Below are 72089 nucleotides of genomic sequence, written 5' to 3'. Positions count from 1 at the left end.
TCTTAATTCCACTCTTAATACATTTACAGGCGAGCCACTTTTGGTGGTTATAGATTTTCAGAGTCATTCTATTTTATTAGCACTGCACCAAAATGGACCCGGCCTCCACAGCCCTGCCGGGAACGCTGCTCATGCCAATCATGTTACTCCCACATCATTCGTGGGACAATTATTCTGGTGAAACTCAGCACCCCTTTGAGTAGTTGCTCACTGATTAACATCACTTGCCAAATTATAGAAACCATTTTGGGCTTATTTATAAAGCAAGAAGCCACCAAAAGGGGCTCGATTGTAACTATATTATTAGTGGAGTTACAATGAATTCCACTATTTAGTGTCTAGCAGTAAAGATTTTCAGCGTGAATCATTCATTAAGATCTGATGTGATTCAAGCAATGTATAATATCTGGGACCCTCACTAATTACTAGAATGGGGTCTCTGAAACTCGCCTTCCTCCATTCTGCTTGTCTGTCGTGATGAGGAGTTTGTGGTCAGTTATGGGAACTAGTGATGAGTAAATGTGCTGGGATAAGGTGTCTCTATGAGCATGCTCGTGTACTAATCAAGTGTTCTTGGTGTGTTCGAGTCCCTGTGGCTCCATGTCTTACGGCTATTCGACAGTCGCAACACATGCAGGGGCTGCCTGTTAAGTAATCCCTGCTTGTGTTGCGGCTGTCGAATAGGCGCAAGAACTCGAACATATTATTTGAGTATGCTAAAGACACTCGATTAGCACGTGAGCATGCTCAGATAACACCTTATTAGAGCACGTTTGCTCATCACTAATGAGAACCAAATCCATGATACCGTTTCCATGGTGCCACTTATAGACCAGCTACACTAGACCTAGAGGTATGAGAACCACACTTGTAAAATAATCTGCACAACTATTAATATATTAAGCAAAAAGTACGTAAGTGAAGATTAAACGTGGACCATTGCATGCATAAAAGTACATAGAAGGGAGGATCAGAGTATTGGCCCGGGATACAGGACAGTACTTGGGGCCCTTGTAGGCCTGGTCACTATCACTAATAAGGTGCAATAGGAAATAACTACACACGTTACATGAATTATCCATACGACCCTGTGAGGACGTTGGCTCCTTGTGTTTACCGATCGGCAGGATAAGTCATACATCCAATAACAGCGAGTAGAAACGGAGACTCATCGGCCTCCCAATCACACTCCCACTTTCTAGGACTAGGACTGTAGATCTTATATTTGTTATTTTTGTGCTTGTTTTCATTTTTGATCACTTCTCTCCTGTAGGTATCAGTTCCTGATGTGAAGATTATTCGTTTTAACACATCCTCCGCTCCAGTCAATCATGAGCAAGACAGATTGGTTTATGTTGGAAGCCTGGGCAAAGCAGTGCTCGGTATGTGCTGATAGCGTTAATAACACCCTGCTGCCCTCCACCTGCACGCGCCCCTCTTGGGTTGGCTTCTGTTATGTGGTATGGCAGTGGTATTTTCCGGGAATAGTCCTATGGGGGAGATTTCGTTAAATAGATTTCTCTAATGGTCCCAATTGGATGGAGTCAGCAGAAATCCACTTGCAAAACAGCCCCGATCTTATTACTGTAATTCTAGGACTATACCGTGACTTTGGGGACGACCCAGATCGATGTATGCTGCTGCTGTATTGCAGCATGATGGAAGTATTCTCGGGGTCACATTACGATCTTCAAAATGGTGCAACAATCAAGTTGCCAAAAAATCTATATGATTCCAACTTTTTGCAAGTTTCTGGTGGGCCGCAGTGCGACACCATTCATTTGCACTGTTTTGTGATGGCTGCATACAGCGATCTTTTGCGACGTTACTGGCGCCATGATTCCCTGCCTGATGGGGGCAGACATTTCTGCAATATATCGTAGCACGTTCTTGTTTGTTTACACTCGCCCTTAGTCTTTTTTTGATATAATGGGCATTTAGTGAGTAAAAATAGCAGTAAACCGCTACATTTTGCAGGTGTTCTTACCTGATTTTCGTCTGCATGGTCATTGCCACACACAGTTCTGGACTTTACATGATGGATTTAAAAATGGATCCTTTGTTGCTCGAGGAGATCAAAGACCAGCTGTAGCGTATTCTTTTCTTCTTGCACATGACGGGCTTATTGTCAAAATCCAGGATGACAATGTCCTGTGCATGTTCACAGGGAGAGATCCTGAAGAATGGCCCGTACTTCACCATCCGTGTAAGGGTATGTGCACACTTTGCGGTTTCTGCTGCGTTTCCGCAGCGTTTTTGGCTCTGCAGAATCGCAGCAGATTCTGCTGCGTTGTACAGTACCTTTATTTCCTATGGAAATAAAAAAAAGCTGTGGACATGCTGCGTTTTTTTCCGCGCGGTTTTGCTGCGGTTTTCAAAACGCAGCATGTCAATTGTTTGGTGCAGAAACGCTGCAGTTTTACACCTCATCCATTATGAGGTGTAAAACCGCAGAAAAAACGCAGATAAACCGCAGCACTTTGTCCTGCGGATTTCCTGCGGTTTTCTCTACAAAATCCGCAGAGACAAAAAACTATGTGTGCACATACCCTAAACCTCCATGTGTGGGAATATACAGTTAGGTCCCTATATATTTGGACAGAGACAACATTTTTCTAATTTTGGTTCTAGACATTACCACAATGAATTTTAAACAAGACAATTCAGATGCAGTTGAAGTTCAGACTTTAAGCTTTCATTTGAGGGTATCCACATTAAAATTGGATGAAGGGTTTAGGAGTTTCAGCTCCTTAACATGTGCCACCCTGTTTTAAAGGGACCAAAAATAATTGGACAATTGACTCCAAGGCTATTTCATGGACAGGTGTGGGCAATCCCTTTGTTATGTCATTCTCAATTAAGCAGATAAAAGGCCTGGAGTTGATTTGAGGTTTGGTGCTTGCATTTGGAAGGTTTTGCTGTGAAGGAAACATGCGGTCAAAGGAGCTCTCCATGCAGGTGAAACAAGCCATCCCTAAGCTGAAAAAACCCATCCGAGAAATTGCTACAACATTAGGAGTAGCAAAATCTACAGTTTGGTACATCCTGAGAAAGAAAGAAAGCACTGGTGAACTCATCAATGCAAAAAGACCTGGACGCCCACGGAACACAACAGTGGTGAAGAGAAAACCCTTCACAACAGCCAACCAAGTGAATAACACTCTCCAGGAGGTAGGCGTATCAATATCCAAATCTACCATAAAGAGAAGACTGCATGAAAGTAAATACAGAGGGTTCACTGCAGGGTGCAAGCCACTCATAAGCATCAAGAATAAAAAGGCTAGACAGGACTTTGCTAAAAAAAACATCTAAAATGGAAGAACATTCTTTGGACAGATGAAACCAAGAACAACCTCTACCAGAATGATGGAAAGAGAAAAGAATGGCGAAGGCGTGGTACAGCTCATGATACAAAGCATACCACATCATCTGTAAAACACAGCGGAGGCAGTGTGATGGCTTGGGCATGCATGGCTGCCAGTGGCACTGGGTCACTAGTGTTTATTGATGATGTGACACAGGACGGAAGCAGCCGAATGAATTATGAGGTATTCAGAGCCATACTGTGTGCTCAGATCCAGCCAAATGCAGCCAAACTGATTGGTCGTCATTTCATACTACAGATGGACAATGACCCAAAACATAAAGCCAAAGCAACCCAGGAGTTTATTAAAGCAAAGAAGTGGAATATTCTTGAATGGCCAAGTCAGTCACCTGATCTCAACCCAACTGAGCATGCATTTCACTTGTTAAAGACTAAACTTCAGACAGAAAGGCCGACAAACAAACAGCAACTGAAAACCACCGCAGTGAAGGCTTGGCAGAGCACCAAAAAGGAGGAAACACAGCGTCTGGTGATGTCCATGAGTTCAAGACTTCAGGCAGTCATTGCCAACAAAGGGTTTTCAACCAAGTACTAGAAATGAACATTTTATTTACAATTATTTAATCTGTCCAATTACTTTTGGTCCCTTTAAAAACAGGGTGGCACATGTTAAGGAGCTGAAACGCCTAAACCCTTCATCCAATTTTAATGTGGATACCCTCAAATGAAAGCTTAAAGTCTGAACTTCAACTGCATCTGAATTGTTTTGTTTAAAATTCACAACGCAGCTGAAAATTTGACTAAAAAACGCAATGTGTGAACATAGCCTAACAGTATGCACACCTCATGCTGTCAAGATTCCCCGTGTCACTGCTGAGACCGGGCAGTCCACGTGTCCGCAAGTATGTGATATGTAAATGTGATCACGTGCCAACTAGACATTCCTGGTCTCACTCACTTAAAGGTACTGGTCACACTAAGCGATATCGCTAGCAATATAGCTATAACTTGTGACGTTATAGCGATATTGCTAGCGACATCGCTGTGTCTGATACTTACCTACGACCCGCTCCCCCGCTGGTTATCACTGATCGCGTGAGAACGTCCAGGACCGCTTCTCGTCGTCAGCTTCCTGCGGCACTTCCTGTGGAGAGACGAGCGTGGAGCCGGGCGGGAGGACGCAGGATCGCCTAGTGTGACAGGTAAGTAGCGACCCCTGTCCCCAGCGATGTCGCTGGTGAGATCTGCCTGTGTGGCAGCTCACTAGCGACCACTTAGCGATGTATCAGCGATCCTGACCGCGTCATATCGCTGGTTGGGATCGCTGGTACATCGCTAAGTGTGACAGTACCTCAATTCGTATTGAACAAGGTCAAGCAAGTCTAGTCAGCATGTGACCATATCTATACAAGTTGCATGCTTGCAGTCACATGACCACCCATTCTCTGCAGTGACATTGGAGAATTGAGACAGTGTGCCTTGTGTTTTATTTTTTGTTTGTTTGTTTTACAAGCCCTCTTTCCCCCTCATTCCTGATTACTGAATGACTTGATTGAGAGTCTGACAAAGCTTATTCACATAGGTAGTTTGTAAGTCAGTGTCATTCAGGTTGTCATAAATCAGCACACAGTAACTTAAGGCTGTGTGCACACGTTGCGGATTCTGCTGCGTTGTACAGTACCATTAAAGTGTATGAGAATTGGAAAACGCTGTCCACATTCTGTGGATTTTTCCACGCGGATTTAAATCCGCAGCATGTCAATTCTTGGTGCGGATCCGCAGCGTTTTGACACCTCCTCCATTATAGGAATCCGCAGGTGTCAAAACGCAGGGGAAATCCGCACAAAATCTGCACTAAATCCGCAGGTAAAAAGCAGGTCATTTGATCTGCAGATTTGGCTAAATCCGCGCAGAAAAATCCACAGGGTAATCCGCAACGTGTGCACATACCCTAAAAAAAATCAGAGTAAGATATGTCCTGTTAGGAGCTCACTGTCAGATTCTTACTAATCAGGTTAATCCCAACTTATTGTCAGAGAGTGCTTGTAAATACTAGCTCTTTTGCAATTTACTGCGTATTCAAACTTTTAGTCCGTCTGAGATATTAACACTTTTTTTTATTTTTTTTTATATACAGCTAGTTGCCTTGGAGACCGACCACCATTGCTTGACAGCAGGCCATATGCAGTGCTTGCAAGCTCTCTGGTTGCACTTGTAAGCACTGTATTGAACTTATGTTTGAGCCGTTGCCTCCTTCAGTGCAGCACTTACAAGATAGGCCACAGTGGTGGTCGGTCTCCTGTGTAATGCTCTTTGAAGAAAAAAAAGTAGTGTTAATACCGCGAGACTGGCAGTGAATTTTAATAAGCATACAACTGCAGAAGTGCTTGGCTTTACAATCTCCAGCTGAAAATATCTATGAAGATGGGAATAACCCTTTGAGTTATTGAGCGGGCGGAGATGTACAATGCAGTACAGAACTTGGTTGCAAAAATTTTTTTAGCCCAAAATTAAAAAAATTTCTTAAGCGGTGTCCATGTCTTCTAATCCTATATTAAATATTACTAATGTGGTTTTCATTCTTCATACAGGCGTGAAGTTCTTCTCCTACTCCACCAGCATGCTCAGCCTATTTATTCTACCAGTGATTTTTGCAAAGTCCGGCATCGGATTTGACAGTATTGCAATAAAAATGGCTTTCTTTAGTATGATCGGATTCTTCACCTTTGTGACTCCTGTGACTTTGCACTTTGTGACAAAGGGATATGTAGTGCGCTTGTACTACAACAAGGAGCGGGACCTTTATACTGCCATCACTTACAACGCCCTACTTGTAGAGAAGAAGACGGAGTTTTCTCCAGAGGACGTAGAAGTACCTGGAATGAGCAAGATGTTCACGACCTTTTATGCAAAAAAGAAGTCTATGCTGATCAATCCAATGTTATTCTCCAATTCCAGTGATTACCAGCACCTCATGGGGTATGATAAACCCTTCACTTTTAATCCTGAAGACATTAATCCTCCCTCTAAAGAACAATAAATCTTACTTGTATAAAGGTGTCCTAAGATTTCTTTGTTTTATGGATACCAAATTCTAAGAATTTTAATTGTCCACCTGTACAATATGTGAAAGTACTTAACAGTACTGTGATAATCGCGCCAAGCAAACAATGGGGATTATGGGGTCCTCTGGTATAATAACCTTCATGGCTATATGATTTCAGTCATGTATATATAATGCGGCGCTTCAATCCAATATAGCCACTGGGACCTGAGTGGCATGGCAGGCTGATCTGGACACACAAGAAAAATTAGGGCATGCACACCTTTAGTAATGTACAGGCGCACGATCACATACACTCACTGGCCACTTTATTAGGTACACCATGCTAGTAACGGGTTGGACCCCCTTTTGCCTTCAGAACTGCCTCAATTCTTCGTGGCAGAGATTCAACAAGGTGCTGGAAGCATTCCTCAGAGATTTTGGACCATATTGACATGATGGCATCACACAGTTGGCGCAGATTTGTCGGCTGCACATCCCTGATGCGAATCTCCCGTTCCACCACATCCCAAAGATGCTCTATTGGATTGAGATCTGGTGACTGAGGAGGCCATTTGAGTACAGTGAACTCATTGTCATGTTCAAGAAACCAATCTGAGATGATTCGAGCTTTATGACATGGCGCATTATCCTGCTGAAAGTAGCCATCAGATGTTGGGTACATTGTGGTCATAAAGGGATGGACATGGTCAGCAACAATACTCAGGTAGGCTGTGGCGTTGCAACGATGCTCAATTGGTACCAAGGGGCCCAAAGAGTGCCAAGAAAAAATTCCCCACACCATGACACCACCACCACCAGCCTGAACCGTTGATACAAGGCAGGATGGATCCATGCTTTCATGTTGTTTACGCCAAATTCTGACCCTACCATCCGAATGTCGCAGCAGAAATCGAGACTCATCAGACCAGGCAACGTTTTTCCAATCTTCTACTGTCCAATTTCGATGAGCTTGTGCAAATTGTAGCCTCAGTTTCCTGTTCTTAGCTGAGAGGAGTGGTACCCGGTGTGGTCTTCTGCTGCTGTAGCCCATCTGCCTCAAAGTTCGACGCACTGTGCGTTCAGAGATGCTCTTCTGCCTACCTTGGTTGTAACGGGTGGCAATTTGAGTCACTGTTGCCTTTCTATCAGCTCGAACCAGTCTGCCTATTCTCCTCTGACCTCTGGCATCAACAAGGCATTTCCGGCCACAGAACTGCCGCTCACTGGATTTTTTTTCTTTTTCGGACCATTCTCTGTAAACCCTAGAGATGGTTGTGCGTGAAAATCCCAGTAGATCAGCAGTTTCTGAAATACTCAGACCAGCCCTTCTGGCACCAACAATCATGCCACGTTCAAAGGCACTCAAATCACCTTTCTTCCCCATACTGATGCTCGGTTTGAACTGCAGGAGATTGTCTTGACCATGTCTACATGCCTAAATGCACTGAGTTGCCGCCATGTGATTGGCAGATTAGAAATTAAGTCTTAACACACAGTTGGACAGGTGTACCTAATAAAGTGGCCAGTGAGTGTATATATATACATACACGATCAGCACACTGCGACTAATGAATACACAAACTCCAGTATTGCTTTAAACCGGCTCCATCCGTGGATAAAATTGGATATCTGCACAGGCCCCATAACATTGGTCTGAGTGCAATCCAATATTTGTCGGCTCGCACTCGGAAGTCGCATACAGAAGCTCTTATGATGGGTCAACGATAATAGATCAGGGTGAGTCTGACACTCGGCACCTCCCAGTCTGCTGTTTGGAGGACTTGCCCTCTTATGGGGGTGCCGCAGCCTCTGATGTGTGCATTAGGCTATGTGCACACGCTGCGGATTCACTAGCGAATCCGCAGGTAAAACTGCAGGTAAAGTGACCTGCGGTTTTACCTGCGAATTGGCCTGCGGTTTGACACCTGGACAATGGAATAGGTGGCAAACCGCAGCGGAATCCGCAGAAAGAATTGACATCAATTCTGCTGATTTAAAACCGCAGTGAAAAAACCGCAGCGTGTGCACTGCAGATTGTAAATCCCATAGACTTGCATGGTACTGTACACTGTCTGCAGAACTGCTGCGGATCCGCAGCGTGTGCACATAGCCTTAGATTCACATTAGCCCACGCTGGACTATCCGTAGTGGCTGTCCATGGTATGTAGTATTGTTCTATTCAAGAGAATATATGGTAGACACTGCGGATGATGATTAAAAAAAAAAAAGATATCTTAACCCCTTCCTGAAGTGTGATGTACATTGTTCAGGGTGGGCCATTTATATGGATACACCTAAATAAAATGGGAATGGTTGGTGATATCAACTTCCTGTTTGTGGCACATTAGTATATGAGAGGGGGAAAACTTTTCAAGATGGGTGGTGACCATGGTGGCCATTTTGAAGTTGGCGATTTTAGATCCAACTTTTTTTCAAAGTGAAGAGGGTCACGTGACACATCAAACTTATTGAGGATTTCACAAGAAAAACAATGGTGTGCTTGGTTTTAACATAACTATTCTTTCATGAGTTATTTACAAGTTTATGACCACATATAAAATGTGATCAAAGTGCTGCCCATTGTGTTGGATTGTCAATGCAACCCTCTTCTCCCACTCTTGAATCACTGATGGCTATGTGGTCGCATAGAAATCCAGAGTGGTTGGTGTATGTCAGCCGTGACCACAATCTAATAAGTCCCATATATCATGCGAATAGATTTTATGGCTCACTGTCTGGACACATTGCCTATCCTATACAATGAAAGAAGAAAGATCCCTGCACTCACATGTAGAATATAATGTGTTAAATCAGCACAGGCATGGAAATCCAATTATATGTTTCAGCCCATCCTAGGCTTTCGTCAGTAAGGCTGTGTGCCCACGTAGCGATTTTTAAGTGTTTTTGCCGCGATTTTTGCCGCGAAAACGTTTAAAAATCGTGTACAGAGCGCCCCCCATGCATTCCTATGGCATTCCGCACATGCTGTGCTAATGCGCTTTTTTCCGCGGTAGAATCGCATCGCGGAAAAAATCGCAGCATGATCATTCTTTTGTGCGGAATCGCAAAGAATTGCCGTGATTCCGCACCCATAGGAATGCATGAGAATCGCTTACTTCCCGCATGTGGCTATGCCCACCATGCGGGAAGTTAAGCGTCTCATGTGCGGTTGGTACCCACGGTGTGGAGGAGAGGAGACTGTCCTCCAGGCCCTGGGCACCATCCCCCTGTAAAAAAAAGAATGCAAAATAAAAAATAGGGGAATACTTACCTTCCGGCGTCCCGCGCTGCATTCCCGGCCTAAGCGTTCCCAGTAATGCCTTGCGGCAAGGTCCAGTGATGACGCGGTCTCGCGATATCGCTATAGCAACGCGAGACTACGTCATCACAGGTCTCGCAAGGCATTACTGGGAACGCTGTGGCCCGGGACGCCGGAAGGTAAATATACCCCGATTTTTTTATTTTTTTTTTAGCATTTTTAACATTCTATCTTTCACTATTGATGCCGCATAGGCGGCCTCAATAGTAAAAACCTGGTCACACTTGTCAAACACTATGTTAGACGAGTGTGACCAACCTGTCAATCACTTTCCAAGCGATGCTTCAAATCGCTTGGAAAGTGCTTGAATATCGCACGTGAAAATCGCGGCAAAATTGCGATCATAATCGCGGTAAAATCGCGCGGAAAAAAACGCGCAGTTTCTGGGAAGGAGTCCGGTTTTTGGTGTGCGTTTTAACACGCACCGTGGGCAAATAGCCTTAAGGAGACGGAGACATTATATAAGGCAACAAGGAAATTACATCATCATGTTAAATTAAGACAAAATGTGCAAGAAAATCACAATAAAAAAGATAAAAAATACAATAACCACAAGTGATGTGCAATCACATAATTCAAAGAAATAATCAATAGTAACGTGGATGAGAACTGATTCTCTTGATGGGAATGGTCACAGTATACGCAAAATGGAAAAAAATGAAAATAAAAGAATAATTGTATAGGAACAAAATCTTCTCTATTTAATCATTTATTTTATTCTGTTACTGTTATAAGATTTAGTCATGAAAAGCTTTTGTTCATGTTCACCTTATCGAAAAAATATTCACTTTGTGTTCAGTTCCGTGAAGAGAAAGTCGTCCAATTAACGCATTTGTGAATCCTATAGAAAACAGGAAAAAGAAACAGAGAAGAGAAGAAAGGAAATAGAAAAGGAATAAAACCGAAATATTAATCTCATAATAAGACTAATTTTATAATCCCTGTTCAGTCCTTTCGGGAATAATGTATTTAACATCTGTATCCAATACGCCTCTCTCCGAAGGAGGATTTTCTCAATGTTACCACCTCACCTACTCAATAATTTCAATAATTGTGTAGACATTTCAAGTCTTTTAGCCTTAAGCCCCCAATATCGCTGTAAAGTCACCGTTTTTGTGATGTAGCAGCGATATTGCTAGCGATATCGCTATGTCTGATACTTACCTCCGACCGGCTCCCCCGCTGATTATCGCTGATCGCGCGAGAAGCTGCTGGATCATTTCTCGTCGGGCGCTTCCTGCTGGGCTTCCTGTGGCACCGACGAGCGACGCGTGGACGCGGGCGGGAGGACGTCAGGATCGCCTCGTCTGACAGGTAAGTAGCGACCGCCGACCGCTGCTATGTCGCTGGTGAGATCTGCCTGTGTAATAATTATAGGGGATAACTCAGGAGTCTCTGTGCATGGAACAAGATGACTACAGGACACAGCTTTATAAGTGATAAAGTCTATATTAACACACGGTGATACAACAGATGCAGAAAGAAACTCAAGTCCACAACACTTGGAGAAAATATAAGAAGCAGCTTAGCAGTCTATAGGAACTTTAGAGGAAGATGCAATCAAGCAAAAAGTCTATGAAGCACAGTTATTTCTTGAGATTACTTGGCATGAATAAATCCTAGTCTTAGTCCAGACACAGATAGGTAAGCTTAAAAGGCAGTTCAAATCTTATCTTAGCTTGACCAGGGAGGCCTGGAAAATAGTCTCAGGCTCTTGCAGAGCAGCAACAGCTTACATGTCCAGCAAATGCAGATGGAAGTGAAACACGAGCAGCAGAGGAAGAAGAGTTCTGGAAACTGGAGTATGCAGCAGGAACTCAGAGCAGAGCAGCAGGATCACCACACAGGTTCACAGGAGACGGTATATAGCCAGGGAGCAATCAGAGGTCAGGAGCTGGATGCAAGGCAGAATACTCAAGCACAGACTGAAGGCTGGGGTGGAGTTTTATAGCAGGAGGACACAATGCACATGAGACCAAGGACACCATCTTGGAAAAGGGCAGTAATGCAAAAACGTAAAAATGTTCAGAGTCCTGACAGCCTGTGTGGCAGTTCACTAGCGACCACTTAGCGATGCACCAGCGATCCATATCGTTGGGATCACTGGTGCATCGCTTAGTGTAATGGTACCCTTAGTCCACATGAACTAATTTGTTCCTAATGTTAGGCAATCTTTTGTTGCAAACAAGAGGAGGGCTTTCGGGATATGCTTGGCATAAAATGTGCCAATGGTTTTTAATGATCAGATCAACTTTTAAATTAATAAGATGAAGTTCCCTTCCGAAAGGCAACCCAAGCAATTTTGTCTCTCTGATTTCTGTTCAGACAAGGCTTCTTTCCTCGCTGCGTTTAGAAGGTCTGTGGGATACCCTCAAGCACTATACAATGTCTGGTGTCGCACACTTTTGCTTCTATTGGGGGCTACGTTTGGCGTATCTGCTGAGAGCGTTCCTGGCACAGACTATGGACATGCCGTACAATACTGCTCATAGGGTTGTACGTCCTGGTATGGATTTGAATACGCACCATGTAGAAACCTCTGGATTAAATAATCCCTTGACTACTTTTAAAACTGTAAAATGCACCTTAAAACCGAAAATAAAATACTAAACCGTTACCAGAATTGTGTATTGTCGGAGGCGTAGTCTCTACAAAAGGAACTGAAAATATAGAAAAGAGGAACTTGAACATTAGTCACATTTTCGTGTTTAGGTCAACTATTATATTGAATGACGCTTTTGGACGGTCTTCTTACTCTGGAGATGTTTACCTTTCTGCTGCTCCTTCTTGGATTTGGGACTATAAAGTGCAGCACAAAATATTTTCTTTGTGATACCCCAAAGATTGAAGTTTATTACGAGATGTGTGGTGAGTAACAATGTCCTGAGTACGCTCTTTATGATTGTGTAATACTAAGATCTAAGATTCTCCCAACCCTCAGGGTGTGTGCACACGCTGCGGATCCGCAGCGGTTTTGGTCCTGCAGATCCGTAATTTCTGCTGCGGTGTACAGTACCATTAAAATCAATGAAAACTGAAAACCGCTGTGCAGAAGGTGCGGATTTTTCCATGCGGATTTGCTGCGGTTTCAAAACCGCAGCATGTCAATTGTTTGTGCGGATTCCGCTGCGGTTTGGCACCTGCTCCATGGCAGGTGTCAAACCGCAGGGGAAAACCGCAGAAAAACTGCAGATAAACCGCAGATCTTTTGACCTGTGGAATTACCTGCGGTTTTTGACAAATCCACGCGGAAAAATCTGCAGGACAATCCGCAGCGTGTGCACACACCCTTAGAATCTGAGCGGACAGCCCATCAATGACCTCTCCCAACATTGACCTTTGGAAAGGAACATGTTAGATTTTCTCTGAGTTCTGAGGTCAGGTATGCCACCTTATTTTTAAAGAAGACCTTTTGCTTGCTCAAAAATATGCATTAAATACCTTGTAAAAATTCCCAAGATCGCTTGAATTACCTTTTTTTTCCATTTTGTGCTGTGTCGTACCATTGCAGTGATATTCACAGTTGTTGCTTTTGGAGCACAGTATGTGAAATCTCTGATTGTAGTGCAACTAGGCGTTTCTTCACTTCTCTGGGTATGTTCTGGGTACATGTGAGTTTATCCCTCCCTGAAACTATTGATCACAGCTCAGCAAAGTCTGAGACTGTTAGATCAGCTGCCGAGCCGAGTGGCAGAGAAAACTGAAGATGTGCCCAGTTGGTCTGCAAGCAATGATTTGACATTGGGCGTTACAAAATTAGCCAATATGAATATCTCTGTAAGGCCGGGGTCACGCTACCGTATAACATGGCAGAGTGCTATGCGATAAAACAGATCAGCTCAGACCTGCAAATATTTTCTCATGCCAATTCAGCATGAGGGAACAATCGTAGCATGCTGCAGTTGACAGCGAGACTTGGCTTGCTCGCACACATACAAGTCTATGGGTGCGAGTGAAACGTCGCACAGCACTCTGATATCACCCGAGTGCAGTGCGATTCCTGCCTATGCCGGCAGCAGAGGAGATGGAGAAATTACTTTCTCCGTCTCCTCCGCAGCTTTGCTGCGATCCTCTGTGTGAGAGGATCGGAGCACTGACACTCAGCTTGCGCTCGCAGCAGGAGCCGAGGGTCGCATCGGATGCTATACGCTAGTGTGACTCTTACCTAATGGAGCAACACGGCAGCATCAGTGGTGATTGGGATACTTACAAGCTACTTAATTCATTTCTTGGAGCAAGTGACTGGTCCTCGTCAAGTAGATAGGCAGCAATTAGCTCAGAGAATTGTCCTTTATAAGGATTAGCCGTCTCAAAAGCACACAATGTTTCAATACTTCTCTACACAGCAGGCACCATACTGCCGTATCTGTCATAACATTGCTAAAATTTTGTGATTATTTTTTCTTACATTTTCTTCAATACTAGAAAATTCTTTTAAATAGCTATATAAGGCACGGGCATGTGAATTACATCGGAGTTGTATAGCTGTCGATATCTAATGACTGACTTTTGCTAAATAATAAAACTACGAGAGCTCACCGATGTACACAGACTGCCCAGCAATTTATAGATGGTCGGCACATCTGGATGGCTGAGACCCTGTATTCATCAAGACCGGAGTTTTTCGAGCCGGTCTTGATGAGGGGATGTGCTGGAGTCTGACACTACTGATTTATGAAGAGGCGCATGTCACGTATTTGACAAATGGGGCTTGCCAAGCCTTTTCCCGCCCCTGTTCTGCCCACTTTGTCGAAAATAGCATGAGAATGGCAATGGTCGCAACATTTTAGTTCAGCCTCAACTTGCGCCAGAATTTTTCACCTTTTCAAAGCTTTTTACGCTATACTATAATTCTGGAGTAAGAGATTTGAATTGGGGCCCATATAGTCCTGATATGCATTGATGCTTCCACTACTTTTTTGTGCAGTCTTATTGCTTGGCATATTAGCCATTCTGAAGTCTAGAAAAAGCAGATGCAACTTAGGCTTGTGTACATCTGTACCCAATATTCCCAATTGTATATTCTGTGTTATTTTTGCTGTCCAATCTGTAACTTTCACTACTAATGTGAACAGAGTCTCAAGGCCAATTTATTTAAACTTATAATAAGCAAACCTGAAAACTTGCCGGTAGTTAAACCGGCTGACAGATGAGCGACATGATCGTTCTCAGGCTGATCAGATTGTTTATGCGGCCCATTTAATGGTCTACGCGGGGCAATCTGCTGATGACAACATGTAGGCTGTACAATTTTGTTGACCTATATGAATCAGGCTATAGACGAGCACCAATAAATATGTATCCCCTGCATAGTTGACCAGTGTTTGCTTGCGGGCAGGAATGAGGCCTTGTAAAATATTATAAATGAATTATCAGAATATTTACAACCCTGAAGGAAGGGGACACATGGGGATTACTATTATTCTTTTGATTTTTTTTTTAACTCTAAAGACCCCAGATACAGAAATCTATTTTATGTTTGTTTAATTTAGCTCTAGATATTACTTTATGTAATTCTTGAAAAAAAAAAATGAAACAAGGACTTAATACATTGTCAGTTTCTTTTTCCCGCAGATGACAGTTTTCCACCAGTGATTAAGCTAGAAGGTTGTGAGCTGAGCCGCCACACACATGGGAATATTTCTATGAAATTCATTCCAAGTATGTCCAGTATTTGCTGTTGAGTCAGAATGTTCCATTTGTATTATTATTAATAATATTAAATCCATGCATTTTTCTTAACTGTTCCCAATGCTGGGTGTGGGAATCTGGATATATGAGGCAGTGCCATGACTAGTAATGTCATTGTATACCATGGCTGCCTCTAACGGCTCCACATGATGCTACAGCTCACCTCTGTACAGAAGAGTGTTATGAACGGGTCACCGAGCACCGAGGAGGATAGCAGGACCAGGCTAAGCCACAGAAAACGAGAGAGGTTGGTAACTGAGTGGATTGCAGACCCCTGATCCTATCCACACAACTAGCAGTAGCCGTGGAGCGTACCTACGATGCCCTAGACGCCTCAGCACAGCTGGAGAGCTAACGCAGCCTAAAGCAAGAAAGGTGAAATCTAAACTGCCCCAGAGCAGACCCCAAAGGAATAGATAGCCCCCAAACATATATTGTCGGTGAGACAAGATGAAAACACAAACGCAGGCAGAAAAATAGACTGAGCAAACGATGGGGCCCACACTGACTAGACAGGACAGGAAAGGAAAGACGCTGTCTGCAATCACGCAAAAAAAGCTAAAAAAAACAACACGTCTGATGCACAAAAAAACACTGAAGTCACACGACTTCGCCCCCACTATATCAGCACTCTGGTATATACTGAAAGCAAAGCAAAAAGAGACCAATATAACGGGACAGAACAAACTGACACAAGCAGTAACATATGGGCGGTGATCCAGCACAGCCCCAGCAGGAGCAAGCTGACCCGCACAAAGCAGAGATAGACAAAACCAGATCAAATGCAAAAAGATTAGCAAATGAACCACTTAGCTGAGCCATGCAGGAACAGAGCAGGAGACATCAGACCGCAGAAGGCACAGGAAGAAAATCAGCAGGGATTGAAGGAAGTCAGGTGTCTTAAATACACCAGTCAGAAACCCCAGATCTCCAGTCGTCATCATCATTATCAGGTGGCAAGCCTCTGTCAATCTGACCAGCTCCACTACCTCCAGTAACCACCAGAGGGAGTCCAGAAAGAGAACTTGCAACACCTCTGTCAATCTGACCAGCTCCACTACCTTCAGTAACCACCAGAGGGAGCCCAGAAAGAGAATTCACAACAGAAAAGTCTGCTGATGGGACTGATTGTTTTCTAAAATGTAATTTTGTAGGGTTTATATTTAGGCATCCTGTTATACATGTTCTATCTTACACCACCTCAAGAATGAGTTCTACAAGTTGTATCCTCTCTAGCTCTTCTTCCCCTACCGCTGTATTGCTTTCCTTTCTAGTCATTTTGGTGACTAGGAAAACAGTAAGGATCCATTCATACACCCATGCTTTATGTACACATTTTGTCCCTATCTTCACTGATAAGACACCTACTTATTATTGTCTATGGAGTGCTCTTATGTCCCTTTTTTCTCAGACCAGCTCACCATATTTCTCCATTTTCTGCTCAGGCCAAAGATTTATAAACGGGAAGTTGTCAGTAAGGCTCTTATTCACAGGCCCTTCTGCCCATTACCTCTAAAAAATGAGTGGTATGTAATAACGTGCAGGAGAGGTATATGTCACCATGGAGCAGGCGGACCAACAGTAAAAGGGGAGGTTTATTTACAGGGAATAATACTTGTAAAACAGACAGTATATAAGTGAATATGATGGGAACAGTATAAAAGTTATTTTCCTGTAAGACAAACTTATCCGTCCTCAGGGGTCTTGATTGCAGGGATCACTCTTGTCCAACGTTGGCACCGAGGCACCAGCTGTGCTTGCTGTCCTCTGTCTCCGGAGCCCTTAATGTAGTCCAGCTGGGGTATGAGGGGTTAACGCAGGAGCCAAAGGGGTCTGAGGCTGACGATATTCCCCTTTGCGCCAAGTCCTTCTCTCTGCTTTGGCAGCTGTGTTCTCCCGCCGAGGTCAGGGGCTCTGCCTTAACACACCAGTCACCGCGACCCTGTATGTAACATAGTCTCTCTGTACAGGTCACTGTCCCGTTACTGAATGTCCCTTGGTCACAGGGGAGCGTCTCAGCAGTTAACCCGGTCTCTCTGCGAGGAAGCGTCTGGTTGCGGTACACAGTCTCTCTGTGGGGCGACGTCTTGTCAAGGAGGGGAGTCAGCAACCTTCCTGTCAGTGCACTACCAGGCTTCACGTACTCACTGACCACCGCCTGTGCCCGCGCTCTCTCAGACTGCAGCGGCTGTCTCCGTGCACTCTCCCCTCCTGCGTCAGCGTCCTCTCCCCTCAGGTCTCTGCGCTGCTCTGAGGAAAGAGCGCGCAGTTTTCCCGCTCCCAGTCCTCCCCTCTTCCCCTGGCTTCAGTGCAGTCTCCTAAAGTGCCCCCCCGGGGAACCTAACGCCCTGCTCAATGGTTCTGGGCACGGAGCTGGGGAGGCAACTCTCCCTCGGCTCCTTCGGTGCTTCACCCCCTTACAGGTACATTACAGAAATAGCTATTATGACAATACCATATAGGCCTAGCTCACACGGCCATAGCATTTTTTCTGGTCAGTCACTTCCACAACTCTTGGACATGACCCGCTTTGGATGCAGATGGGTGCAGGAGCTGACTGCTATTACATCTATTATTCTGGTCTGTAACATGGACAAGACTAGATCTTACCCACAGGGACCTTCCGTCCATTTGGATAATTTCTTGTGTGCACAAGCACTTAGGCTAATATTGGTCTGCACTGGACAAAAATACAGCTGTCTGAACAAGGCTGTATGGAAATCTCAAACCAGCATCATAAATGTTCAGATCAGCTGCACTGAGTGTCACTGCTTACTTAGCAGTGTGGCAGATGGGGTCCCTAGCTTATAGGACGCTGTTCTTATAAATACAGGGGGCATTTTCATGTACCATTACATGGGGACTCTGCTGTTTTCCATCCCAAATGCTACCTTGTGTGATAGCTGTGTGATAAATTTTCTTCCAAAATTTGGTTGTCATATTACAAAATGTCTCCATGTAGCCGCAGGATTAGGGTTTGTCCACATATCAGAAATTCAACAGATCTGCAGGATAATCCACAGTGGTGCATCCATGCCAAATAATGAGGGTTTTGCTGAGGATATCCCTATAGTGGACAAAGCTGATGGCTTGAAAAAGTATTACCCCCCACCTTGGCAACCTCCTGGCTCTTCTACAGCAATATTTGCCTGGTTCCTTGCCAGTCTATCCTTACCTCCCGCATTATCATGTCAACATCGCTTGACAATACTGGGGCCAGGATAAAGAAACCAGGAAAGTGTTATCAGAGGAGCGTATAGTTAAAAGATTTGGCCAGGACCACAGTAAGAGACCAGACTAGTTGAGCACTGGCCGTCTTCTCCCTACACCGCCCCAGGTGATTGATAGATCTCTCCCATGTGTCTACATAGGGATAGTGTTATCAATCTTCTGCAGTGGCGCTGGGAGAAACCAGCCAGCACTGGTCTAGTTTCGTCTCCTGTTATGGTCCCCAGTCAAATCTTTAAACAACATATTTCTCTGAAACGCTAGGTGTACAGTTGTGCTCAAAAGTTTACATACCCCAGCAGAATTTTTGCTTTCTTGGCCTTTTTTCAGAAAATATGAATGTTAACCTCATCCACAACTACCACAAAATACTTCAAGCTGTCATTGATGTTAGAGGGGGAAATGCACAGTATTAAGAAATGGGGTATGTGAATTTTTGATCATGGTCATTTGGATGTTTTGGGTTGTCATTATGATTTAAAAAGAGAAAACACATTAGTTTGAAAATAAATGGCTTCACCCAACCACTAACCATGAGTGGAGAAAAAGTTTTGGTGTTATCATTCATTCAAAAAGGCCAAGAAAGCAAAAATTCTGCCGGGGTATGTAAACTTTTGAGCACAACTGTAAATACCGGGCTACAATGGTGCAGCCAGACTCTGAGTCAGGCTGCCCGTGTTTTGTGCAGCATCAATCAGCTTCCAGGTTCACTTTAAGTAATAATATATCTCAATTGTTGTGCAGGGAAGAACATTGACCGCTTACATGTCATAGTAGAAATTTGGAAGGAATCTGTGACGGTTTCGGTTACTAAAGTTGACTTGTGTACTGGAGTTGATGATGAATTTGATTTCTGTGGAGCTCTCAAAGGAGGTAAGAGGTAATTGTATAGACATTGTTTGTGTTAGTACACATGTAATGATATCCTCCATCTCCACTGATGGTCAGTACTGGATATACATCTCGCATCCTCCATCTCCACTGAGTAGTACAAGTAACACTGATGGTCAGTACTGGATATACATCTCGTATCCTCCATCTCCACTGAGTAGTGCAAGTAAGGCCTCTTTCACACATCAGGTTTTCGCCGTCAGGCGCGATCCGGCGCTTTTGACAGAAACCGGATCCGGCAAAATGCAATGCCGGATCCGGTTTCCCCCCCCATTGACTTGCATTTGCGCCGGATCGCGCCGGATGGCCATGCGTTTCATCCGGTTTACGCCGGATCCGGCAATGTGTCGCGATCCGGCGTCTGGAAAAAACGGCTACTGTAACGTTTTTTGTCTCCGGCGAAAAAGCCGGACACGCCGGATCCGGCGCGTCCGGCTTTTTCACACAATGAAAGCCTATGAGCGCCGCAATGCGCCTGATCCGGCGAAAGCCGGATCCGGTGGCCGGATCCGGTTTTTTTGGTCTGAGCATGCTCAGTAGCTCTGCCCACAAGACATATATAAAAGCAAGACAGTGGGACCCACAGCCACACCCAACATGCCACCCAAGAAAGCAACCAAGCGCAGCAGGAGAAGGCAGGAGACCACTGAAGCACCATCAGCACCACCACCACCCCAAATGGAGCAGCAAATGGAACATGCTGAGGAGGGGAGGCCAGCAGCAGATGAGAGACGGTAATTATCAAATCCCCCATTCCTCCAAACTAGGGCTATTGAATATCAAGATATTCATTGGCCCTTTGTTTCTCTTTATTCAACAGCCGCCCAATAGATGCAGCAGCAGCAGCAGCAATGGCAGCAGCAGAAACACCACCCACAGGCATGGAGTGTGGCCACCAGGAAGACAGCACATCATCTTCTGGGAGCCCTCCCTCGCATCGTCAGCGTTTGACGGTAAGTTTTTATTTCCAAAATCCATCATCTCTGTAATATATGTCTATTCATTGCCTTTTATTTCAAAACAGGATTCACAAGATGAAGAGGAGCTCCCAGAAGAAGAAGGAAGGGGTGGACAGACACTTGGAGTGGGCTCACAATTGGTAAGTTTTTTGCATCAAACACAACATCACACTACACACAACACATAGAAAACAATGTTCTGCAGACCACACACAGCAAACAAATGCCTACATCCAAAGACATAACATTTTTTGTTTTCTTCTCTAGTCTTCCCAATCTGGTGCTCGGCCAAGAGGTCCTCGCAGTGCCTCCCAGGGTCGTCGGCGACAGCAACGCGGCGGTCACCAGCGTGTAAGTATAAATATTTTTGCTTTGTTTTTTTGCACTTTTTATTTCATTTCTTTTGTGGAGGCTAATTATGTTATTTTTGTCTTTTTCTTTAACAGCCTTCACAGCCTGCTCCCGACTCTGACGGTGAGGATGGAGGACTCGATGTGGACCACCTCATCGATCTCGTCAGAGAAAGGGAGCCGCTCTGGAATATGGCTGACCGCCGCCACGCTGACCTTATCGTTACCCGACGACTCTGGGAGGAAATCTGTTCGCTCCTTGTGGGCCGCTGGGAGGACCTCGATGTTCGGGCCCAGATTAAAGAGCGTAAGTATATACAGTACCGGTTGCTTGATGTAAACCAGTGTTTCCCGAACTCCAGTCCTCGTGGTCCCCACGGATCATGTATTCAGGATTTCTATTTACTATGGAAATCCTGAAAACATGACCCCTGGGGACCATGAGGACTGGAGTTTGTGAAACACTGATGTTGTATACTAACCACTCCTTTCTCGTTTCAGGGAACAGAATTGTGAATCGGTGGCGGTCTGTGAGGGATCGTTTCAAGAAGGAGTTCAATAAAGAGATGCGGGCCCCGAGTGGATCTGGAGGATGCAGGAGCAAGTACAAGTACGCACAAGCCCTGTCGTTCCTCCGGGAAACAATGGTCACTAGAAGGTAAATATTACACACCACATGTGAAAAAAAATGTTAGATGTAACTTTTTTTTTTCAGCCAGGGCCATACCATGTCAGTATTTTAATTGTTTTTTTTTCTCTTTATTCCACAGCACGGTGAGCAGCACTCGGGAGCCTGCACGATTGGACCCTTCTGAGGCGATCCCTGAGGAGACCGGCACCGAGGGACACTTCGACCGCCCCGGTACATCTGCACCTTCCCAGCCTTCCCACACATTCGACCCATCTGTCCCATCCACCAGCACAGGAGCATCGTGGCCGCCTACATTACATGAAGCTGCTGGTGAGGAGATCGCTTTCCCTTTACCCCACCCTTCTGCCCCTGCCACCTCTAGTACACCTGCGGGTACTGGGCGGCAGCGGCAGAGGGGTCAGGAAAAGAGTTATGCGCCAGAGTTCTTGCATCTGAATGCATCTTTCCAGAACTGTCTAAAAGTCTTGTCAGAGCAAATCTCCGCAGGCTTTCAGCAGATCAACTCCAGCATTCTGGAGGTGAAGACACTTCTGCAAACCATGCATTCAGAAGCAAGATCTTCGCCAAACCACACCTTTTTCAGGTCTGTTGTGGAGCGCATGGCAACACTATCTCCTACCCAGCAGATGCATGTAATGCATTCGTGCCACGGTGCTCTACAGCAGGTTACATCCCAACCTCCACCTCCCACCACTGTAGTTCCTCCACCTGCACCCCCTCCAGCCACTTTCCATCCTCCCCCTCCTATTACATCTGCACCCCCTCCAGCCACTTTCCATCCTCCCCCTCCTATTACATCTGCACCCCCTCCAGCCACTTTCCATCCTCCCCCTCCTATTACATACCAGCAACCTTACCAGTACCAGCAACCTTCCCAGTACCAGCAACCTCCCCAGTACCAGACATCTCCCCACTTCCAGCAACCTGCCCCGTACCAAACTCCTTCCCCGTACCAAACTCCTTCCCCATACAACTTTCCATCAACATCATCTGCTCCTACAGTCCCTGCCCAACCCTCCACTCCACCGCCCACCACCTCTTCTGCCTCCCACATGTCCACCCATTCTGTAGCTTTTTCCACACCATCACCTCTAACTGTACCTTCCCCACCACGATCCCAGTCCTCTCTCCACACTCCCAGTGTCGAAGTGTCCCGCAGCCCCTCCAGCAGTATTTCCACCCCACACTACACCGAGTTATAATGTTTTTTTTGTAATAAAAATGCCCATTTGGTTGGTTTCAAACCTTTATTAAAAAAGTTTTTTTAACTTTAAAAACAGTTTACACAAAAAACAATATTTTAAATAAAAGTTAAATTATTGTTTACACTGGTTGTCTGTCATTTCTTTCTGCGGCGAAATATGTTAAAAAAAAAGGTTAAATACAGGGTATTTAAAAGGTAAAAAGGTATTCAAAACCAGGTATATAACTGTGGGTAAATTTTAGCTTTTTGCCACAGTTGTGTTCCTGGTTGTGTTTGAAGCAAAGTATTTCACCTGAAAAGTTGTGTTTATTGTTGGTGATTTCCTAACAATGAACACAACTTTTGTTAAAAGGTGAAATACTTTGCATAAAACACAACCAAGGAACACACCTGTGGCCTAAAGCTAAAAATAGTAAGACCATGACAAGATAGCCAACTTTGGTTGGCAAAGGTATATACTGTTGGTCCAGAAGGTACACAAGTTTGGTTAGGGCACAAATCTTTCACACTCTGTCATCCTGCCAGTGTACTCTGCCTTGAGGTGACATAAAGTATAGTGCAAAATTGTCCCTCATTACTGAAACCGTCACAGAACTTCTAGTGGTAATATTTCCAATGACAACATCCATCTTCGCCAGTAACTTGCTCTTCTCTCCAACCTGCACTTTCTCCTCTACAACCTGTCAAAGAAGGGCTGTAGGAACATGCTAGATATAGTTTTCCAGTAGCCAATCCCGTTCGGAAGGCCACAAGGGTCAATTTTAAAAACCAGATCCGGCGTAATCCGTCGAAAAACGGATAGAAAAACGGATGAACCGGATGAGACGGATCCGGTTTTGTATGTCAAGAACAAGACGGATCCGGCAGAAAACCGGATCCGGCACATCAGGTTTTACAAAACATTTGCCGGATCCGGCATTCCGGCACGACGCCGGATCGCGCCTGACGCCGAAAACCTGATGTGTGAAAGTAGCCTAACACTGATGGTGAGTTCTGGATATACATCTCGTATTCTCAATCTCCAATGAGTAGTACAAGTATCACTGATGGTCAGTACTGGATATACGTCTCGTATCCTCCATCTGCACTGAGTAGTACAAGTAACACTGATGGTCAGTACTGGATATACTGTACATCTTGTATCCTCCATCTCCACTGAGTAGTACAAGTAACACTGATGGTCAGTACTGGATATACATGTAAATCCTGCACCGAGGGTGTTGTTCAAGATACAGCGGAGTCACGGGTGAGAAAAGGACCAATTTCCACACAGTCCACTTTTTGTAACTGTTTTACTTAGGAATGAAGATATTCCCTTCTACTCGGTTTGGATAATCACACAAAAACAATACATCAAACAAACTTTTCGCCAGAAGGCTATATCCTCTATGCTGAACAGCTCGGCACCCAAGAGAAATGTTTCTGCTATATTCTCTATGTAAATTTACCTGTTGACGTGCCTGTCTTAACTGGCTGCTGTTACCTGGATACACCTTGACAATGTCAGGAACACCGCACTGCACTTGCTCACTGAGCCAGTGCGCGTGTCCTGAGTAAAGCGAACTGTGCTCAAAGCTACCTGTGGAGCGGACAGCAGCCGAGTAGATGCGTACTTCAGAGCCGCAGGACCTGAAGCACGTGACTGCTGGGGACGTGGCCTAAACTCCAGAGAGCTAGGAGCTGCAAGAGAACTCCTAGCAGGGTAACTGCGAGACAAAGATACTAAGGGGCATAAACAGGGAGAATAGTCAGGAGGTAGCCAATGAGTCATACACAGAGATAGCTGCAAGGTACAAGAGGGGCGAGCAGAGAGTAGTCAGATCACAGGCAATGAGTCATACACTGGGAGGGTAGCGAAGTACAGAATCGACAGGCAAACTCACAACGAGGAACAGAACCGGGTCAGAACCATATAAACAAGCTATAACAACGAACAGGCACAGGCACACAGAGGTCACCACACTCGGCCAATGGCAAAAGTATAACTGACAGGGATTGGAGCTTCCCAGGGGTTTAAGAAGCTCTCCCAGAACCAACAAGAGGCCACAATAATTAACCCCAGGTGTGCAGGTCAAAACCTGCACTGAGCTCCAGACATTAACCCCTGACGTGCAGCTCAAAACCCTGCACTGGGATCATGACAGTACCCCCTCTCAACGGGGGGCCTCTGGACCCCCAGGCTTCCCCGGGTACTTGGCATGGAAAGCCCGAACCAGGCGATCTGCATGTACAGAGCGAGCAGGGACCCATGAGCGCTCCTCTGGTCCACATCCCTTCCAGTGGACCAGGTACTGCAAAGAGCAGCGCACCCGCTGAGAGTCCACAATATGTCCTACCTCATACTCCAACTGACCCTCCACCAGCACTGGAGGAACAACAGGCTCGGAGTCCTCTTTGACAGACCCTACAGATTTCAACAGAGATTTATGGAACACATTGGATATTTTTAAGGAGGCGGGGAGACACAACCTATATGCCCCTTGGTTGACTATCTCCATAATCTCGTACGGACCAATGAACTTTGGTCCCAATTTAGCTGATGTACCTTCAAGTTGATGTTACGTGTGGAAAGCCAAACCTTCTCTCCCACCTGAAACCTGTCTCCCGAGGCTCTCTTTTTGTCAGCAAAATATTTGTACCTCCCCTGGGCCCGAGAGATATTATGCTGGACTTCAGCCCAGAGGTTTTTTAACCGTTGAACGGACCCCTCTACCCCTGGACAACCGGAATCCACCTGTGAAAACTCCCCAAAATGCGGATTGAACCCATAGCAATGGGGACATGTTGGTGGACTGACTCACCCGGTTGTTAAAAGCGAATTCCGCCAACGGTAACGCATCACACCAATCCTCCTGTCTGGCGGAGGTCAGACACCTGAGAATTTTTTCCAGGGATTGATTGGTGCGTTCTGTCTGACCATTACTCTCCGGGTGATATGCCGACGAGAAGGAGAGTGAGATGAACAATTTCATACAGAACGCCCTCCAAAATTTGGCCACAAACTGCACACCTCTGTCAGACACAACATTCAGGGGTACCCCATGCAATCGGACCACATGCTGCACAAATAACCTTGACAATGTTTCTGCTGAGGGTAATGCTGCCAAGGGAATAAAATGGGCCTGTTTAGAAAACCTATCCACCACCACCCAGATCACGGTATTGCCCCTGGAAGGTGGAAGGGCGGTAACAAAATCCATGGAAAGATGAGTCCATGGCCTATCAGGAACCGGTAACGGTATGAGTTCCCCAGCCGGGCGGTTATGCGAGCTTTTGGAACGGGCACACTCACGACAAGCAGAAACAAAATTCTTGACATTGGACCTTAGTGAAGGCCACCAAAAACCCCTGGCTACTGCCTCTCTAGTGGCCGTGATACCTGGATGAGCACTCAACCTAGACTCATGAAACTCCTGCAGAAGTCTAGGCCGCAATACATCTGGAACAAACAATTTATCCTCTGGCCTGGTTGCCGGAGCTAGGGCCTGAGCCCTTAGAATTTCTTGTTCCAACTCAGATGAGACCCCTGCCACTACTACCCCTGGGGGAAGAATGGAGGATGGCTGCTCAGGGGGAGACACCGGGTCAAAACTTCTGGACAGGGCATCCGCTTTAACATTTTTGGACCCCGGTCGAAAAGTAATGGAAAATTGAAATCGTGAAAAAAAAAGTGACCAACGGGCTTGTCTAGGGATAAGACTCTTAGTAGATTCAAGGTATGCCAAATTTTTGTGATCCGTGACAACCGTGATAGGGTGAGCCGCCCCTTCCAAAAAGTGCCTCCATTCCTCAAACGCCAGCTTGACCGCAAGAAGTTCTCTATTACCTACGTCATAGTTTCTCTCGGCTGAAGAGAACTTCTTGGAGAAGAAGGCACAGGGTTTGAGATTGGTAAGGGTGGCTGGACCCTGGGACAGCACAGCCCCCACCCCCACTTCAGAAGCATCCACCTCCACAATGAATGGTTTGGATGGATCTGGTTGTACCAACACCGGGGCGGACATGAAACACTTCTTAATAGCGAGTACAGACCAATTTTTTACATCAGCGCCCTTCTGGGTAAGATCCGTGAGTGGTTTAACCACTTGTGATAAACCTTTAATGAATCTCCGATAATAGTTCGCAAATCCTAAGAAGCGCTGGAGCCCCTTGAGATCTCGAGGCTGAACCCAGTCAGCGATCGCCAGCACCTTCTTAGGATCCATACGAAACCCCTCACAGGACACAATCAACCCCAAAAAAGGCAGCTCCTGTACAAAAAATGAACATTTTTCAAATTTGGCGAACAATTGGTTCTCCCTGAGTCTCTGGAGAACTGTCTGTAGATGTTGCAAGTGAGATTGGCTGTCCGGGGAATACACCAAAATGTCATCCAAATAAATAATAACAAAACAGCCTATCAGGTCAGAAAACACCACATTGATGAAATTCTGGAAAATAGCGGGCGCATTAGTTAACCCAAACGGCATTACCAGGTTTTCAATGAGTCCTTCTGATGTGAGGAACGCAGTTTTCCACTCGTCCCCTTCCCGAACCCTTATCAGATTGTAGGCCCCCCGGAGATCTAACTTGGAGAACCATTGGGCCCCAGCTAACTGGTTACATAAATCTGGGATGAGGGGAAGCGGGTAAGTGTTCCTAACCGTTATCTTGTTCAGTTCCCGAAAGTCGAGGCACGGCCGCAAACCACCATCTTTCTTCTTCACAAAGAAGAATCCTGCTGCCACCGGTGACACAGAAGGCCTGATATGCCCTTTGTGGAGACTCTCAGCTATGTACTCCTTCATGGCTTGGCGCTCAGGCCCGAACAAATTGAACAATCGAGCCTTAGGTAACTTGGCTCCGGGTACTAAATCAATGGCACAATCGTAGGGTCTATGTGGTGGCAGCACCTCAGCCTCACTTTCGGAAAAAACGTCTTTGAAATCCTTCAGGTACTCCGGAATACCTTCCAGACCGACAGACGACACAGATACAGATTTAACAGCGTTAACAAGATGTCCCAGGTTACCACATTTATCTTTACATCCCCATTGAGTGATCTCCCCTGTCACCCAATCAATGGTAGGATTATGGCGTTGAAGCCAAGGCATCCCCAGTACCAGTCCTGTAGGCAAGTTATCTAGCACAAGACAACTTAGTTTTTCCACATGAGTGGAACCCACTTTTAGAGAAAAAAGTTCAGACCTGCAACAGATACCGTCCTGGGTAAGAGGGGACGAGTCAATTGCCCCATGTTTAATAGGATTCTTAAGCCTGACTGTCCCTATGTTGTTAAGCGTCATAATTCGGGTATCAATCAGGTTCACGGCAGAACCACAGTCGACAAAAGCAGTAGTTTGAACTGGACCATTACCAAGTCCAGTTCCACCTGCAGCACCATTTTTGCACGTGAGGAAAATTGTACCTGGAGGTCTGTGTTGCCTCCTCGACTACTACCCAGACATAGTCATTTCCCGCCATCTTGGAGGATGACGGACAGGAGGGGCAGTCACTCTTCCAGTGTCCAGATTCTCCACAATAGAAGCACAACTGCTTCTCCCGGCGGCGTCTTCTTTCCTTTTCCTCACAGGTGACAGTGCTCACCTCCATAGCCACAGGAAGAGTCCGGGTCTCATCTCCACTGAAGAATAATGGTGTTTCCCGTTGCATAACGCCTCTAGCCCGCAGTGTGCGATCCATGCGAACCGCCTGGGTCATGGCATCCTCCAGGGAGTCAGGTGGAGGATGGAGTGCCAGGGCATCCTTCAGACGTTCACACAGGCCTCTACGGAACAGCCCCCGAAGGGCGGCATCACTCCAAGAAATTTTGGCTGCCCAAAGTCTGAATTCAGTACAGAGCCACTCGGCCGAGTGCTCCCCCTGACAGACACTCATAACCTTGTCCTCTATCAGGCTCATCATAAATAAGCCCTAAGGCTTCAAAAAACGCATCCACAGACATTCTCTCAGGGGCAGAAGAGGAAAGCGAAAATGCCCAGGCTTGTGGGGACCCCCTAAGCAGGGACATAACCACCCCCACCCTCTGTTTCTCATCCCCAGAGGAGCGGGGTCTCAAAGAGAAAAAGAGCTTACAGCCCTCCTTAAATGCTCTGAATTCATCTTTGTTACCAGAAAACATCTGGCAATTTAACCGGGGATTCGGGTGGGACTAAAATGACATCTCTATTCCCCACCTGCTGAAAGCCTGCGGAAAGCACCCCCTGAACCGAGTCCGCAACCTGCCGCTGGGACTGTGCCAGAGCTTGGTGTTCCAAACTTAGCTTCTGCAGCGAATGAGTCAAGCATTTCACCTGCTCAGATAAAGCACACATTGAGTCCATGCTGCAGAAGTGAGGAGAGAAAAAAAAGTTCACGGTCAGTTATAATGTCAGGAACACCGCACTGCACTTGCTCACTGAGCCAGTGCGCGTGTCCTGAGTAAAGCGAACTGTGCTCAGATACCTGTGGAGCGGGCAGCAGCCGAGTAGGTGCGTATTTCAGAGCAGCAGGGCCTGAAGCACGTGACTGCTGGGGGCGTGGCCTAAACTCCAGAGAGCTAGGAGCTGCAAGAGAACTCCTAGCAGGGTAACTGCGAGACAAAGTTACCAAGGGGCATAGACAGGGAGAATAGTCAGGAGGTAGCCAATGAGTCATACACAGAGATAGCTGCAAGGTACAAGAGGGGCGAGCAGAGAGTAGTCAGATCACAGGCAATGAGTTATACACAGGGAGGGAAGCGAAGTACAGAATCGACAGGCAAACTCACAACGGGGAACAGAACCGGGTCAGAACCATATAAACAAGCTATAACAACGAACAGGCACAGGCACACAGAGGTCACCACATTCGGCCAAAGGCAAAAGCATAACTGACAAGGATTGGAGCTTCCCAGGGGTTTAAGAAGCTCTCCCAGAACCAACTAGAGGCCACAATAATTAACCCCAGGTGTGCAGGTCAAAACCTGCACTGAGCTCCAGACATTAACCCCTGATGTGCAGCTCAAAACCCTGCACTGGGATCATGACAGACAATATCTGGATTAATTAAATGAGTGCAAAGCATGGGCTAGGCAGCGGTTCAGCACAGTGGATCACAATCTTAAGAATATATACTTCTATTCCTAAATCCCAACCAAATATTCCCCTCTCATCCCAGTATAATCTCAAGAAACTAGAGGAAAAGTCCGTCCTCAACTATATTGAGAATATTACAAAATTAACTATATATATATATATATATATATATATATATATATATACAGTGGGGAAAAAAAGTATTTAGTCAGTCAGCAATAGTGCAAGTTCCACCACTTAAAAAGATGAGAGGCGTCTGTAATTTACATCATAGGTAGACCTCAACTATGGGAGACAAACTGAGAAAAAAAAATCCAGAAAATCACATTGTCTGTTTTTTTTTCATTTTATTTGCATATTATGGTGGAAAATAAGTATTTGGTCAGAAACAAGCAATCAAGATTTCTGGCTCTCACAGACCTGTAACTTCTTCTTTAAGAGTCTCCTCTTTCCTCCACTCATTACCTGTAGTAATGGCACCTGTTTAAACTTGTTATCAGTATAAAAAGACACCTGTGCACACCCTCAAACAGTCTGACTCCAAACTCCACTATGGTGAAGACCAAAGAGTTGTCAAAGGACACCAGAAACAAAATTGTAGCCCTGCACCAGGCTGGGAAGACTGAATCTGCAATAGCCAACCAGCTTGGAGTGAAGAAATCAACTGTGAGAGCAATAATTAGAAAATGGAAGACATACAAGACCACTGATAATCTCCCTCGATCTGGTGCTCCACGCAAAATCCCACCCCGTGGGGTCAGAATGATCACAAGAACGGTGAGCAAAAATCCCAGAACCACGCGGGGAGACCTAGTGAATGAACTTCAGAGAGCTGGGACCAATGTAACAAGGCCTACCATAAGTAACACACTACGCCACCATGGACTCAGATCCTGCAGTGCCAGACGTGTCCCATTGCTTAAGCCTGTACATGTCCGGGCCCGTCTGAAGTTTGCTAGAGAGCATTTGGATGATCCAGAGGAGTTTTGGGAGAATGTCCTATGGTCTGATGAAACCAAACTGGAACTGTTTGGTAGAAACACAACTTGTCGTGTTTGGAGGAAAAAGAATACTGAGTTGCATCCAACAAACACCATACCTACTGTAAAGCATGGTGGTGGAAACATCATGCTTTGGGGCTGTTTCTCTGCAAAGGGGCCAGGACGACTGATCCAGGTACATGAAAGAATGAATGGGGCCATGTATCGTGAGATTTTGAGTGCAAACCTCCTTCCATCAGCAAGGGCATTGAAGATGAAACGTGGCTGGGTCTTTCAACATGACAATGATCCAAAGCACACCGCCAGGGCAACGAAGGAGTGGCTTCGTAAGAAGCATTTCAAGGTCCTGGAGTGGCCTAGCCAGTCTCCAGATCTCAACCCTATAGAAAACCTTTGGAGGGAGTTGAAAGTCCGTGTTGCCAAGCGAAAAGCCAAAAACATCACTGCTCTAGAGGAGATCTGCATGGAGGAATGGGCCAACATACCAACAACAGTGTGTGGCAACCTTGTGAAGACTTACAGAAAACGTTTGACCTCTGTCATTGCCAACAAAGGATATATCACAAAGTATTGAGATGAAATTTTGTTTCTGACCAAATACTTATTTTCCACCATAATATGCAAATAAAATGAAAAAAAAAACAGACAATGTGATTTTCTGGATTTTTTTTTCTCAGTTTGTCTCCCATAGTTGAGGTCTACCTATGATGTAAATTACAGACGCCTCTCATCTTTTTAAGTGGTGGAACTTGCACTATTGCTGACTGACTAAATACTTTTTTTCCCCACTGTATATACTGTGTGTGTGTGTATATATACAGTAATATGTTAAAGTTTGGGCACCCCTATTAATGGTAACCTTTTTTCTTTATAACAATTTTGGTTTTTGCAACAGCTATTTCAGTTTTATATATCTAATAACTGATGGACTCAGTTATATTTCTGGATTCAAATGAGGTTTATTGTACTAACAGAAAATGTGCAATCTGCATTTAAACATAATTTGACCGGTGCAAAAGTATGGGCACCCTTATCATTTTCTTGATTTGAACACTCCTAACTACAGTCATGGCCAAAAGTTTTGAGAATGACACAAATATTAATTTTTACAAAGTCTACTGCTTCATTTTTTCTAATGGCAATTTGCATATACTCCAGAATGTTATAAAGAGTGATCAGCTTAACAGCAATTACTTGCAAAGTCAATATTTGCCTAGAAAATGAACTTTATCCCCCAAAACACATTTCAACATCATTGCAGCCCTGCCTTAAAAGGACCAGCTAACATCGTTTCAGTGATTGCTCCATTAACACAGGTGTGGGTGTTGATGAGGACAGGGCTGGAGATCAATCTGTCATGATTAAGTAAGAATGACACCACTGGACACTTTAAAAGGAGGCTGGTGCTTGGCATCATTGTTTCTCTTCTGTTAACCATGGTTATCTCTAAAGAAACACGTGCAGTCATCATTGCACTGTACAAAAATAGCCTAACAGGGAAGAGTATCGCAGCTAGAAAGATTGTACCTCAGTCAACAATCTATCACATCATCAAGAACTTCAAGGAGAGAGGTTCCCTTGTTGCCAAAAAATCTCCAGGGCGCCCAAGAAAGACCAGCAAGCGCCAGGACCGTCTCTTAAAAGTGTTTCAGCTGCGGGATCGGGCTACCAGCAGTGCAGAGCTTGCTCAGGAATGGCAGCAGGCAGGTGTGAGTGCATCTGCACGCACTGTGAGGCGGAGTCTCTTGGAGCAAGGCCTGGTCTCAAGGAGGGCAGCAAAGAAGCCACTTCTCTCCAGAAAAAACATCATGGACAGACTGATATTCTGCAAGAGGTACAGGGAGTGGACTGCTGAGGACTGGGGTAAAGTCATTTTCTCTGATGAATCCCCTTTTCGATTGTTTGGGACATCTGGAAAACAGCTTATTCGGAGAAGACGAGGTGAGCGCTACCACCAGTCTTGTCTCATGCCAACTGTCAAGCATCCTGAAACCATTCATGTGTGGGGTTGCTTCTCAGCCAAGGGAATGGGCTCTCTCTCAGTCTTGCCTAAAAACACAGCCATGAATAAAGAATGGTACCAGAATGTCCTCCGAGAGCAACTTCACCCAACCGTCCAAGAGCAGTTTGGCGATCAACAAATGCCTTTTTCAACATGATGGAGCACCTTGCCATAAAGCAAAGGTGATGACTAAATGGCTCAGGGAACAAAACATAGAGATTTGGGGACCATGGCCTGGAAACTCCCCAGATCTTAATCCCATTGAGAACTTGTGGTCAATCATCAAGAGACGGGTGGACAAACAAAAACCTTCAAATTCAGACAAAATAAAAGCATTGATTTTGCAAGAATGGACTGCTATCAGTCAGGATTTGATCCAGAAGTTGATTGAGAGCATGCCAGGGAGAATTGCAGAGGTCCTGAAGAAGAAGGGTCAACACTGCAAATATTGACTTGCTGCATTAACTCATTCTAACTGTCAATATAACCTTTTGTTACTCATAATATGATTGCAATTATATTTCTGTATGTGATAAAAACATCTGACAAACACACATAAAAACCAGAGGGCAGCAGATCATGTGAAAATATAATATTTGTGTCATTCTCAAAACTTTTGGCCATGACTGTACTTCTTACTGACTTCCTGAAGCACTAAATTGGTTTTGTAATCTCATTGAGCTTTGAACTTCATAGCCAGGTGTATCAAATCATGAGAAAAGGTAATTAAGGTGGCCACTTGCACGTAGTTCTCATATTTGATTCTCCTATGAAGAGTGGCATCATGGGCTCCTCAAAACAACTCTCAAATGATCTGAAAACAAAGATTATTCAACATAGCTTTTCAGGGGAAGGATACAATAAGTTGTCTGAAAAATATCAGAAAGGCAGAGAAGAAGAATTGTGAGAACAGTCAAAGACAATCCACAGACCACCTCCAAAGACCTGCAGCATCATCTTGCTGCAGATGGTGTCACTGTGCATCGGTCAACAATACAGCGCACTTTGCACAAGGAGAAGCTGTATGGGAGAGTGATGCGAAAGAAGCCGTTTCTGCAAGCACGCCACAAGCAGAGTCGCCTGAGGTATGCAAAAGCACATTTGGACAAGCCAGTTACATTTTGGAAGAAGGTCCTGTGGACTGATGAAACAAAGATTGAGTTGTTTGGTCTTACAAAAATGCGTTATGCATGGAGACTAAAAAACACAGCATTCCAAGAAAAACACTTGCTACCCAGAGTATAATTTGGTGGAGGTTCCATCATGCTTTGGGGCTGTGTGGCCAATTCCGGCACTGGGAATCTTGTTAAAGTTGAGGGTCGCATGGATTCAACTCAGTATCAGCAGATTCTTGACAATAATGTGCAAGAATCAGTGACGAAGTTGAAGTTACACAGGGGATGGATATTTCAGCAAGACAATGATCCAAAACACCGCTCCAAATCTACTCAGGCATTCATGCAGAGGAACAATTACAATGTTCTGGAATGGCCATCCCAGTCCCCAGACCTGAATATCATTGAACATCTGTGGGATGATTTGAAGCAGGCTGTCCATGCTCGGCGACCATCAAACTTAACTGAACTGGAATTGTTTTGTAAACAGGAATGGTCACAAATACCTTCATCCAGGATCCAGGAACTCATTAATAGCTACAGGAAGCGACTAGAGGCTGTTATTTTTGCAAAAGGAGGATCTACGAAATATTAATGTCACTTTTATGTTGAGGTGCCCATACTTTTGCACCGGTCAAATTTTGTTGAAATGCAGATTGCACATTTTCTGTTAGTACAATAAACCTCATTTGAATCCAGAAATATAACTGAGTCCATCAGTTATTAGATATATGAAACTGAAATAGCTGTTGCAAAAACCAAAATTGTTATAAAGAGAAAAGGTTAACATTAATAGGGGTGCCCGAACTTTAACATATGACTGTATATATATATATATATATATATATATACACACATCAACGAAGGTGCCGTGGACAAAGTCTATTGGAATGGCATCACTGCTCTGTCTTATATTGTTTCACATAGAGACTCCTCTTCCAGCAAACAAAGAGGAAACACAAGTCCTGTCTGGGGTTCGCTGCATGCTTTTATGAGCACTAAAGTGTAGCATAGAATCCTAGGTTTACTGAACTGCAAGAAAACGTAACGACAAATCTGAGGTTTCTGGCCATTGATTCCGGTTGGCAACATGGTCTGTAAAGTCAATATACCTAACTAACTATAAGCTTTGTTCCAGCCTTGTGTCTCTTGGTGCCAAAATATATTGTGATGCATGCACGTTTACTTACTGCGGCGTCACAGTAGACTTTAACCCCTTCACTACCAAGGGTGGTTTGCACGTTAACTCCCGGGCCAATTTTTACAATTCTGACCACTGTCCCTTTATGAGGTCATAACTCTGAAACGCTTACATGGATCCCGGTGATTCTGACATTGTTTTCTCATGACATATTGTACTTCATGTTAGTGGTAAAATTTCATTCAAATAACTTGCGTTTATTTGTGAAAAAAACAGAAATTTGGCGAAAATTTTGAAAATTTCGCAATTTTCCAACTTTGAATTTTTATGCCCTTAAATCACAGCGATATGGCACACAAAAAACTTAATAAATAACATTTCCCACATGTTTACTTTACATCAGCACAATTTTGGAACCAAAATTTTTTTTTGTTAGGAAGTTATAAGGGTTAAAAATTGACCAGCGATTTCTCATTTTTGCAACACCATTTTATTTTTAGGGACCACATCACATTTGAAGCCACTTTGAGGGGTCTATATGATAGAAAATACCCAAAAGTGACACCATTCTAAAAACTGCACACCTTATGGTGCTTAAAACCACATTCAAGAAGTTTATTAACCCTTTAGGTGCGTCACAGGAATTTTTTGAATATTTAAAAAAAAAATGAACATTTAACTTTTTTTCACAAAAAAAATACTTCAGGTTCAATTTTCGTTATTTTACCAAGGGTAACAGGAGAAGTTGGACTGCAAAAGTTAATGTGCAATTTGTCCTGAGTACGCTGATACCTGATATGTGGGGGAGAACCACTGTTTCGGCGCATGGCAGACCTCAGTAGGGAAGGAGCGCCGTTTGACTTTTTCAATGCAAAATTGGCTGGAATTCAGATCGGACGCCATGTCGCGTTTGGAGAGCCCCTGATGTACCTAAACAGTGGAAACCCCCCCAAGTGACCCCATTTTGGAAACTAAACCCCCCAAGGAACTTATCTAGATGTGTGGTGAACACTTTGAACCCCCAAGGGCTTCACAGAAGTTTATAACATACAGCCGTACAATTAAAAAATCATATTTTTTCCACAAAAATGATCTTTTCACCCTCAATTCTTATTTTTCCAAGAGTAACAGGACCCTAAAAGATATTGTGCAATTTATTCTGAGTGCGCTGATACCCCACATGTGGGGGTAAACCACTATTTGGGCGCATGGCAGAGCTCGGAAGGGAAGCAGCACCATTTGACATTTTTGGCTGGAATTGAGATCGGACACCATGTCGCGTTTGGAAAACCCCTGATGTACCAAAACAGTAGAAACCCCCCACAAATGACACCATTTTGGAAACTAGACCCCCCAAGGAACTTATCTAGATGTGCGGTGAGCACTTTCAACCCCCCAGTGCTTCACAGAAGTTTATAACGCCCGGGCGTGAAAATAAAAAAATCGTATTTTTTCCACAAACATCATCTTTTAGTCCCCATTTTTTTTATTTTCCCAAGGGTAACAGGAGAAATTGGACCCCAAAAGTTGTTGACCAATTTGTCCTGAGTACGCTGACACCCCATATGTGGGAGAAAACTACTGTATGGGGACACGTTGGGGCTCGGAAGGGAAGTAGTGACGTTTTGGAATGCAGACTTTGATGGAATGGTCTGCGGGTGTCATGTTGCCTTTGGAGAGCCCCTAATGTACCTAAACAGTGGAAACCCCCCACAAATGACCCCATTTTGGAAACTAGACCCCCTGAGGAACTTATCTAGATGTGTGGTGAGCACTTTGAACCCCCAAGGGCTTCACAGAAGTTTATAATGCCCAGGCATGAAAATAAAAAAATCGTATTTTTTCCACAAACATGATCAATTAGTCTCCAATTTTTATATTTTCCCAAAGGTAACAGGAGAAATTGGACCCCAAAAGTTGTTGTCCAATTTGTCCTGAGTACGCTGATACCTCATATGTGGGAGAAAACTACTGTATGGGCACACGTCGGGGCTCGGAAGGGAAGTAGTGACGTTTTGGAATGCAGACTTTGATGGATTGGTCTGCGGGTGTCATGTGCGTTTGGAGAGCCCCTGATGTACCTAAACTATTGAAACTCCCCACAAGTGACCCCATTTTGGAAACTAGACCCCCCACGGAACTTATCTAGATGTGTGGTGAGCACTTTGAACCCCCAAGTGCTTCACAGAAGTTTATAACGCCTGGGCGTGAAAATAAAAAAATCATTTTTTTCTGCAAAAATAATATTTTTGCCCCCAATTTTTTTATTTTCCTAAGGGTAACAGGAGAAATTGGACCCCAAAAGTTGTTTCGTAATTTGTCCTGAGTAGGCTGATACCCCATATGTGGGGGTAAAACACTGTTTGGGCGCATGGCAGAGCTTGGAAGGGAAGGACCACCATTTGACTTTTTCAACGCAGAATTGGCTGGAATTGAGATCAGACGCCATGTTGTGCCCAAACAGTGGAAACCCCACAATTATAACTCCAACCCTAACCCCAACACACCCCTAGCCCTAACCCTAGCCCTAACCCTAACCCTAGCCCTAACACTAACCCTAACCCTAACGGGAAAATGGAAATAAATACATTTTCTTTTAGTTTTATTATTTTTCCCTAACTAAGGGGGTGATAACGGGGGGTTTGATTTACTATTTATAGCGGGTTTTTATGTCTGGCAGCTGTCACACGCTAAAAGATGCTTTTTATTGTAAAAATAGTTTTTCCATCACCACATATTGTGAGCTATAATTTTTCGGTATTTTGACCCACCGAGTCATGTGAGGTCTTATTTTTTGCGGGACGAGTTGACGTTTTTAATGGTACCATTTTCGGGCACGTGACATTTTTTGATCGCTTTTTATTCCGATTTTTGGGACGCAGCATGAACTAAAACCAGCGTTTCATGAATTTCTTTTGGGGGGGGTGCGTTTACACCGTTCCGCTTGCGGTAAAATTGATAAAGCGGTTTTATTCTTTGGGTCAGTACGGTTACAGCGATACCTCATTTAGGTCGTTTTTTTATGTTTTGTCGGTTTTTTGCAATGAAAACAACAATTTTATATAAAAAATAATTATTTTTGTATCGCTTTATTCTGCGAGCCATAACTTTTTTATTTTTTTGCAGATGATGCTGTATGTGGCTCGTTTTTTGCGGGACAAGATGACGTTTTCAGCGGTACCATGGATATTTATATGCGTCTTTTTGATCGCGCGTTATTGCACTTTTTGTTCGGTGGTATGATAATAAATCATTATTTTTTGCTTAGTTTTTTATTTTTATTTTTTAAGGGGTTCGCTAAAGGGGTTAACTAATGGGACAGTTTTATAGGGCGGGTCGCTACGGATGCGGCGATACCAAATATGTGTACTTTTATTGTTTTTTTTTTATTTTGAAAAAATGGATTTATTGGGGAATATTTTTTTTTTTTTTTACTAATTTATTTAGCGATTTTTTTACATTTATTTTTAACACTTTTTTTTTTTTACTTTATTACCTTGTCCCAGGTGGGACATCACTGTCCTGTGACAGATCGCTGATCTGTCACATCACAGATCACTGTGACAGATCAGCAATCTGTCACAGGCAGTTCTGCAGACTTCCTCATGCCTGCGCTTTGCAGGCAGTGAGGAAGTTAGCTCCCTACAGGCCCCCGAAGGCCCCCGTCGCCATCTTGGATCCGGGGGCCTGTAGGGAAAGAGACCCCCGCAGCAGCGCTGCACATTGCGCTGCTGTGGGGGGCTCAGGGAAGCACGGAGGGAGCCCCCTCCCTGCCGATGCTTCCCTTTAACCCCCCGTACACCGCGATCGCGTTTGATCGCGGTGTACATGGGGTTAACGTGTCGGGGGCGGTCCGTGACCGCCCCTGACACATTGTGCCGGGTGTCAGCTGTGATAATCAGCTGACACCCGGCCGAGATCAGCGGCGCTCACCACGTGGCGCCGCTGATCGCTGGGAAGTAATATTCCGTCCATGGTAATTAGGTCCAGGGTCACATGGACGGAATATTACATCCATTGTAGGTAAGGGGTTAATGTTCTTATCACCTGGTCTGCTCCGAACAAAACAATCAGCACATGCAGGCAGATGCGGAGCTCCTCCAGACGGTGAGCAATACCGAGGATGCTTGTGGTTTAACTCTTCCATGGGGTGTAGCACCTCTCACTTCAGGTCCCGGTCTCTTCTATTCCTTATCAAAATACGAAAATGGTTGCACTCAATTGTGTTAAAGCATGTCAATGAGAAATACATGAAGTGTGAATAGCAAAATGGCTTTTGAAGACACATGAGACGCTTAGCACAAAATTTGGCCAAATAATGTGAGCCCATCCACCATCTTCAAGGTAATCTCATGAATCGGATGGGTCCCTGACCTAACTGCCCAGTGTGAACACTTACCTATGGCTAGTCTCTTAGTAAAGCCTATATTTATGGGTTGGTCGGAACCTGATGTGATAAGATGTAATTAAAATCACTGCTTGGTGAAGGGCGGAGTGCTCAGTCAGAAAGCTAGCCTACAAATAGAAAACTGACCAGCACATGAGACGCTTAGCACAAAATTTGGCTTTCTGACCATAAATGTAGTGGGTCGTCCTCCCAGGGCTGTGGGATACTCGGTACCGGGCCGGTATCAGTGGGATGTGTCACAGCAGCAGTGACCCGAACCGTGGCCCTGGGCGCCCAAGTAATAGGAAAATGTGAATGGTGGAATGTAGTTAGATGAATAGTTCGTGATGCCACCTGTGGTGTTCGGCAAGGGAGGTATTAAGCCGACGCTGCATGCAGATCCGCTGGGACTGATGGTATGGTGCAGCAAAGATGTAAAAGCTCCCCACAGGTGAAGCTGTAGTCCCAGGGCAGTGTAGATGTGGTTGGCACGGGGATTTAGCGGTGCTGGAAAGGTAGGAAGCAGACAAGACACAGCGGGGTGCAATTTCTGTACCTTTGCTTGATAAATTCAGTCCAGGGTCCTGATTACAGATGGTACCGGAGCAGGCTAGCCTGGAAGCAACTCAGGAATTCTCTCTCAGCAGATGGGCTGTGCAGTCTCCATCCTAGCGCTTACTTAAGGGATCGCCAGTACTGAGTTACACTGAAGTTCCTCCTGTCAGATGTTCCCAAGAACTCTACTTGTACGGCAGACAACTGTAGCCTGTTCCAGGGACTCCTCACTCCTAAGTCCCGGCTCACTATCCGTGTTGCTGTTGTGCCCTCAAGTCTTAGATGGGAGTATTGCATTTCCAGCCTTCTACTCCTCTGGTGTCTGCTGTCGGACCATCAGTGTCCATACAGCCGTAGAGACCAGGCTCCAGTTCATGCGCTCTTACGGGAGATGAGCTCTTCCTCTCAGCTCTATCTTAGCGCTCCTTCCACACGTCTGCACACTTCACCCTCCGCAGACTAACTGACTACTCCTTCCTCTTGGCCCTCAGAGAGCACTCCTCCCCTTAATTCCGGTTCAGAGTCCCCCTGCTGGCCTGTAGTGGAACTGTGTTGCATGCATAGATTGACTGCGAGAGAGACCCGTCATTGCCTCCAAGCCTGGCATTACCCTCCCCTGGAGGAAGGCAAAGCCACTGTGGCGACCATACTCCTGGGGGCGCCTGTTGTGAGTTCATTTTCCCCTTCATTACTGAGGCTCGAGGAACTCCCTCTTCTGGTAAAGAAAGGTAGTGAGCCTGATTATCAAACACCTGAGGCTGATGATGATGACTGGCTGAGTGGAGTTACTGACTGGATATAAGGCTGCCGATGCCCTTCTGCCCTGCGGGTGATTTCTCTGTGGGATCCTTGGAGACCAGTCTGAATTCCTGCTCCTCTAAAGCTAAGTTTGCTGCTCTGCCTTTTGCATTTGTGCTTTGACTTTGTTTTGCTTTGTTTTTCTGGATTTCTGCCATTCCCTGCTGGGGTGTGCTGAATTCCTTTAGCTCTGTCTTCTGAAAATACCTGAGTGCTGATTTAGTTTTTGATGCCTAGCTGCTTCAGGGCCTTTTTCATATCAGCTTGTTGGCTTATGTCTTTGATAGGGTTTTGGCAGATTGCAGACAGTAGCCTTCCTGTCCTTTCCTATCTAGGTAGTTTTGGGCCCCGTCTTTGCTCAGTCTATCTTTCTGTCTGTGTTAGTGTTTTCATCTTGCTTCACCGTCATTATATGTTGGGGGCTGCCTATTGCTTTGGGGTCTGCTCTGGGGCAGTTTAGATTTCCCCTTTCTTTCTTTAGGCCTAGTTAATTCTCCGGCTGTGATCGAGGGGTCTAGGGCATCGTAGGAACCCCCCACGGCTACTGCTAGTTGTGTTGATAGGTTCAGGGGTCTGCAATCTGATAGTTGCCAACTTCTCTGGTTTTCTGGACTTAGCTTGTATTTCTGCTTTTGCCGCCTACGGTGACTCACTCATAACAGGCGCCACATTCCCCCCTAGTGCAAGTCAGCACTCCCGGGCTGAACAAAACATGAAACATATAAACAGTTAAACAATAATAATTGTACAAGATTTAAAAATGAAAAAGTTACAAAAACCAAGTGCTTCAAAAATGGCCCTATGATGATAAGTCCAAGCATCAATGTCCATGGTCCATTCCTGGGCAAATGGTGAACTATTTACAAGGAAAGTTTTTAACCACACGCAGTCCTGTGGTCCAATGCCCATAAACAAGAAAAAAACTGGAAAATTTAAAGGAAAGTCTTACAGGTTACCTGTAGGTACAAAAGCTTAAACAGTTACATATTTACAGACAGGTTAACAGTTACAATACTCAACTTTATTTTATATTGGACAGCTATATGCGGAATATAACTGGTAGTATGCCTTGGGTGATACGAGTAGATCTGCGTAACACTGGTGTTGTAATGGCCCTTACTGATTGTCTGGTTCTAACTACCGGTGTAGTATGTGAACTGGGTGGCACATGTCTACGTGTTCTTAGAGTCACTATGGGCATGTCAGATTCACTACTGGCAGGGCGAGGGTTCTCTGTCTCCACTGCTGGTGTAGCATCTGCTGCCTGATTTTCCTGATCTTCAGGGTTTTCTGGAATCACGTCTTCCTGTGCTACCAATTGGGGAAATGTCAACACTGGCACCACTATAGGATCGTTTACTTTAGTCCAGTTCGCAGGGAATTCTTCAAGTATTGTGCCGACCTTCTCTTCTTCCTCTATGGGTTGGATGTTATCTGGTTCTTCCACTCTTTCCTTCAACAGGTCAGGACATAGTTTCAGGTGATCTCTTGATATTGCTGCTGAGGTTTCTCCTCCATCTTTGCTAATAAGGCACACCTTGGTATTATCAAAGTTTGAGGGCAGAATGGTATAAGGTTCAGCTTCCCATTGATCATCCAATTTGTGCAATCTTCTTTTCCTTTTTAAGACTTGTTCACCCGGCGAAAAAGGAACGGCAGGTGCATTTTGATTGTAAAGCTTCTCCTGCTTTTGTCTTGCCTGGGCTAGACTCTTCTCCACACACTCTTGTACTCTTCTGTACTGTTGCTGCCTCTCTGTGTCCCAGTCAGCATCTGGTGACGTTACTTCAAGCGTAAGGACTGCCATGTCCAAATCAATAGGCAGTTTACCAGGTCTTGCTCTCATTAAGTAGGCTGGGGTACAGTTGGTGGAATTCACTGGAATATGGTTGTAGAGGTCCACCAAATCTGGCAACTTCTCTGGCCACAGATTTCTCTCCTCCAAGGGCAAAGTCTTCAGTAGGTCAATCACTACCTGGTTCATCTTCTCACACATGCCATTGGTCTGTGTGTGGTACGGTGTTGTCCGGATCTTCTTACAACCATACAAGTTACAGAATTCCTGTAACACTTCTGCCTCGAAAGCTGGACCTTGATCTGTAAGCACTCTTTCAGGATATCCATGTGGTCTACAGAAGTGCTGTTGGAATGCTCTGGCTGCTGTCCTGGCTGTTTGATCTTTGACAGGCACAACTACCAGGAGTCTTGAGTAGTGGTCCACGATGGTAAGAGCATAGATGTATCCTGAACGGCTTGGAACCAGCTTCACATGGTCCAGGACGACCAACTCGTGTTGCTGTTTGGTTACAATTGGCTGCAGAGGAGCTCTCTGGCTGTTTCGATCCTTTCTGCGCTGGTTACATTGTCCACATTCTCGCCACCACTTTTCAATGGCTTTCCTCATACCAGCCGAATAGAATCTCTCTCCGAGTAAAGTTTCCAACTTCTTCCATCCGAAGTGTCCAGCTCCATTGTGGTATGCTTCTAGGACCATTGATGCCTCTCTCTTCGGGACTACCACCTGCCAGACCAGCTCATGAGTACCGGCATTGATACTCCTTCAACACAGCTTTCCTTCACAGATGAACAGCCGGCCTCTCTCCTTCCACAACTGCTGGGTTTCCTCAGCAGCATGTGACTCTGGGCGTGAGTCAGCTTGTGACAGTAGCTCCTTCACCAGGCGGACCGCAGGGTCACTATCTTGCGTTTCTGCCCAGTCATGATGGGGCAATGGATTCAGGGTGACCTCCTTCAAGCCAGACCGTCTCTTTCTCACTCCTTGGGCACGTTGGGCCGCAATTGGCCGGTGGAAGGGAGGTAGCTCCATTTCTTCAAGAGCCTCAGGGTCTTCTCCTGCATCTGGCAAATTAGGCATCCTGGACAGCGCGTGAGCATTGGCATTCTTGTACCCTGCTCGGTACTTGATGGTGACTTCATAGTTAGATAGCCCAGCCATCCATCGCTGCTCCAGTGCACCTAGCTTTGCAGTTTCCATGTGGGTCAACGGATTGTTGTCCGTGAAGATAGTAAACTTGGCGGAGGCTAGGTAATGTTTGAACCTTTCGGTGACAGCCCAGACTATGGCAAAGAACTCCAGCTTGAAAGAACTGTAGTTGTCAGGATTCCTTTCAGTGGGACGCAGCTTCCTGCTGGCGTAGGAGATCACTCTTTCTTTTCCATTCTGTACCTGCGACATTACTGCTCCTAGTCCCACATTGCTGGCATCAGTGTACAGCACAAAGTTTGTCATAATCTGGGCAGGCCAAAACTTCGTCACCTGTGAGAGCCATCTTCAGCCGAGTGAAGGATCTCTCCAACTCTTCAGTCCATTCAAAGGTGGAATTTTTCTGTTTGGTCTTCTTGGACTGTCTCACCAGAAGATTTTGCATAGGGGTGGCTATTTCAGTAAAGCCTTTGATGAATCTTCGGTAGTAGCCAACAATGACATCATCCAGGTACAACAGGACCGTCTCAAAGTTCATGTGTCCCAGGGAGCACTCCATCAGCCGTTGAAATGTTTCTGGAGTGGTGCAGAGCCCGAATGGCATATAGTTGAACTCACAGAGACCCATTGGAGTGGTAAATGCTGTTTTCTCCTTGTCTGCCTCTGCCATTTGAACCTGCCAATACCCACTAGTGAGATCTAAGGTGGAAAAGTAGTTGGCAGTTTTAAGTGCAGCTAATGATTCCTCAATTCTAGGTAATGGGTAGGCGTCTTTATGTGTAATGCTGTTAATTTTCCTGTAACTCAGAGTCCCCCCTGCTGGCCTGGAGTGGAACTGTGTTGCATGCATAGATTGACTGCGAGAGACACCCGTCATTGCCTCCAAGCCTGGCATTACCCTCCCCTGGAGGAAAGTAAAGCCACTGTGGCGACCATACTCCTGGGGGCACCACAGTAGGCTTTACCAAGAGATTAGCCACTGGGCAGTTAGGTCAGGGACCCATCTGATTCATGAGATTACCTTGACGATGGTAGATGGACTCGCATTATTTGACCAAATTTTGTGCTAAGCATCTCGTGTATTTTTCCTAAACGTCAAAAGCCATTTTGCTATTCACACTTCATGTATTTCGCATTGACATGCTTTAACATGACTAAGTACAACCATTTTCGTATTTTGATATATAAACTGGTTTTTGGTATGCACCTGTTCAGACTAGTTTTTGATGTGCTGGTCAGTTTTTTCTTACTTCTATTCTGTTCCTTAACAGCTTTTACAGCAGGAATTCCCTCGAGTCCTGACAGGTTCGGATCCTGGACCAGTTCAGCTCCAATCTGCTGCTGCTTTTAACTCAGTGGGATGCTGTCACGAGAGGATGTCATCGGATCCATCTCCAGCACAGCCTCACTCACCCTCATTCCTACAGACACTGTCCAAGATGGCCGTGCTTCCTATTCCTGTGTTGCACTTTTTGTAATCCCTCCTCTCACATCTTATAAATTTATCACAGTCTTTTAACCATGTTCAAACAAAAACAGCAACATCTTGTGGCCAGTTAACAACATTAACTATAGAGAAGCAAATCTATTTACAACAAGTACAACAAGTATCCTCAATTATACCACCCTGGTGAGCCAACACACATCTCGCATACATCTCATATCCTCCATCTCCACTGAGTAGTGCAAGTAACTCTCATGGTCAGTACCAGATATACATCTCATATCCTCCATCTCCACTTAGTAGTGCAAGTAACTCTCATGGTCAGTACCAGATATATATCTCAGGAGGCCGTAGGAACAGAATACTGGCACCTGAGACTCTTCCCACCAAGTGAAGGAGGATCTGTTATCTCTCGTGACATGCCTTTTTTAGTAAATCCTTGGATCTACCATTTAGGGATGTGTTCCTATACACTCTGTGATAAAACACTCCGGGATCGCCTTTGCTGGGGTCAAAGGTCACGTGCGTTCAGCATGAAACTCAGGCGCACAGCCGGGGTCCGGGTATAACTGACACTGGGTCAGGTTTATTAAAGGTGAAAGCAATGCATAAAGAAAAAAAACATAAAACAAATCCTTGCCTGTCTGGCACTAACTAAACAAGGCACTAACTAACCTATCTACCAACTGGTGGGCTTCTCCCGTCCAGCCAAACCACAGTTGCAGTGGGCACTGCTTTCACTCACGTGTGTCTCTCACACAGACAGGCTCTCTGTGTCCCCAGGCTGAGACACTCACACAACCACCTGGCATCCTTTTATATCCGCCTCCCATTATTCATTAGTACCCAGGTGATATACTGACCAGACTAGGCCACATAGGAGAGGTATCTGGGCGAGATATACCTGCCCTCATCCACTATTCCCACATGATTCTCACATATCCCCCCCTCTGCTCAGACCACTCCGGTCGAGCAATGACACCCGCCAAACAGTGCACTCGGGACAGGGCATCTGCATTCCCCATCTGTGCCCCTGGGCGGTGCTCCACCGTAAAAGTGTAGGCCTGCAGGGCAAGGAACCACCGGGTCACCCGACTATTCCGTTCCTTGTGCAAGTGCATCCACTTGAGAGGGGCATGGTCAGTGATCAGCCTGAGCTTTCGGCCCACCAGGTAATATTTGAGGGCCTCTAGAGCCCACTCAATGGCTAGGCACTCTTTTTCCACTACTGCATACTTTTGCTCATGTTTATTCAGCTTCCTGCTGAGATAGAGGACTGGGTGTTCCACTCCGTCCCTCACTTGTGACAGTACAGCCCCAATACCGGTATCAGAGGCATCAGTTTGTACCACAAACTCGCTGCAGAAGTCGGGAGTCACCAGTACGGGTTGAGAGCAAAGTGCCCGTTTTAGGCTATGGAAGGCTTCTTCAGCCTCTAAACTCCATTTAATCATGACGGAGTCTTTCCCTTTGGTAAGATCCGTCAGGGGGGTAGCGATGGCTGCAAAATTGGGTATGAACCGGCGATAATAGCCGGCGATCCCCAGGAAGGCTTGCACCTGCTTCTTGTTGACAGGTTGCGGCCAGTCCTGAACTGCCTGAATCTTATCGAGCTGGAGTTTAACAATACCCCTCCCAATTACATACCCCAAATACCGGGCTTCTTCTAGCCCGATATGACATTTCTTGGGGTTCGCGGTTAGACCTGCCTCCCACAGGTCGTCAATCACAGCTTGTACTTTCTGGAGATGAGTCTCCCAGTCCAAGCTGTAAATGACAATGTCATCCAAATAGGCTGAAGCGTACCGCCTATGTGGCCTCAGGACTCGATCCATCAGTCTCTGCAAGGTCGCCGGTGCCCCGTGCAGTCCAAACGGCATATACACATACTGAAATAAACCTTCCGGCGTAGCAAATGCCGTCTTTTCTCTGGCTGTCTCCGCCAGAGGGATCTGCCAATACCCCTTTGTTAGATCTAGTGTCGTAATATACCGGGCTTTTCCTAACCGATCTATTAACTCGTCGACCCGGGGCATAGGGTAGGCATCAAATTTTGAGACCGCATTCAGTTTCCTGAAGTCATTGCAGAACCGGATGGTGCCGTCCGGTTTAGGAATTAACACAATCGGGCTGGACCAAGCACTGTGCGATTCCTCAATGACTCCTAACTCTAACATTGCCTTCACTTCTCGGGAAACGGCTTCACGGCACGCTTCTGGAATTCTGTAGGGTTTCACGTGAGCTGTGACACCAGGTTCCGTTATGATGTCATGTTTCATAAGTGTAGTCTGCCCAGGTTTTTCTGAGAAAAACTTTTGGTTGTGAAGTAGAAACTGCCTGACCTCAGTCTTTTGCCGCTCCGAGAGAGTCTCTGCAACCCGTACCTCCGGTACGGTATGCGAGCAGACGGGACGGGCCAGCTCCGCTGACAAGGCAGGCCGATCTTTCCAGGGTTTTATCAGATTTACATGATAAACCTGTTCAGGTTTCCATTTACCTGCCTGGTATACTTTGTAGTTTACTTCATCAATTCTTTCCTTAATCTCAAAGGGGCCCTGCCACTTTGCTAGGAACTTACTGTCCACTGTGGGAACCAGGATCAACACCCTATCTCCGGGTGCAAACGTACGGATCTTGGCGCCCCTATCATAGATTCTTTTTTGGGCCCCTTGAGCCTGCATTATGTGTTCTTTGACAATAGGCATAACAGCCGCAATACGGTCCTGCATTTGTGTTACGTGATCTATCACCGTTTTAAACGGAGTGACCTGACCCTCCCAGGTTTCTTTTGCGACGTCTATCAGTCCGCGAGGACGTCGGGCGTACAATAACTCGAAAGGCGAGAATCCTGTGGAAGACTGGGGTACTTCCCTGATGGCAAAAAGCAAATACGGAAGTAAATAGTCCCAGTTCTTCCCATCCTTGTCTATCAACTTTCTCAGCATCTGCTTCAGAGTTTTATTGAACCGTTCGACCAACCCGTCTGTTTGAGGGTGATACACGGATGTGCGTAACGGTTCGATTTGTAACAACCGGCAGAGCTCCTTCATTACCCTGGACATAAAGGGAGTCCCTTGGTCGGTGAGTATCTGTTTTGGTATACCGACCCGACTAAACACATGCACCAGTTCCTTGGCAATCGTCTTGGTGGCCGTGTTACGCAAAGGGATCGGCTCCGGGTAACGAGAGGCATAATCCAAGATGACCAGGATATGTTGATGTCCACGTGCAGACCGTGGAAGGGGCCCAACTAAATCCATCCCAATCCTCTCAAACGGGACCTCAATAATAGGTAGGGGTACCAAAGGGCTACAGAACCGGGGCTTAGGCGCAGAGGCTTGGCAGTCAGGACAAGACTCACAATATACATGAATATCGTGATGCATGCCTGGCCAAACAAAACAGTGTAATATCCTTTCGGTGGTTTTCTGGACTCCCAGGTGACCTCCCATCACATGTCCGTGGGCCAGGTCCAGCACCTGCCGCCGGTAGGGTTTTGGCATGACTAATAGTTGCACCGTGTCTTCCCCCTTTTTCTCTATTTGATAGAGTAAATCATTTTCCAGGACCATGTAAGGATATGCCAGCCTAGAGCCAGGTTCTACGGGTACCCCATTTATCACTTTTACATTTGTCCTAGCCTGAGAAAGAGTAGGATCTTTTTATTTGCTCACTTTGGAAGTCATCTTTCTGAACTTCTAAATCCAGCAAACGGGGAGGTGGACGGCTGTCGGCCTCCTCCTCTTCCCCGGTCCCCTCCGTATCACCCGCCATGACTGAAAACGGGAACTGCAGGTCATTTCCAGCAGATTCTTCCCCCGAGTCTTCTGGGGAGACCTCTTCCAGGGGTTCGGGACCCACACGCGCCCTGGGAGAAGAATCATGTACACTATTACCCTGGGGTATCAACTGATTCTCCCACAATTGCCAGAAGTGGGGAAAATCCCGGCCCAAGATAACATCATGCAATAACGCAGGGACGAGTCCCACTTTATGTTGCAAAGACCCATAGGAAGTAGTAATGCATATGACCGTGGTGAGGTACGAACAGGTGTCTCCATGTACACACGTTACACGTTAAATAGATGAGGGTTTGTGTGCAAAATTTGGGAATTGTAGTTGTTATTTTAAGGGGTTAATTCGTTGTTAAAAAATGCGTGGGCTTCCCATTGCCCTGTAGCGGTGGCGAGTGGGTTAATCTAACAAAGGGTTAATGTCACCTTACAATCGAATGGTGACATTAACCCTTTGTTAGATTAACCCACTCGCCACCACTATAGGGCAATGGGAAGCCCATGCATTTTTAAACAAAGAATTAACCCCTTAAAATAACAAATACAACTCCCAAATTTTGCACACAAACCCTCATCTAATTATTAGTCAGGGACATATAAAAAAAAACATGAAATAAAATGCTTTACTGAATGTAAACGATGTGTCATTTCATGTCGGGTTGGGGAATGATTTGTTAGAAGCCGGCAATTTAAGTAGCGGCTATTCTGCTATGAAGAACTCTGGGAAATATATATATATATATATATATATATATGTTTTTCACAATGACATGTATGTGTATATATATATATATATATATATATATATATATATTCTATGTGTATATATCTATTCTTTCATTTCTTTATTAAACCTGTCAGTGTGAGTTTACTGTATAGCGCACTGAATTGCCGGCTTTTCTAAAAGACACCGGGTGCGTATTTCTCGCAAGTCACATGAGTGGTCCGTGTGTAGTGCGTATTTTTAGCGCACCCATAGACTATCATTGGCGTACTACGGGCGTAGTACGCTGACAATCGCAGCATGCTGCGATTGGCACGGACCGTAGAATACGCCGGAGAAATATACGGCTGTTGGGAGCAAACCCATAGAGAATAATTTGTCCGTGTGAAATGCGTGCTTTTAACGCTTCTGACTCGTCCGTATTCCTCGCTAGTGTCACCCCGGCCTTAATCCGAGAGACGTATGATGTAGGGGCAGAGACTGATTCCAGCGATATGTCACTGACTGAGCTACTTTGTATACTTTTGATAGAATCACTGTTTAATCAGCAGGAAATTATCACTAGAGGAATAGTAAAGCTGCTACCAGGTAGCCCTCCATATTCATGATATCTGTATAACCCTGCCCCCACTACTAATTGAGAGCCTTCTGCATATGCACAGTGTATACTGAAAGTTGTCAAACAATGATGATACAGGGTTCCGAATTGAGAAGACTGCAAGAGCTGCAGCAGATAATACGGTTATATCAAGGCTACAGCAAGAAGCCAAGAAGGTGACACATCGCTGGAAACATGGTCTCTGCCCCTACATCATGTTACTTTCAGATGGAGCAACAAAAACCTGGTAATAGATTCTTTGTAAAATCATTTTAGGTTGGCTGCCTTACTGGAGCAGTAGCTACGGTGAGAAAATGAACTTATAATTTCCATGCAACTGCTCGCTTCATGTCTGAGGACTGGTGCAGGGAGTTGTTAGAGTCACTGATCACTATATTGTGAAAGTGCTGTAATCACTCCCCACACTTTGACAGCCTGCTGTGCAGTGTGTGTGTGCGGAACAGGCTGTCAATGAGTGTTACAGTGAGTGATTATAGCTGCACTCACTGCACTACCTCTATGACTGAAGGCGAGTGGGAGCATGGAGGATATAGCTTCATTTTCTCCCTGTAGCTGCTGTTCAGGTAAGGCAGCCTAACATGATTTTGACGGTATGTACCTGCAGATTAACCCATCATTTGCAAGTTTATAGAGTAAATGCTGCTTTTATTCCTGCAGCTTTTTATCCATGTGTTCTTTTGCAGGTGTCTGCAGATATTATATACAGTGGGTATGGAAAGTATTCAGACCCCTTTAAATTTTTCACTCTTTGTTTCTTTGCAGCCATTTGGTAAATTCAAAAAAGTTAATTTTTTTTTCTCATTAAAGGGGTTGTCCGGGCTTTTCACATAATCTCAGTGCATATCTGGGCTGTAGAATGTTGACAATAAGTAATTCACCTTCTGTTGCCAGTTTGCAGCGTTTCCAAGATATGATCTCTTGCTTCTAGGAAAAACGTTCGGGGGGTGTGTGTTCTGGCATTGAAATGAGAATTGGTCGTTTTCTCCTCAATAGTTTCACTTTCCATAGATCACTGTTCAGCGTGTGTCTGGGGGATGAGCAGCTGGGTGGTCTGCTCTCTGCACTGAGGCTGCTAGAGGGGGAGGATTTGTTACTGTGTGAGGAGGGCTTGTTCATGTGGTCGGGGAGGGCCTGTTGCTATTGAGTGTGGGGTTGTTGCTATAGAGGGCAGGAGGAAACGGCCAGTTCTCATTTCAATGCCAGAACACACCCCCCCTGGACGTTTTTCTTAGAAGCAAGAGATCATATCTTGGAAACCCTGCAAACTCGCCACAGAAGGTAAATTACTTATTGTCAGCATTCTGCAGCCCAGATATGCACTGAGATTATGTGAGAAGGCCGGACAACCCCTTTAATGTACACTCTGCACCCCATCTTGACTGAAAAAACAAAAATGTAGAAATTTTTGCAAATCTAGTAAAAAAGAAAAACTGAAATATCACATGGTCATAAGTATTCAGACCCTTTGCTCAGTCACTCATATTTAAGTCACATGCTTTCCATTTCCTTGTGCTCCTCCTTGAGATGGTTCTACTCCTACATTCAGCTGTGTTTAATTAAACTGATATGACTTGATTTGTAAAGGCACACAGTTGTCTCTATAACACCTCACAGCTCACAGTGCATGTCAGACCAAATGAGAATCATGAGGTCAAAGGAACTGGCCAAGGAGCTCAGAGACAGAAGTTTGGCATTGCAGAGATCTGGCCAAGGTTACAAAAGTATTTCTGCAGTACTCAAGGTTCCTAAGAGCACAGCGGCTTCCATAATCCTTAAATGGAAGAAGTTTGGGACCACCAGAAGTCTTCCTAGACCTGGCCGTCCAGCCAAACTGAGCAATTGTGGAAGAAGAGCCTTGGTGAGAGAGGTAAAGAAGAACCCCAAGATCACTGTGGCTGAACTCCACAGATGCAGTAGGGAGATGGGAGAAAGTTCCACAAAGTCAACTATCACTGCAACCATCCCCCAGTCGGGCCTTTATGGCAGAGTGGCCCAACAGAAGCCTTTCCTCAGTGCCAGACATATTACAGCCGGCATAGAGTTTGCTAAAAAAAAAAAACACATGAAGGATTCCCAGACTATGAGAAATAAGATACTCTGGTCTGATGAGATGAAGAGAGAACTTTTTGGTGATAATTCTAAGTGGTATGTGTGGAGAAAACCAGGCACTGTTTATCACATGCCCAATACAATCCCAACAGTGAAACATGGTGGTGGCAGGATCATGCTATGGGGGTGTTTTTCAGCTTCAGGGACAGAATGACTGGTTACAATTGAAGGAAACATAAATGCGGCCAAGAACAGAGATATCCTAGATGAAAACCTCTTCCAGAGTGCTCTGGACCTCAGAGGTTCACCTTCCAACAAGACAATGACCCTAAGCACACAGCTAAAATAGCAAAGGAATGGCTTCAGAACAACTCTGTGACCATTCTTGACTAGCCCAGCCAGAGCCGTGACCTAAACCCAATTGAGCATCTCTGGAGAGACCTGAAAATGGCTGTCCACCAACGTTCACCATCCAACCTGACGGAACTGAAGAGGATCTGCAAGAAACAATAGCAGAGGATCCCCAAATCCAGGTGTGAAAAACTTGTTGCAACATTCCCAAGAAGACTCATGGCTGTAGTAGCTCAAAAGGGTGCTTCTACTCAATATTGAGCAAAGGGTCTGAATACTTATGACCATGGGATATTTCAGTTTTTCTTTTTTAATAAATTTGTAAAAATTTCTACATTTCTATTTTTTTCAGTCAAGATGGGGTGCAGAGTGTACATTAATGAGAAAAAAATGAACTTTTTTGAATTTACCAAATGGATGCAATGAAACAAAGAGTGAAAAATTTAAAGGGGTTTGAATACTTTCCATACCCACTGTATGCAGCAGAGTTGGAAGAGCTGCATGAGGCCTAACACAGGAAGGAGGAAAATGGCGAACGCAGCAAGTAGCATGGTGCTGGGAACACATGTGCACTACAACCGTAAAAAGCAGTGTCAGTAGATACACAGTGAGCATGAATTTTCATGCAGTCACGCCCACAAGTAGGAGATTTTCTGCGTAAAAAAACAGCTTTTACATCATGTGGGGCCACAGACCAAGGCCTCAGACAAATGTAAGTCACGTACGTGACCTAGCTGCTGTGAGGGGGAAACCACAGCAGGGTCCGACAATCGCCACGTCTGGTGACACATATACAGTCATATGTAAAAGTTTGGGCACCCCTATTAATGTTAACCTTTTTTCTTTATAACAATTTTGGTTTTTGCAACAGCTATTTCAGTTTCATATAGCTAATAACTGATGGACTCAGTTATATTTCTGGATTCAAATGAGGTTTATTGTACTAACAGAAAATGTGCAATCTGCATTTTAACAAAATTTGACCAGTGCAAAAGTATGGGCACCTCAACATAAAAGTGACATTAATATTTCGTAGATCCTCCTTTTGCAAAAATAACAGCCTCTAGTCGCTTCCTGTAGCTATTAATGAGTTCCTGGATCCTGGATGAAGGTATTTGTGACCATTCCTGTTTACAAAACAATTCCAGTTCAGTTAAGTTTGATGGTCGCCGAGCATGGACAGCCTGCTTCAAATCATCCCACAGATGTTCAATGATATTCAGGTCTGGGGACTGGGATGGCCATTCCAGAACATTGTAATTGTTCCTCTGCATGAATGCCTGAGTAGATTTGGAGCGGTGTTTTGGATCATTGTCTTGCTGAAATATCCATCCCCTGCATAACTTCAACTTCGTCACTGATTCTTGGACATTATTGTCAAGAATCTGCTGATACTGAGTTGAATCCATGCGACCCTCAACTTTAACAAGATTCCCGGTGCCGGCATTGGCCACACAGCCCCAAAGCATGATGGAACCTCCACCAAATTTTTACTGTGGGTAGCAAGTGTTTTTCTTGGAATGCTGTGTTTTTTAGCCTCCTTGCATAACGCCTTTTTGTATGACCAAACAACTCAATCTTTGTTTCATCAGTCCACAGGACTTTCTTCCAAAATGTAACTGGCTTGTCCAAATGTGCTTTTGCATACCTCAGGCGACTCTGTTTGTGGCGTGCTTGCAGAAACGGCTTCTTTCGCATCACTCTCCCATACAGCTTCTCCTTGTGCAAAGTGCACTGTATTGTTTACCGATGCACAGTGACACCATCTGCAGTAAGATGATGCTGCAGGTCTTTGGAGGTGGTCTGTGGATTGTCCTTGACTGTTCTCACCATTCTTCTTCTCTGCCTTTCTGATGTTTTTCTTGGCCTGCCACTTCTGGGCTTAACAAGAACTGTACCTGTGTTCTTCCATTTCCTTACTATGTTCCTCACAGTGGAAACTGACAGGTTAAATCTCTGAGACAACTTTTTGTATCCTTCCCCTGAAAAGCTATGTTGAATAATCTTTGTTTTCAGATCATTTGAGAGTTGTTTTGAGGAGCCCATGATGCCACTCTTCATAGGAGAATCAAATAGGAGAACTACTTGCAAGTGGCCACCTTAAATACCTTTTCTCATGATTTGATACACCTGGCTATGAAGTTCAAAGCTCAATGAGGTTACAAAACCAATTTAGTGCTTCAGGAAGTCAGTAAGAAGTAGTTAGGAGTGTTCAAATCAAGAAAATGATAAGGGTGCCCATACTTTTGCACCGGTCAAATTTTGTTTAAATGCAGATTGCACATTTTCTGTTAGTACAATAAACCTCATTTGAATCCAGAAATATAACTCAGTCCATCAGTTATTAGATATATGAAACTGAAATAGCTGTTGCAAAAACCAAAATTGTTATAAAGAAAAAAGGTTAACATTAATAGGGGTGCCCAAACTTTAACATATGACTGTACCTGCTGTAGTTAGAACGGCTTCACTATCCTATTAGGAGTTCCGGCTATATTTGCTTTGCCGCTGTAAGGGTTAAATTTAGTTGGACTTCTGGAGTTCTCTGTCTTGAGTGGTATCCGCTGTTCTGAGTTTGTTACTCTCTGCAGGTATAAGAACCCTCCTTGCTTCTGACCATGCCAGTGATAGTTCTTTCTGCCTGGTTTGGGTTGGAGGAGTAGTTTGTGTTTGGAGTAGGCGTTTGGAGAGTTGTTCTGGAGATTGCTGCGTGGAATTGGTTTGAGTGCTTTTTTATCCTCACCTATGTGTATTCTCCTACCCATCTCTCTCCTGTGTTCCACTCTGTTGTTTGGTAAGTATATTTTGTATGATTGTAGTTTCCTTTCATCCCTGTCTGTCTTCCCTTGTCTGTCTGGGTAGTGTAATCTTTTACACTTCGGCCTCACTACTCCCTGGGTGGCGGAAAGAAGAGGTTAAAGATAAGATAGGAGAATAGCAAGGTATGTGACCTAGGCGTCTCCACCTTCCGTGGTAATCCGGGGAACAGGGATAGACTAGGGCGCCCCTAGTTTGAGGGACCAGGTAAGTGCCCACAGTCCCTAGTCACTGTGTGACAGCTGCATATTATAGAACATGTAACCATTATAGCTGTCCACATTTTCGGGCTGTTTTGCTGTTTTTGATCCAACTCTCACATCAAAAATATCCATCTATGGGACTGTAAAAATCATGGACAGCATCAGCAAACAAGCCGTCAGCTGTATGTGATTAACATTTTAATGTATAGCAGAAGCTTTGAAAGTTATTTATTTGATGCAAGAAAATCACTGATGAAATATTAATGGTAAAAACTCATCAAGTTCTGATGAAACTTAGATTCAAAACATTGATGAGCAATGGTCCGTGTTTTTATGTACAATAAAAATCAAGAACGTCTGAATGAGGCCTTAAAGGACAGGTTCCATTGAATATTACAGCAGTTCTGCAGTAAGCAAGCGCCTTTCTGCCTAGCACCCTGGGACCTTCTCTAAGATGCCGCTGATGGCACAGTCATGTCATTGCACCAGAAAAAACACCGGGTCCCTCAGGCGCATCTGATGGGAGGTAAGTGGGTTTTTTGTTTTATTCCCTACCCAAGGAACACATTGTATCTTATTTTATATTTATGTGGCATAGTGTATATTTTTTATATTAAATGGGTTGTTTGACCTTAGGGTACAAGACTGCAGACACTTTTTGTTACTCTTTGTGACTTCAGACTTGTGAATCCTCACATCGTGCACACTGGGTGCTGTGAGGATCCACCGACGCCAGGAGCTGGCGGTCAAGTGACGACCGCCAGTATGCAATTTACACACTTCCGGCAACATTCCGGCTGGAATTGTCCTGCCTTGCTCAATACACTTACATTGAGCATGGCCATGAACATTTACTTGGCTTTGCAAATTGCGTATTGGGGGTCACGCACTCACCCACTGCCGGCACTGGAAAATCCTCACACACTGTGCGTATGATGTGACGATTCACAAGTCTGCAGTCACATAGAGTAACTGCAAGCTTGTACTCCAAGGCTGGACAATCCCTTTGAAGGGGATACAGTGCATGTTTTTTATATGTAAGGGCACAGCATATACACTGTGCTACCTAAATATATAATATATACACTGGGAGCACAGTATATATTTCTTTTCAATTCAATTCATAGGGGCCCTTTTTTGTCTGTCCTCCAGCGCAGGCAGAATATGTGTTTTTTTACATTTAGGGTACACAGTATATTAATTTTATATTCAGGGGGCACAATATCCTATTTTTTTTTATTCAGGGGGCACAGTGATTCACATTATATTCAGGGACTTTCTATTTAAGAACTTACTGGGTGACATTAAAAAAAATCAGTTCACCTTTTCCGGAAAAGGTCAAAGAGTCCCGAACAGGGCAGAGCAAAGTACTCCAGCACAGGAGCGCAATGCCGGGGAGCCTGTTTGGATGATGCACGGTCACGTCATCCACAAGAAGCCAGCAGGAGTGTGGCGATCATAAGAAGATGGGAGGCACCAGACCAAGACCAGCGACACCCATCAGACTGGACCGCCCCGCAGGTAAGTATAATAAAACTTATTTTTCAGTTCTTCCAGGTTAGGTTGGGGGCTTATATACAGCATTATAGAATGCTGTGTATAAGCCCTGAAAGGTGATGGCCGCATCTTATATCAGCCAAAACTGCTGACAAGTTCCCTTTAAGATGTCATTTCTATAGCTAAGGACTTATGGAGGCCCTACATTGGAGAGATCGACATTCCCTAAGAGCTTCAAGATGGCATTTTTGATTATTGAGACTCAGCCCATCAAGGACTCTTCTATTTCAGATTCAGAGAGTATCATCTTACATCTGAATATATATGCCCATATATAAATAGCCTTATAAAGGTCTAGTTAGGCTAGTTTCACACTAGCGTTTATTCCATGCAGCGCACGGCACCGCTAAGCCCCGCCCCCTGCCCTCCCCATCCGGTCATCGCCGCCTACTATCGCACATGGACGCTTGCGATCTGCGCACCCTATCTTTAGCATAGGGTGCGCAGATCATGCGCTGGCCATGCGCTAGTAGGATTTTGGCGTGCGCTGCGCACTTTTGAAGGTGCGCCGAGCGCGACGAAATGTAACATGCTGCGTTCGGCGCACCCGGGCGCACCTTCAAAAGTGCGCAGCGCACGCCAAAATCCTACTAGCGCACGGCCAGCGCACGATCTGCGCACCCTATGCTAAAGATAGGGTGCGCAGATCGCAAGCGTCCATGTGCAATAGTAGGCGGCGGTGACTGGATGGGGCGGGCAGGGAGCCGGCAGGGGGCAGGGCTTAGTGGCGCTGTGCGCTGCGTGGAATAAACGCTAGTGTGAAACTAGCCTGAGTTAGGAGAAAAGGCCTCTGTAAGAGACACTTTGAAAATTGCTCCGAGTAGGCAATATCTAAAGTACGAAGAATAGGAGGACAGCGGAGCATATAAAATTGCAAGAATTTTATTAGTATCATAATAGTGACATATCAAAAAGTAGTACAAAATGAGTACAAAAATTACATAATAATCGATACACTAAGGAAAAAGGGAGAAAATGAGGGTAGGTATCTCACAGCTCAGTGTCAGCACAAGAAATATAAATATAAAGGCACATATAAACCCCCAATAAAATGAGTAGTATGTAAATGTCCCTAAAGAAAAATAGGACATGTATGCAGTATCACAGAATGAGGGTAAAATGGCCTCTGTGCTAGAGCCAACACTGTGCTCAGAATAAGGCTATGTGCACACGCTGCGGATTCTGCTGCGGTTCCGCAGCGTTTTTGGCCCTGCGGAACTGCAGCAGTTCCGCAGACATGGTACAGTACCATGTAACCCTATGGGTTTTAAAAACCGCTGTGCTCACGCTGCGGTTTTTTCCATGCGGTTTCGCTGCGGTTTATAAACCGCAGCATGTCAATTGTTTCTGCGGATTCCGCTGCGGATTCACACAACATAGTAGAGGCGTGAAACCGCAGGCCAAACCGCAGGAAAACCGCAGGTCACTTTACCTGCGGTTTTACCTGCGGTTCCGCATGGAAAAACCCGCAGGTGAATCCACAGTGTGTGCACATAGCCTAAGAACCATAGAAAAAAGACCCCAAAGCATCGGTGTGCCATACCCATAAGATAATTGCAACAGGTCCCGGCAGTTGGCCGCCCAACACAGTTAAATGTGACCCATAAGGGCATGATTATGGTGTAGGACGGCGCTTACCTATAAGGATCAGGTATGGGGCACCAGGATGGATCGGCAGGAGACCCCCGACGCGCGTTTCGCCCAGCATCAACCAGCTTTCTCAAGGGGATGTTACATCTGAATATATATGCCCATATATAAATAGCCTTATAGAGGTCTAGTTAGTTAGGAGAAAAGGCCTCTGTAAGGGACACTTTGAAAATTGCTATCTAAAGTACATAGAAAGGGTTAATTGCATTGTATTTTGCCCTCATATAACTGTTTATTCTGTTTGTGTGCCTGTGTATACTCTTAGTCAGTATTATTGAGAGCAACTGCTGTCATTGTATTTGTTACTTAAACACTGATCACCTACCATCCTTTCATTTGCTTTATAAACTGGTTATCGAATATTCATAGTATATTATCTAATCTTTGTGCGTGTCTGCTGATTGTTGGTGCACCCCTTTGTCCTGTGGCCATCCCTCATCAATGTTTTACGTAGACTGTAAGCTCGCCCTGTAGACTGTAAGCCCACCCTGTAGACTGTAAGCCCACCCTGTAGACTGTAAGCCCACCCTGTAGACTGTAAGCCCGCCCTCTAGACTGTAAGCCCTCTCTGTAGATTGTAAGCCCACCCTGTAGATTTTAACCCTACAAGGACAGGTCCATCGCCCCTCTATACCAGTCTGTGATTTTAGTTTGTTCACTGTAGTTCATATTTGTGTTTTGTATGTAACCCCTCCTCATGTACAGTATCATGGATTCAATGGTGCTCTAAAAATAAGTAATAGTGGTTAGTGCAAGTGCTCGTTACTCGAGTTTGCCGAGGGAGCTCAAGTATATATTTAGCATCGTGAGTGCTCGAGTGACATGTTCAAGTCCCCCGTAGCCCCATGTTTTGCGGCTGTTAGACAGCCACAAAACATAAGCAGATTGTCTGTGTACGTCTGGCAATCCCCCCATGTTTTGAGTGCCAAAATAACATTGAAGTATCAATTTCACCTATTGTCTGTTTCCCACCTTCCGTCTAAATTCTAAGCCCTCATGGGCAGCGCAGGATCCTTTTTTCCTTCAGTTTGTTTCTTATTTGGCTCAGGTTTATTGTCCTTGTTTTTGTCATGCTATGTCTTGTAAACCCTTCATTTGTAGAGCACCTTGGAATTAATGATGCTTAAATAGAATTAATAATATGGATACGGACATACTGATGAGGGCACCCTTCCCTAGGACTACTATAGGTAGTTTCAATACAATCAGTGTTTTATCATCAGGAGCTTATCACTACAGGACAACCGGTCTTGTGCCTCCTGGTCCAATCATACCCCCAGCTCTGTCACTATACACTGTATACAGAAAGCTGTGGTGTGGGTGGGTTATACACAGTTCAACAACTGAACTTTGCTACATCTGCTGACAGACTTCCTTTAATAAAATTGGACCCATGATGCTAGTGTGAATAAGGCCTGAGGCGCATGCACTCTCTGCTATCTACATTTATTGGAAATATCGCGCTAACCTCATTCCCACCTTCAAAGAACAGAGAGCAGCCATGGCTGCAGAGCAGGGAAACCAACCAGGGGTTCATGAGCCTCTTGTGTTTGGCTCATGGCTGTCTTCTCAGTCCAGTGACACTCGCAACTGTATTGGTTTCTAATAAGGCATTATTACTTGTCGAGGAAGGTACTTGGGGCATTGTTACTTTATGACTGGCACTCAGATCATTATTCATTTATAAAGAGGGCATTCGGGGCATTATAATTGTTTAAGTGGTCAGTTGTGGCATAATTTCTCAATAAGGGGGCACTCAGGACATGAGAACTTTTTAAGTGGAACACTCAGGGTATGAGAACTGCATAATGGAGCACCCAGGGTATGAGAACTGTATGAGACGGCACTCAGGATATGAGAACTGCATAAGGTGGCACTCAGTACTTAAGAACTGTATAATGGAGCACCCAGGGTATGAGAACTGTATGAGACGGCACTCCGGATATGAGAACTGTATAAGGTGGCACTCGGTGTATGAGAACTGTATGAGACGGCACTCAGTGTATGAGAACTGCATAAGGTGGCACTCGGTGTATGAGAACTGTATGAGACGGCACTCCGGATATGAGAACTGTATAAGGTGGCACTCGGTGTATGAGAACTGTATAAGGTGGCACTCGGTGTATGAGAACTGTATGAGACGGCACTCAGTGTATGAGAACTGCATAAGGTGGCACTCGGTGTATGAGAACTGTATGAGACGGCACTCCGGATATGAGAACTGTATAAGGTGGCACTCAGTGTATGAGAACTGTATAAGGTGGCACTCAGTACATAAGAACTTTATAATGGAGCACTCAGGGTATGAGAACTGTATAAGGCGGCACTCATGGCATGGACAATTTACAAGGGGGCACTCAGGACATGAGAATTGTATAAGGGGGCTTTCACGGCATAAGAACTTATAATTGGACAGTCATGGACTTCAGCTAGTTGCGGCTCATAACCATCTCAGGGCTGACTGTGGCTCTCGAGGTAAGAAGGTTGTGGCCGCTGCTGCAGAGGATGTCATGGTGAATCATTACGTTGCAGCCAATTCATTTGCTTGTTGTCTTCCATCCATCATGCGAACATGCGAGACAATATAGGAATATGCTGTAAAAGAGTTGTAGAATATCTGCTGTGAATATTGTACTATTTTGTCTGAATATTTTTTTCTAAATGTTAGTTTCTTTACAGAAACCCTGACTATACTTCAGCGACGCAAACTTTTTAAGAGGCTGCAGTTTGTAGAGGTATTGTGATGTTATGTTACTTTACTGTACGTTGGGTATAGACATGTACTGTAATGAAGGGTAGATTATACCTTTGTTATGTTCTTTTTGGACTCAATTTCTGTATTTGTTGCAAAACTGCAGAAATGAATAAAATAGTCATAAAAATTTGTTGTGTCTGCTTCAATTATAGAATTACTCCTGTCCATTACCACTTCACTTTTCTGTAGATTTACCTTATACAGGTGCAGCTGCATGAATCCAATCCTTATTGAGGTTTGGCTATACACACAAAGACCCTAATTTAACAAGACGTAAAACCTTTTTAAACTTTTGAAAACTTCCACAAAACTCGCAGTTATGAAAAATGTTGTTACTTTTGTCTTTTTGACACGTCTCAGAGCTCATTGTTTTTGAAAAGTGGGAGATATTTAGCTGGGAGGAAGATTGGCCGAGAATGGCCAACAAATTCATCATAATTTATTGTAAATTATGTCAAAAGAATGTTGTAGTTGATTTGGAGTACATTCCAAGCGTATGGTAGCTAAAAGATGCTCCAAATTCATAACTTGGCGCACACTCCTAATTAAGCTGACACATTTTACTACATCTCCCTTGGGCAAACAAAACTGAGGTCTTGTTTAATTCGGGACTTGGTGACCATTCAAGGGATTACAGTTTTTGGACAATTTTTGGACAATGAATAAGGATGCTCCACCTCCGGCTGTTAATCAGTTACTGTAAATCCCGCTTTCTATCAATGACAGCAGGATTTAACATGCGCCATCTGAAAGTGCGTCAAAAATCCTACCCATGGTGAAGTGCGGTGAACTCACTGAGATGAACTGCGGTGAAGTCACTGAGCTGAGCCTCAGTGACCTGCGGTAACGTTGATTAATTCACCGCTGGTCACTGAGGCTGCGCTAACAGCACCTCATTCTCCAATGGTTCTCAGCCTGCACAGTTGCATCTTGGCACCGTCCAGGTTGAAAACTATTGTTCCCCAGACATGGATTACAGAGTGGGGCAGAACATCAGAAAGGTGAGGGATATGGTTATTTATTATTTTTGTTTTATTACAGGAGACAAGGGCTTTAGTGGAATTGGCGTTAGGTGAGTAAAGCTGTTGTTTTTGAATAAAAAAAGGAAAAGTGTGTTTTTTTATTTCAAATAAAGGACTTTATTATACTAAGGTGACATCAACCCCACAAATATGAACCCCACTTGCCACTGACACTGGGCAAGCGGGAAGAGCCGGTCAAAGCGCAAGAATTGGTGCATCTAATAGATTGCGGGCTGCTATTTTTAGGCTGGGGGTGGCCAATATCCATGGTCCCTTCCCATCCTGAGAACACCAGCCCCAGCTGTCTGCTTTATCTTGACAGGTTGTCAAAAATGGGGGGACTCCATGCTGTTTTTTTAAAGTTATTTTTTTAAATAATTAAAAAATATGGCATGGGGATCCCTCTATTCTTGATAACCAACCTTGATGAAGCTGACAGCTGAGGGTTGCAGCCCTCAGCTGTCAATTTTGCCTGGCTGGTTATTAAAAATACAGGGGAATCCCAAGTCATTTTTTTAAATTTATTTATAGTGCAGAGAGCGGCTGATGAATACTCCCATCAGCCACCGCTTGCTCTCACTGTTAACAGTTGAATACAACTCGCAACATCGTCCCCTGCTAGCGCTGATCACAACGCGTGGAGGGGACAGTGATGTAAGTGTAGGGTTCAGACAGGTTCTCAGGATGCAGTGACGAGACACGAGACTGAGTGTGATTTGTAAAATAAACGTTTATAAATTGGTGCCGCTGGGGCTTTGCTGAACAAACCAAATAGGCAAAAGCAAACTGTCCTCGCAGGGGCTCAATAACATTTACAACACTTTTTCTTATATTAAATGCGACTAATCCGGCTAGTCCGGGTGTTGCAGGCCACGTACGGCCGAACTAAGGGTCCTTATTTCCTATGGACAACTTATCCTTCCAGGGGTCTGTCAGGATCGCAGGCGTGGCCGCGTAGAGGTCGCTGATGCAGCTACCTTGACGCCTCGATATTCCGGGATGGAGCTGGGCTCGACAGGCCCTTGAAGAAACGATGCCGGTGGGGTGCAGCAAGCCCTGAAGAAACAATGACGGTGGGGCACAACAGGCCCTGAAGAAACGATGCCAGTGGGGTGGAACACGCCCAGAATAATCGATGATGGTGGGGCGCAACAGGCCCTGAAGAAACGATGCCGGTGGGGTGCAACAGGCCCTGAAGAAACGATGCCGGTGGGGTGCAACAGGCCCTGAAGAAACGATGCCGGTGGGGCACAACAGTCCCTGAAGAAACGATGCCGGTGGGGCGCAACAGGCCCTGAAGAAACGATGACGGTGGGGCGCAACAGGCCCTGAAGAAACGATGATGGTGGGGCGCAACAGGCCCTGAGGAAACGATGACGGTGGGGCGCAACAGGCCCTGAAGAAACGATGATGGTGGGGCGCAACAGGCCCTGAAGAAACGATGACGGTGGGGCACAACAGGCCCTGAAGAAACGATGACGGTGGGGCGCAACAGGCCCTGAAGAAACGACGGTGGGGCGCAGCCGGCCCTGAAGAAACGATGACGGTGGGGTGCAACAGGCCTTGATGAAACGATGACGGTGGGGCGCAACCGGCCCTGAAGAAACGATGACGGTGGGGCGCAACAGGCGTCTCCTTGCGGCTCTCGTCTCACCGCTGAGTTATGACGCAGTCTCTAAATATAACCGTTCACCAACCTCTGCTCAGGGCCCCTTAGCAAACTGGACGGGGGCCTCTACTACCACCTGTAGCGAGGTGGCACCCCCTGAGGCCGGTGATGACAGGGCCGCAGCTGTGGGAGAAGGCAGGGGGGCAGTGTCCTGACCGCTGTAAAGGAATGGTCTGTCATCGCAGCGGTCGCCAGAGGTCGCCGCCTTGTCACAACAGGGTGGGAAGCAGCGGGAGTGGCTGTATGGGACCGTATGCTGGGAGTGGCCGCCGGTGCAAATCTCTCATGTGTCACTAGTCGGTGAGTCCGCAGCTTTCCTTTCACAGGCCCCTGTCGGTCTCTCCACAACACACCGTCTACTCCCTCGGTCCTCTCTGTCTCACACGGCTTCCTGTCTGTTGTCCTGCTCTCTGTCAACTGCCACTTCAGCACGCCCCCTGCTCCTTTAAGCTTTCCCCGCCCCGTTTCCCTGACAACTTCAGTCAAGCCTTTCGTTTTACTGTCTTCCCAGTATCGTTCCCTCAGGAACCCTGATGGCGGTCCCCTGGGTACCTGTCCTTTCACTGTCTGGGAGTCCTCCTCCCCACATAAGTTGTCTTCAGCACCTGGCGCGGGGGAACAGTGCAAACCGTACCATTGATTCCCAGGCGCCAGTACATGCCACACTGATGACACACGGATGTCATTCATGTGTCATCAGTGTGCACGTTTGCGGGACATTTTGCGGCCCGTGCTGCTACTGGAAACTCTTACGTCTGAAAGAGCCCTTAGTGGAAACTTGGCCAAATTTTGCTGAGTTTTAGGAAAAACGCGGGGAGAACATACAAACTCCTTGCAGATGCTGTCCTTGGTGGGATTTGAACCCAGGACTCCAGCGCTGCAAGGATGCAGTGCTATCCACTGAGCCACTGTGCTGCTGTTGTTCCACAAATGATATTTAATCAGGGATGTACCTGGTCACTATACAGATATCAAGAGAGCTATAAGTCTTATAGTCTCTTTGTGATCGCATCAGTGGTCAATGTGGAAAGAATATTTCAAGAATAATAGTGGATCGCCCTCGCACCCAGGGCGGCGGGGTACTCGGAGCCGGGCCCGTTGATTTCAATGGGAGATGTCACGGCAGCTGTGACCCGGTCAGTGGCCCTGGGCGTCCATTGTAAAAGGGAAGATGTTGAACGTGTGGATGATGATTAAAGTTTATAAGTGTGTGATTCGTGACGCCACTTGTGGTGTTCGGCAATGAAGATGTTAAGCCGACGCTGCAGACAGATCCTCTGGGACAAATGGTGTGGTGCAGCAATGATGTTGTGGCCCTCCACAGGTAGAGCTGTAGTCCCAGGGCAGTATAGATGAAGAGAGAGTGAGGAGACGTAGATGGTGCAGTGTTAGGCACGGCGATGTAGCAATGCTGAGTGTGTTGGCGCAGGAATAAATGGAGGACACCAGGGCATGTAGTTCCAAAGCTTTACTCAGTCTGTTGTGCGTACAGGTGCCCGCATCTGTGCCGTGTCCTCCGGGTCAGGAGCTCAGCCAACCTCCAGGCAAGATGAAGTACTCCGTTCCAACACTCCGCCAACATATGTGCCTTTTCTGAACGTCTCCCTCCTTAGCGCTCGTAGTGAAGTACTCACAGTACTGAGTTACACTGGAGTTCCTCCTGTCAGATGTTCTTAGAACTCTACTTGTACGGCAGACAGCTTTAGCCTGCTTCGGGGACTCCTTGCTACTAAGTCCCGGCTCACTCACGTTGCTGTTGTGCCCCAAGTCTTGTCTGGGAATAAAGTGGTGACAACTTCTATTCCTCCGATGTCTGTCGCAGGACCATTAGTATCCATACAACCTCGGGGACTGGACCCCGGCCTTGCGCTGTGAACTTGAGGAAGGGCTCTGCTCTAACCCTAATCCTTAGTTCTCCTCTTCTCCTTACGTTCCGTATAAAACTATCTTATGGAGAATTAGGCTTTCTGAATATCTCTTCCTGTGCCAGCAGACACAGGTCACTGAAGTCTGCTGCAGCACTTCCTTCAATCCATCCCACTCAGGGGATCTTCTCTCACAGACTGACCTAGTCCTAAAGAACTCCCGCTCTCTAGTGCAGACTAAGCTCCACCCACCTCCCAGCACTCTTCGTGTTCCAAGCAGGGAGCCACCAAAGGTGCTTTGCTACACTACTGTGTTGTGTGGGATGCAGGTGTTGGAGTGTGGTCAGGTGTCTCCACCTTACCTGAATGGTGGGGTACCACACCTCAGGAGGAGGCGTAGTACCTCTGTGGCGACTGAACCCTCAGGGGCGCCACAATAGTGTCATAGAAATGGTAATAATTAAAGAACCTTTTATAATAAAAGTTCAAGATACAAACCTGATTTTTTTGATGACACAGTCCACTCAAAATGAACATACACCCTTAAGTCTAATTTTTTTCTGTTTAAATAGTTTTAAAAGTTTATTGATTCTGTTGTGTGTTTTTTTTCCTACATATTTTTCCTAGTATAGACATACAATACATGTAATAACAGAATAGCAAACTGTAGCCACCACTAGGGGGAGCTCACTAGTAATGTGTAGTCAGATCAATATGCTCCCACTTTTTTTTGTGACTCAGTGTTGCTGCTTCTCACTTCCCTTACTTTTGACATCTAATCTTTTCACACGCATGTCTTATAAAGGTAAACTGTGGAGTAATATATACGCTCCCTTTTTTCAGCCTTAGGCCGGGGTCAGGCTTGCGAGAAACTTGGACAAGTCTTGCATGTCAATACCTGGCACTTGGATCGGAGCATTCAGCTGCGTGTATTTCTATGCAGCTGAGCACTCCGATCCGAGTGCTGGTGGCACTGCCGGGTATTGACGCGTGAGGCTCGTCTGAGTTTCTCGCAAGCCTAGTCTGAGTTTCTCGCAAGCCTGACCCTGGCCTTAGTTGACTTATTTGGATGTCATGCCTTTTCATGGAGCAAACTACATATTGATTTCGGTAGATTTGACATAGGAATGGTATTGGCTACACAGAACCTTTACATTTGGCACGTTCAGCCAGTATTCTGACAATGGTCATCACGTCACTAATTTAGAGTCGCATCTTTATTCCATATGTAAAGCACAAAGCTCTCTTCTTCTTCTATTCCCCAGGGCGAATACACAATAAAGATTCAACTACTGGTGGGAGAGAAACGTGAGCTGCTCATGTGTTTTCTTGGAATAGTCAAAGTTAAAGCTGCATTAATGTAATAAAAGCCTGAAATCTTCCATACAATACCTGGAGCACATACATGGAGAGGCTTTCTACATCACTTCTTGCCAAAAGTCTAAAGATTGGGGGAATCTTACAAAACTTTATTCACAACTACTGAAGCATGTCAGAGATTCCAGTTGGAGATCGTGAGCTCTTGTGGAAAGCGTCGTCTGCAGATCAGTGCCAACCTTTCATTAACTAAGAGAGATAGAGTCTAATAATAATAATAATAATAATAATAATAATAATAATCTTTATTTTTATATAGCGCTAGCATATTCCGCAGCGCTTTACAGTTTGCACACATTATCATCACTGTCCCTGATGGGGCTCACAACCTAGATTCCCTATCAGTATGCTTTTGGAATGTGGGAAAAAATGAAGTACACTGAAGAAACCCACGCAAACACGGGGAGAACATACAAACTCTGTGCAGATGTTGTCCTTGGTGGGATTTAGTCCAATAAGTAATTCCAATATAGATAATAGCACACAAAAATGCCTAAAATATTACTATTGGGGTCTGAGGTAGAGGCTGATGTGGTGACTCTTTCTAGTATTAGTTTGTGAGTTTGTCTGATCATAAATTATAATACATTTTTATCTCTTCACTATTGATTTTATTTCTGTGCATTACATTGCTCCAAATCTCTGTATAACCAACTCGCAGAATTGCATTGTAATTAACTTTTTGGATATACAGTCATCCGAGAAAAAAGCAAGGACCCCTGACAACAATATAATAAATATATAATACTTTATTAAATCATAGTACCACACCATACACTTTTTGGCAATACCTATATACCTATGTATACCTGTTATCATCACTCCTTGGTAGTATTCTGCCATCTGGTGGCTATCTTTTGTATTGTTTTCTTAGCTTTATTATTTTATGTCTCACCGGCCTCTCCTTGCTTTCATTGTTTTTTGTTTTTAATATTAACTTTTACATTTTATTTTTATTATGTAGTTGTGTATCTCAATAAAGTATTTATTATGTATATACATGTCTGATTTATGATTAATTTGCAGTAACACGTTTATATTTTTTTTTATTAACTAAAGCAGATTTGTTACTGGATTCCATAATACTTCCTACGCTAAGATGACATGTCATCAAAGAGTCAAAAGCTGTAGGGTGCAGAAGAAAAACAAGTAACCACCGGGCTCTGCTGGAAAAGGTGCGTCCTCATAGGTAGAGGTGCAGTAACTTTATTGAGGCTACACCTTTCAGCACCGTACAGGGGCCTTTATCAGGCCAGGTAAATGAAGAGGTACAGACACGCATAAAAATGGGAGCACTGCAGTGTGCAGGCATCGGGAAAGGTCAGAGCGGTCCGTCGCCTGTGCACTGCAGTACTTTACTCTGCCCTCAATAGGGCAGATATAGTACGCCTGCGCAGGAGCCACGGCAGAAGTAAGAAGGAGGACGTCATCGCTAGAAGATGGGAGGCACCAGACCGGACCGCGACACCCATCGGACCAGACCGGGTGAGTATAACTTGTTTTTCTTATCTTTCAGGTTATATCGGGGGCTTATCTACAGCATTACAGAATGCTGTAGATAAGCCCCTGATGGCGGTGGCAGCATCTCATAGGGCAAAAATGAGGTGACAGATTCACTTTAACTGCCTCTCAAACCAGTTTAAGCCGGAGTCATCAAGCAGCTGCAGGGGAAACAGTGGCCTCCTGTGGCCGGTGAATAGTACTGCAGGCAACAATATTGTCAATGGTACATCTCTATATATAAAACTGAATGTATGTATGTATGTATGTGTGTGTGTGTATCATCAACCAATCACGAAACATCTTTCATTTCACCAGAACTGTTCAAAAGAAGCTGAGCTGTGATTGGTTGCTATGAGCAACAGTTTTCCTTGCAACCAATCACTAAGCATCTCTCATTTCACCAGAGCTGGTTAAAAGAAGCTGAGCTGTGACTGGTTGCTATGAGCAAGTTTTCCCACCCCACTACACCTCAGCAGACACTGGCATAGTAGGAGAAATCTAGCATCCCCGGCAGTGGCGTAGCGTGGGGGGGGGGCTGGGGGGGGGCGGTCCGCCCCAGGCGGCACATGTGTGGGGGCAGCGCGGCAGCAGCAGCAATTCCTCTCTGTGGGAGAAGCGCGGAGGCACAGTGCAGTGCAGCGGCGGGCAGGGAGCGATCACAGCAGCTCCGCTGCCTGCTAGAGGGAATAGCAGGAGCGGAGCTGCAAGGGTCCGTCCTGCTTCCTGCCCGGAGGCCGCGCTTCCTGTTTGACACAGAGGAGCGCCGCCGCTGAATGACGGGATCATTCAGCGACCGCTGCTGTGTGAGCGAGGAAGCGCGGGCGATGCTGCAGACAGGTGAGAGGAGAGAGGTGGTGTCTGTGTGTATGTACTGTATGTCTGTTTGTGTGTGTATGTCTGTGTGTGTGTGTATGTATGTCTGTGTATGTATGTATGTATGTCTGTGTGTGTGTATGTCTGTCTGTGTGTGTATGTCTGTGTGTGTGTTTGTAGGTTAGACTGGCCCTGGAGGAGATGGGGACATGAGAAGACCGTGATGGGGAGAGAAGGCTATGATGCCTGGGGTGACGAGAGAAGGCCATGAGGGGGTAATGGGAGAAGGCCATGATGGGGGTAATTGGAGAAGGCCTTGAGGGGGTAATGGGAGAAGGCCTTGAGGGGGTAATGGGAGAAGGCCATGTGGGGGTAATGGGAGAAGGCCTTGAGGGGGTAATGGGAGAAGACCATGATGGGGGTGATGCAGAGAAGGTAATGATGGGAGTGATGGGGTGATGGAGCAGGCAATGATGGGGGTGATGGAGCAGACAATGATGGGAGTGATGGGGTGATGGAGCACGCAATGATGGGAGTGATGGGGAGAAGGCAGTGATGGGGTGATGGAGAAGGCAGTGATGGGGAGAAGACAATGATGGGGTGATGGAGCAGGCAATGATGGGAGTGATGGGGAGAAGGCAGTGATGGGGTGAAGGAGAAGGCAATGATGGGAGTGATGGGGAGAAGGCAATGATGGGGGTGATGGAGAGGGCAATGATGGGGTGGTGGGGGAAAAGTAAATGATGATGGGGTGGTGGGGGAGAATGCAATGATGGTGGTGGTGGAAAGGGCAATAAATGGGGGTGGTGGAGGAGGAGGAGGAAATGATGGAGGTGGTGGAATGGGCAATGATGGGAGTGGTGGGGGAGAAAGCAAAGACAGTGGTGGGGGGAGAAGAAAATGATGGAGGTGGTGAAGAGGGCAATGATGGGGTGGGGGAGAGGACAATAATGGGATGCGAGGGGAGGAGGACAATGAGGGGTGTGGGGAATTGGGATGGGAGGAAAGGGGACTTATAATGGCCTTAGGAACAGGGGGAGATGGAGGAAGACATTATCGCTTATTATGTCTAACACAGTCCCTTAGTATATAGTGTACTCACTAATTCTGTATAACACCATCCTTTGTTACATAGTTTCCTCTTTTATTATGTATAACACCATCCCTTATTACGTATCATCCTCTCTAGTTATATACATATGATGCCGTCCCTTATTATATAGCTTCCTATGCTGTTATGTATAGTGCTGTCATTTACATAGTGTATTCTTGTTAATTTTGTTATTTACAGTGCCCACTTTTATTACATAGTCCCCTCTCTTTTTAGATATAAAATGACTGCTGATCGAGGAGCCGGTGACCAAACTACCAGTCCATCAGCTCCTCCATTAGAAAGGAAGCTTTCCCATGCTCCATCAGCCATCATTGCATTATACAGCCAACAAGACAGGACAGTATGTAATAAAAAACAGGGCTCTATATAATCCAATATGTAAGGGACGGTACTGTACATAACAAGAGAGGGTACTGTGTAAAGGACAGCAATATACATAATAAAGGAGACTATGTAATATATATATACCTGTATGTGTGTGTGTGTGGCTTTATAATATCAATATCTATCTATATCTATCTATCTATCTATCTATCTATCTATCTATATGTATATATACATACACACACACACACACACACACACGTAGCTTTGACGCCATAAAAGGAGGGGGGCCCGGACATTTCTTGCACAGGGGCCCCAAGCTGTCAGTGTCCGCCCCCTGTCCGCCAAAATAATTTGTAGTTTCTGTTTTTTTTCTGTCACATTATTAAAAATTATTATTAAAAAAGCCATTAGGTCTTCATCCAGCATCATCAAGCTAATACATACATATATATAGAGAACTGCAAGAAGATGAAAGTCTAGAAATTTAGAAATAATAACAGCAGAATTAGTAGCAGACTAAAAATTAGATCTTTGAGTGTAGTGTGGGCTCTTCGGATGCTTCCGAATTATCAACGACCAAAGGGGCGGCAAATTTTTCGACCGCCCCGGGCGCCACAAACAGTTGCTACGCCACTGATCCCTGGGAACATAAGCTCCCAGCCATCGTCTGCTCCCCAGGAAGAAGCAGAGAGCACATGACAGAAATGAATCACCCCCTCCCTGCCCATATACCCATCACACATCCTCCATCCCATAGGCATATCTTCCCTCTT

At 45.3% G+C, this 72089-nt stretch overlaps 2 protein-coding genes across 2 annotated transcripts in view; both read left to right on the top strand.

Annotated features, from left to right (window-relative positions):
• TMEM70 (transmembrane protein 70) overlaps positions 1-6381 on the top strand; it is a 14068-nt gene extending 7687 nt beyond the window's left edge. The window contains exons 2-3 of the mRNA XM_073550779.1: positions 1274-1382; positions 5917-6381. Coding sequence (XP_073406880.1) covers positions 1274-1382; positions 5917-6365 — 558 coding nt within the window. The 3' untranslated portion in view covers positions 6366-6381. The remainder of the gene's footprint in view (positions 1-1273; positions 1383-5916) is intronic.
• A 6021-nt stretch (positions 6382-12402) lies between these two features.
• LY96 (lymphocyte antigen 96) lies at positions 12403-68554 on the top strand. The gene is made up of 5 exons (XM_073550777.1): positions 12403-12558; positions 15265-15351; positions 19354-19482; positions 61551-61606; positions 67448-68554. Exons 1-5 carry the CDS (start codon positions 12420-12422, stop codon positions 67544-67546), a joined length of 510 nt encoding a protein of 169 aa, XP_073406878.1. The 5' UTR covers positions 12403-12419; the 3' UTR covers positions 67547-68554.
• The last annotated feature ends 3535 nt before the right edge of the window (positions 68555-72089 follow it).

This window comes from Dendrobates tinctorius, unplaced genomic scaffold (assembly GCF_039654945.1).
Source record: "Dendrobates tinctorius isolate UK_male_01 unplaced genomic scaffold, ASM3965494v1 ptg000169l, whole genome shotgun sequence".
Taxonomy (NCBI): Eukaryota; Metazoa; Chordata; class Amphibia; order Anura; family Dendrobatidae; genus Dendrobates; species Dendrobates tinctorius.
This window is presented reverse-complemented; position numbering and strand designations above follow the sequence as displayed.

Excerpts from the sequence above, each read along its gene's own strand:
- LY96 (XM_073550777.1), top strand. The coding sequence starts at position 12,420 with ATGACGCTTTTGGACGGTCTTCTTACTCTGGAGATGTTTACCTTTCTG. Across the intron at positions 19,483-61,550 it reads CTGTGGAGCTCTCAAAGGAG|AAACCCTGACTATACTTCAG; the intron begins GTAAGAGGTAAT and ends GTTTCTTTACAG. Across the intron at positions 61,607-67,447 it reads AGAGGCTGCAGTTTGTAGAG|GGCGAATACACAATAAAGAT; the intron begins GTATTGTGATGT and ends TCTATTCCCCAG.